Source organism: Helianthus annuus, chromosome 17, assembly GCF_002127325.2.
Source record: "Helianthus annuus cultivar XRQ/B chromosome 17, HanXRQr2.0-SUNRISE, whole genome shotgun sequence".
In the NCBI taxonomy this organism is placed as follows: Eukaryota; Viridiplantae; Streptophyta; class Magnoliopsida; order Asterales; family Asteraceae; genus Helianthus; species Helianthus annuus.
Window position 1 is genome coordinate 180,166,582 of NC_035449.2, and position 67,963 is coordinate 180,234,544.

At 35.9% G+C, this 67,963-nt stretch overlaps 2 protein-coding genes and 1 long non-coding RNA gene across 3 annotated transcripts; 1 reads left to right on the forward strand and 2 right to left on the reverse strand.

Moving 5' to 3' along the window:
- Nucleotides 1–13,378: 13,378 nt before the first annotated feature.
- On the forward strand, nt 13,379–23,672 carry LOC110925300 (golgin subfamily A member 6-like protein 6). Its single transcript, XM_035986372.1, has 3 exons — nt 13,379–13,891; nt 13,952–14,435; nt 23,455–23,672. Exons 1-3 carry the CDS (start codon nt 13,379–13,381, stop codon nt 23,670–23,672), a joined length of 1,215 nt encoding a protein of 404 aa, XP_035842265.1.
- Nucleotides 23,673–26,020: 2,348 nt separating this feature from the next.
- Nucleotides 26,021–35,110, reverse strand: LOC110926147 (kirola). Its single transcript, XM_022169903.2, has 2 exons — nt 34,869–35,110; nt 26,021–26,477 (listed from the first exon to the last, which is right to left on the reverse strand). Exons 1-2 carry the CDS (start codon nt 35,053–35,055, stop codon nt 26,206–26,208), a joined length of 459 nt encoding a protein of 152 aa, XP_022025595.2. The 5' UTR covers nt 35,056–35,110; the 3' UTR covers nt 26,021–26,205.
- LOC110926155 lies at nt 31,043–33,218 on the reverse strand. Its single transcript, XR_002585015.2, has 4 exons — nt 32,833–33,218; nt 32,511–32,594; nt 32,305–32,420; nt 31,043–31,881 (listed from the first exon to the last, which is right to left on the reverse strand). It is a non-coding gene; the product is annotated as an uncharacterized LOC110926155 (long non-coding RNA).
- Nucleotides 35,111–67,963: the final 32,853 nt, after the last annotated feature.

A 67,963-nucleotide genomic window follows, 5' to 3' on the forward strand; every position in this document is an offset into this window, starting at 1 on the left:
TGAAAACAAAGATTGACACTTATAGAACGGAAGTTATTGATAATCAAACCTTGATTCGGAGCATTAATCTGAACATCGATCGGAATAGAACAGAGTAGAGGGAGAGAGAAAGTGGGAAGCCCTAAATCAGTAAATGAGGGAGGATATAAATAGAAGAGGGCAGTGGTACTTTTGGGCGGGAAAAGGGCAAAAACGATGCCCTCATCTACTGACATGTGGCCCAAATAACTTTCATTTATTATATATTATAGATTTCATGTATTTATACATCAATTTCATGTATTTCTAAGTAAAAAATTTAGGCTAAGTTTGGTATTAATCGAACCATATCGAAAACTTTCAATCTAACCAAATAAACCAAACCGATCAACCAAAACCTATTAATTAATTAAATAGATTAACTGATGACTTCAGTTTTGTTTTTGGTTAAAGCTAATAACCGAACTGAACTAAACCGTGCACACCCCTAGTTCATGATGTTAAGATTTAGACAAAATTGTTTTATATATAATTAACATATATTTATTAAATAAATACAAAATAATATATTCTAGTTGTCTATATATGATATGAAGGAGATCAAAAACATATATTTTTTAAATACATACAAAAACATATATGATTGCTTCTTGAAAGTCCATGTTATTTAACAAAGTTAAATGGGCCAACACCTTAAATGGACTACCATATGCCGGCACCAGCCCATTCAAGTTATCATCTTTAAAAAATACAACTCTCTCCCTCACTATCATATGGAACAACGTTAACGACGACTGAACATTACCAAAACGGCGATGAGGACGATGACTATTTTGGAGTAGACACGCTCTGTTTTATGTTTTTATGTTTTAAAATGTATTGGAATTTTTTTTCCTGCATTTTGCAAAAAATAAAATAAAATAAATAATGAATAGAAAATATAGTTTTTTTATAAACAAGTTTGAAACGCCCCGAGGGGGTCACATATGTTAGATTTACTTATTGTCAAATAGTTTCTAAACCGTAAAACTAGGGGTCCCAACTTCGAGTATCGATATCATATTCATCTTAATTTAGATGTGGTTTGTTTCGTTGTAAAACCCTTACGAACAATCCTGCAAAATAGTACTTACTTAGATTAACTGAGGTATGATACAAATATATTTGTCTAAAGTTTGAGAAAATTACATATTACACTTAGTAAAAATATTCTCATTTTCACCTATTTTTCTAGCATTTGTTTATTGTAATGTAAAATGTAAACATATTTAATCATGGGTTTATACCAATTTACATATTTAATGTGGTTATATAATCATGGGTTCAAATTCTGGTCGACGGAATTGTTCAGATTCCGTTGACGACAAACGCACATCATGTTGAACAAGTAGATGAGCAATCTAATACATCGTTTGGTAGTCAATGGAGGAATTGTGATGGCAATGAGATGGTTTACGGCAGTGGATCTTGGCAAGAAGATTATAGGGTTTTGTCATCTGAAGATGAAGTTCTTGAAATCCTGGTTGAAGAAAATGTGGATCATAGAATATTTGGACAATCATCTTTATTGGGCTCATGCCCGAACTTATCACAAAATTCTTTCACTTCAAAACATCAAACCCTTGTGTCATCACAGGCCCACACACAAATTATTTAGCCCAATTATAGTCAAGATTTTTCTCATTTTGGGCTTACGCAGTCTTATCCAACATTTGTGATAAGGTTGATTCTTGGATACCCGACTCTGGTGCCACTGCGCATATGACTGCTGATTCTTCTATTGTCTTTGACGCTGCTCCCACACCGGCTCTGAGCCAGTCATTGTAGACAATGGTATGGCCCTTACTATTTCTCACATTGGCCATGCCTTACTTTATTTATCTGATCATATTCTTACTCTTAGACATGTTCTCGTGGTTCTTGGCTTAGCCAAGAACCTTCTATCGATTACAAATTTAGTGTTTGATCGTCCTATAGGTGACGTTTTCTCTCATCTTGGTATGTCTATTTAGACTCTTGATAGATAGCTTCTCCACCACAAACGTGGTAGTCCGCATCAGCTATATTTACTTACTACTTTCATTTCTATTTCTCATGAGACTTGGCATTACCGGTTGGGTCATCCGTCTAATGATGTTTTGTCTAGATGTTCGTTTTTACACCTGACAAACAAAATCCAACTCACACATTGTACTGCTGTAGTGTTTCAAAATCGATTAGATTGCCTTTTATATATGTTGTATCCCATTCTATGTTACCTTTACATATTATACATTGTGACATTTGGGGTGCCTCGCCAGTTATGTTGTAACAACCTGTGTTTTGAAGTCAAAGGGAGAAAAGATTGCTAAATGCGACCTGTCACTCCTTGCTTAATTATTGATTGTACTCTTTGACTTGTTAATCGATTTCTTTAATTTGTGTACTTTAGTTGTATTATGTGGAGTAAATGCAATAATCGCAGTTTAATCGCTAATCTATTCAACGCTAATCGCATCGCAACTTGAATCGCATGTTCTGGATATTGTTTTACGTGTGTGTGCTATCTATGTGTTACTTGTGCATGTTTATTATATGTTAGTGGTGATTAATAAAAAACGCAATCGCAACTCTATCGCAACGCAATCTCATCGCGAACTGGGAACGCAAGTTTATTTATATTATTGTATGTTAGTTATCTTATTTGTGTAACTATTATTTAAAATCTATTGCATCACTTAATTGGCACTCGCTAAACGCATCGCAAAGCTTACCGCACGAAACGAAACATCGAAACCAACTCAATCGAACCATCCGATCGGATGGCCATCCGATCGGAAGGCCCTCCGATCCGTCACACTAGCATCGCCTTTCTTCCCCAGCAAGCTTTTGGCCTATTTTTCTCGATTCCTCAGGATTCTTGTAAGTTTCCAACTCAAATCTTGTACTCCTATCATCTACACACACTTTCACATCATTTTCACCATCAAATCTTAACTTTTCACCATGAAATCGGCTGATTTGGGTTGTTATAGGATGATGTCATCATGGGTTCTCATGAACTTCGAAGTGTGACTTCATTCCACCAAGAACAACTCAGATGTAAGAGATTTCAACATGTTTAAACGCTGATTTCGTCATAAACTAAACATTTTCCAACTGAATTCTACTTTTCTTCAAAGTTCGTAACTTTCTACTCAAAACCGATAGAATCAGAGCTCATTCAGGCCTTCCACTCATTCTCTAGTGAAGTGTCGGTCCGAGAACTGATTCCTATCGACGAGATAACCGACTTAGCGGGTTGAACATGAACAACCGTCAAGAACAGTTAGCTGATCGGATGGGGTGATTCCCATCCGATCGGATGACTTGGACTTGGTGGAGTTTCCGTTGTTTAACACGTTGTCATACCGTCTTGGTCAAACCGCATGTTGGTGCATCTAGTGTCTGTTAACTACGTCTTAATCGAGTCTTATGTCTAGATAGGATAGATTAGGGTTTAGAATTGAAAAAGTGGTTTTTAGTGTTAGTTCCGCTTGAAATGATATATTTCATTTCAAGCGAAATTAGCTAGGTAAGATATTCCGCTTGAACCGTCACTAGTGATTCCGCTTGAATCCACCTGGAGTGAAATCAGAGGTTCCGCTTGAACCTATTTCAAGCGGAATCAACCTGTCTATATATATGTGTGTGTGGTGTTCATTTGGAGCGGAATCTGGTGAGTATATTTTAGCCGAGGTGCTGTCCGTGTGTCATTTGACTGTATAAAAGCTCAGGATTAATCAGTAAAGTAAAGAATTGAAAGGAAACAAGCTGTTTGACGTTGTTTACATTGATTCTGCCTTTGTAAATGATGATGAACTACTCAACTTGACTGTTTAACGTCACGTAAAAGTCATATTTCGATTGAATTCTCCTCTTTATTATCTATAGCAAATTCTTTTTTTCTATAAGTAAAATTCAAAGAAAATGCCATTACTAATATTGTTAAAACTTTCTTTTTACCATCTGAAAATACTACGAAACTGATATCTTAAGAGTTAAAATGTTTTTAACGTATTTTTAGATGTTCCTTTAGGTAAAAAAAAAATCATATTTGAAATCAAATATTTTTACTTTTTTAATTGTGAAAAATCGTTATTAGAAAATTTACAGACACTATCAATACAGTATTAATCAATAAAATAAGATAAAATCTAGATTATCTTTATAGGTGATCTTCAAGTGGATCGAAGACTATTAGACTTGATTTTTTTAGTTATCTTAAATAGAGAGTGGTTAACTGTTTAAGAAGGTAATGAATATTTTATATACATGTGGATAATATTTAACATTTTAGCATAAAAAGAGAGAAAACAAGTTTTATAACAATTCATTATATATATATATATATTATATATGTGGAGAGTTCAAATGAGAAAAATTTTTTTGTAAAAAGAAAAAAGAAGAAGTTTCAACCAATAAGAATGCTTCATTTTAGTTCATTTAATATTTATATTTAATTTTAATATAAGGGTATATTGGTAAACTTACTAAATCATTAATGTGTATTCTTCCTATTTAATATCTAGTTAAATTAAATTTGTAACTCCTTTTCAAAATATATACTTTTTTCAAATTAAAAAAACAACTTAATTTAAAGTGTAGAATAAATTACTAGTTGTGTAGGATAAATCACGAGTTGTGTAGGATATACTTCGAGGTGTGTAGTATAAATTTCGACTGTGTAGGATAAAATTCTATAATGTGTAGGGTATATATATAAAAATTTTGATATGTGTAGGTTTTGTTGATTATATGTAGGATAATTAATAATTAGTTGACTAATTAATTAAAGAGAGAAAAATTAATGATATGAGTTATAAATGAAATAGCATTTTACTAATATGCTCTTTTCTTCTTTTTCTTCTCACATTAAATTTCTTCTCAAATGAACCTTCCCCTATTATATATATATTGTTAACGTGGAATGATGAATAGTAACTTTATTTTTACAATAATATATAGTTTTTTATTATTCTACTATTTAATATACTAGGTTACAACCCCGTGTATTACATGGGTTGAATAAATGCAATTTTATATACCAAATAATAAAAAAAAATATATTTAAAACATATAAGTAGTATATAGTGAGGAAACTTTGTGTTAGCTTGTGTATTGTATGAGTTTAGACTAAATGTAGAATGAGTTCCAATCAACAGAATTTCTACATTCAGTTTGTACAATTGATAACCTTTAAAATGTAATTTTGAGTCTTTTTAAAAGAATTTAAAGAGATCAAAGTGTATCATGAAGGTAAGTAGAGAGGGGGTATATACCTGTGGAGAGTATAAGATGGATAAGGTGAAGTGGGGTTTAAGGGGAACAAAGAAGACTACACACAAAATTGTCCTAAAGTAACCAACTTGGGTAGCTCAGTTGGCCACCGACACCCACCTCTTCCCAGAGCTACCGGGTTCGAGTCTTGGGAGTGACATATGTCGCCCAGGGTAAGAACTTGGCATGAGGAAGTCACCGCGGAGCTAGCTTGGTCGGGTAACGGCTCCCGGAGTGAGAGCACTCCGACGGTTGGGAGGACCGTGCACGACCCCCCAAAATTGTCCTAAAGCAAAGGAAACCCATGTTTCTTTCATGTGAGGATTGTCCCCCTACCACTCCATGTGCCCATTTAACCAATTAAACTCAACCTTCCCTACTTGTTTCTATGTATTTATCTACTAAGATTGGGACCCAATTTACCCTTGTCCCCTTTTCAAAATTTGAGACTTTTTTCACATCCTCAAAAGTTGTAACTTTATGCAACCACTTTCCAGCCACTTCATCAAACTACACATGCATGTTGATATATCTATTCACAGTAATGGCATGTTTTCTAATTAATGTTTAACGCATTTATTTGAATTTTTCATTTTTTGGTATTTTCATCTTTACCTTTATATTATGTTTTAATTTAATTTGATAGACATGTGTATCATTTTTTTCATCTGTTTATATATGCATAAAGCATATGCAAACATATGTTTATTCGATTAAATCTTTTTAAGAAATTGAAACATACCAAGGTTTAATTTATAAAGATAAAATATGTTTTAATTTGTTAAAAAAATTATGTGGATTTTACTAGTGTCGCGAAACTTCAAATATGATTGTAAGTTGCGACTGTTTAGAGTAAAAGAAGAAAGAACGGAGAGAAAGATGACTTATGCTGATATCTTAGTTTGGAGTAAAGTTTTTGTTTTATGTGAATAAGTTTGTTATTTTAAACAAATGTTTATGCCAAGAAAACAAGTAAGGTTAAAACTTAAAAGTGTTGTTTCACATTGATAGAATTATAAATGTCAAAATGATTAAATAAATTGAATCCTTTATGTATAAAAAACAACTAAAACATTAAAATAACTTAATTAATGTGCACTATATATATTTTTCAATATAAATTGTAATTTTAAATTTATTAATACACCGTAACATATACCTTTGGGGTATATATTATACAAGCATTAATAAATATCATATGTTATTGTCTTTGTATTTAATTGCTCAATTATTTATAAAATCTAAGTTTTGGATTATTTATTTTTGATATTATGTTGCCACTTGGTGATGCATGTGTTGGCATTCGTTAGTTTTCTCCCCAAGATGCTAACAATGTCAATATGATTATAGGCATTTATCCTCAAAATGTTTTATAATTTAGGTATATAATGATAATGATAATAATGATAATAATAATAATAATAATAATAATAATAATAATAATAATAATAATAATAATAATAATAATAATAATCCAAGCATGAGCAGTAGTGTTTTTTTTGGATGTTAAACATAAGAAAACAAATATATAATTTTTAGGGGGCAAACACACACATTCTTTGAAATTTAGTAACATTGTCCATTTTGTGAGACTCGAATCCGTATCACATGGATAGAGGTAAAACTGGTGCCACTAGGCCAAGATGCAAAGGTCAAAAATAGGGATGAGCTTGGTACCGTCCGGTACCAAACCGGTACCAAAAATCCCCAGAAATGGGTACCGGTACCGAATATACCTGGTTCGGTACCGGTATTTGAGGGTAAAAACCGGTACCGAACCTGATTTGCTCATCCCTAGTCAAAAATTCCAATTATAATTAGTAACTTTTCATAATTGGACCCTGGTCAAATTAAGAACCTACTATATAACCGGTCTGATTGAGGCTATTTGAAGCATCTCCAATTTGAACCGACATATAGTGGTCGGTCTAGTTGAGCCAACGAAAGGATATGATGTTTAGTGTTTAGATATGATTTCATATTTTCTTTGTGTTATACTTCATATTTGTTAGCAATGTAAATCCACATCAAAAGATAAATGTATTCATATTTTGTTTTAAATTATATAATATATGATGATAGACTAATTTATAAAACTACTAGGTTAGAATCCCGTGTATTACACGGGTTGAATAAATGTAATTTTATATACTAAATTAAAACAATTATTCTTTAAAAATCTCGTTTATTACACGGGTTGAACAAATGTAATTTTATATATTAAATAATAAAAAATTATACCTCTAAGAACCTCATATATTGTACTGAATAAATGTAATTTTATATACCAAATAATAAAAACACGTGTATTGTACGGGTTGAATAAATCTAATTATATATACTAAATAATAAAAAAAGTTATATTTTTAAAAACACTATGTATTACACGGGTTAAATAAATGTAATTTTGTAACCTTGTATATTACACGGGTTGGATAAATGTAATTTTATAAACTAAATAATAATAAAAAAATTATATCTTTATAAACCCCGTGTATTATACGGGTTGAATAAATCTAATTATATATACTAAATCATCATCATCATACTCAGTAAATCCCACCAATAGCAAAGCTAAGGTAGGGTCTGAGGAGAGTAAGATGTAGAGACTGCTTTCAGTAAGACCCCCCGACTCGATAGTAGTTTTGCATCAAGCTTTGGACATAAGGCACATATCACTCAGCAATCGGGACAAAGACCGATTAGTGCATGTTCCCTTTTGTCTTTCTGCTATCAACGCCACCACATGATGATGATGCATGATTAACCGTCCGCCGCTTTTAACGTTATTTTCACAAATTTAGTGAAAAACGTTAAAATTAGTGCAATTTCACTTTTTCCCTCCGAGCGTCCACACATATATACATTATTAAAAGTTAGATTAGATTATATATGAATTTAAGTGTATAACAAAAAGTCTTTATGAATTTCACGTAGAATTAATTGGAATCCTTTATTAAAAGTAGGTAAGATTATATATGGGCTTATACGTGTGGGTAATTGTGATTATTGAATGGTTGAATTTTGAGGGTTTTGAAATGTGAATTTGATTATGATAGATTATATTTTAGTTTTAAAACTTCTAGAATGATTGAATCAAATAAAAGGATTATGGTTTCCTAGAAACGTAAATTGCTGGTATTTTCAAAAAGAAAGGTCTTGGATTTAATCAACCGAAAAATTATAAAAATGAAAAAGTTTATAAACCAAAAACTGTGTTTGTTTCAGGAAAAACGACAGAAGCTGAAAAGGAGCAAGTGTTCAGAAAGCAGACAAACAAAGAATTCCTTGCAAAGAAGCAAGAGGACATGAAGAAAAGCGTTGCTCAGAAGAAGACAGAGACGAGAACCTGTTTTCAATGTAAAACAGTCGGTCATATTGCCAGGAATTGTCCAAAGACAATACAGACAAAACAGGGAGTCTCTGGTAAACTAAAAGAAAAAGTTGTTGAGAAAACTGAACTTTTAACTTGAAAATTTACAGGCTTTGAAAATTCAATTTTTGAGGTTGGTGAATGTTCAAAGAATGTGGTGAAAAGAAAAGAAAATCTGAAAAACCAAAAATGGATGGTTAAGGGTTCAGGAAACAGTTCTGTTGATGAATCTGATTCCACAAAATCAGAGGAGCCACGTGTTGAAGAAAAAGTTGAGAAATCAGTTCCGACGGTGGATGATGTGAATTTTCCACCTCTGCGGGCTGAAAATTTTAAGAAGAAAGTTGGGAAAGTTGAAATTTCAAATCAATTTTATTCTGAAAAGAATAAGTTTGATGTTGAAAAGGCTTTCAACGGAAATGTGAAACACATTTTTGGAAAAATGGTCAATGGTAAGGCCAAAGGAGTGAAAGAATTCTATGCTTCCAAAATGAATGTTCACAAGTCTGTTGAAAGTAATGGTGAAGAAGATGTTGTTACACCCAAGGAAGGTCAGGCTTGGGTGGATATATTTTTCAAAGAATAAAAACCTGACTTGCCGGAGCTCCCAAGTTGTTAATCGTGGAGCATGAATCGGCATCATTCTTAAAAATGTTTTTGAAAAATTTAAAATTGAGAAGTGTGAATTGCCGAAACTCCCAGGATGGTAAGTGTGGAGTAGGAATTGACATCTTGAGAATTCAATTAACAGGAGGTAACTGGTTGAAAAGTAGGTTTACAAGTGTTTGATTTTTGATCTTACGAGTGGTTATTCAAGGTCATTAAGTTGAACTTGGTTTAACTATCATTATAAAATGATTGGTAAACAATGTGATGATTTGATCCCCATTTACTACAAGTGGTAAAATCAACAAAACTTATTTTCCGGAAAAACCATTTTGATTAAAACAAACTTAAGTGTTTTGAAATCATAATGGGAAAATAGTTTGTTGTAAGGGGGAGTTCTGATTGTGTATGCCAAGAGGATGGAGAATTGAGGCGATTCGATATCAGTTGTCATGTTTCTTGTACAGTTTGTTTTAAATTTTCTTTAAATGTGTTTGAATTTTAGGGGGAGTAAAAAATTTCAGAAAATCCAAAAACATTAGAAAATTTGAAAAAGCCAAAAACATGATAAAATGAAAAATGAGTTTTTGTTGCATAAAAGAGGAAATGACAGTACATCAGTGGACTATCACAACACGCTAAAGAAATGAAAAGTCAAAAACTTAATAAACAATCTCACTGCGGATGTGCCAGTAGGTTTAGGTTTTTGCACATTTAGTAGATTGTGACGAGATAAAAACTTAAATTTCAAACTTGCTTATCTCGTGGGGAACATTTCTTGGATATATGGGTAACCCCCGAAATCTTGTTTGAAAGGTCCCTCTTTCTGAAATACTAGGTCTTTATACTCAGTGATATCTGGGGTATTATTCAGGGACTTCTGCTGAATGGAAATTCTGACCTAGTCCCCGTATAATACTTTCTGCAAATGCTTGAAACATAGCACAGCCCTCAGCAAAAATGATGAAACAATAAAAATGATAATCATTGATGTTGTAAAAAAGATCCTCTAAAGGGGACACACCTAAAGTCGAGCCGTCATCTCTCTACTGAACGGAAGTTCTGACCTGAGCTCTCACGGTTTCGCATCTAACCCCTTTACAGATATCATCTGTGGTATACTCACCTGTAAGACTGAATATTGGGATCTGGATACGGGAGTATATTCAAGTAATGGGACACGCGAATAAGTTTAAGTTCTTAAGACACTAACATCATATCTCGAAACAGTTGAAATTTGTGTGAAAATTTAAGTGGATCAGAATACTGACAATCTAGGTGAATTGTTTAGAACTTAAAATGAAATCAAGCTTAACGGTGTTAGTGATTTGTCTCAAAAACTGATATGATCCTCTTGCACAAATTCACAAAAATATTGGCTGTAAATATTTCTTTACTGCACTTATATTCGTTAAAGAATCCAAAAAGATTTTAGTGTGTTTTAGCATAAACTTTTGAAAAATTCAAAAAGATTTTCGACAACTGATATTGAAAAGGTGATTTTCAAAATCCCAAGTGTTAAACATGAAGAACAGGTTTGGATAAAAAGTGTGTGAAAATGATTGTATTTTACAAGTGATTTTCAAAGAATAAATCATTTTGAATGTTTCTTGCAAATGGTTTCTAAATTTTAAATCCTTAAACTTTGAAGAAACTTATGTGTTTGGTAGAGTCTGTGCAGGAAATGAAAAGTTCCGATACCTGAAGATGATGATTTCCAGACTGCGATCCCAGCATATTGAGAGGGGGAGTCTGAAGACATCGAAAGGGAGTGTAAAAATGTAGTAAGTCAGAACGAGATTCTGAAGATAAAAGAAAGAAGATAGAGATTGAGTAAGGATGCTTACAATGAAGAATACTTCGAAGAGAAGCCCAAAGACTGATAAAGACTGAAGGTTTGACAACCGAAGACTCGACACTGAAGACTCCATCAACATCCGAGGGGAAGTTTGTTGGTGCATCCGTCTGTCGACTTCGTCTTGTATCGAGTCTTGAATAGATTTAGAAAGAATAGGGCTCGGAATCCAAGAAAATGGTATTGTAAGTGTTTCCGCTTGAAATGACATCTAGTCATTTCAAGCGAAATCTCATTCATTCAGATTCCACTCGAACTTACAAGTCTGATTTCACTTGAATGTATAAAGTTCTGATTCCGCTTGAAACGTGTTCAAGCGGAATATGGTCGCCTATATATAGGTGTAGTTGGAGCGAAATCACATAGGGAAGTTGTTCCGGTTTGCAACAAAGTGCTGCCGAAGTGTCGTCATCCTGTAAAACAGCTTTATATCAATAAACTCGACAATTTAAAGTGAATACGGCTGAAATAACACTAGTACATTAGTTTCCGCCTCGTGTATTGGTGAATTACTCTTCTGATCGACTCGTTCGGGTCTAAAAAGGTTTCAATATTGCCATGTCGCTTGAAATTACATATCCTGCTTGAAATTGCTGGTATTTCGCTTGAAATTACATATCCCCCTTGAAAAAGTCATATTTCGCTTGAAAGATATCATCTGATTCCGCTTGAATCAGATCTCGCTTGAAACTGTTGTTCGGATTCCGCGTGAGCTGAGATTCCGCTTGAAATTCCAAGCGAAATAAGAGATATCGCTTGAATTGCTATTCCGCTTGAATAGTATTTAGCTTGAAAAGCTGATTCCGCTTGAGTTGGCTGTTTTTCAAAATTTTGAAAATTTTCTAAGTATTTGTTGATTGTTTCAAGTATTGAAAATGGATGATCTGTTCATGAATCCATTTTGTGATGTGTTTGCTTATACCAGTGGTCCGGGAGACGGCACAACGAACAACACGAATGAAACTACACCAACCCCTAATACGAAGAAGATTCTTTCTGATGCAATGAGCGTGGAAAGTGCTTATGGTACATACAACAAGCCTCCTAAACTGTTGGCGATCGAAGATTATAATCGGTGGGCTACGAGATTTGAGGAGTGGCTTAAAGCATTCGCATTTCCAAGCTGGAAAAGTTTAAAGAATGGTTATACTTCAGGAGAACGTGTTGGTGAAAGTTTGACAGATACTGATGATGTTGAAAGATATGTTGCTGAACAAAAATGTATAGCGTTGATTCATCAGTCAGTCAGAGATGATATAATTTCATTGATCGAGTATGCAAATTCGAAAGATCTTTGGGAAAAACTGAGAGTTAAGTGTGTAGGCAGTGCTGAGATAATGAAAAACAAAAAGAAATTGTTGCGTAAAGAGTTTGATTTATTTGGTTGTATGAAAAATAAATCTGTTTGTAAAATGATCGAGAGATTTGGGCACTTAAAGATGGAGCTGGCTAGGCATGGAATCACTTATACTCAGGAGGAGTTGGTGGACAAATTGTTTGATTCGTCGCCGAATGATCAAGATTGGCAATACTTTGCCTTAATGTTGAAGAACACCATCAAGCCGCCAGAAGTGTTGACTGTGGATTTGCTGATCGAAAGACTAGAAAGCCACGAGTTGGAGATCAAGAAATCTAAAGTCAACAATTCAGCTTATCAGCAGAATGTGGATCTGTACTACAGAGTAAATCTATCAAAGACTGGGTCTCCAAGAACAACATTTTCTGCAAAAAGTTCAAATACTGTGAATCATGAAACAACTCATAGTGGTTTCCACAGTGGATCTTCTTCAACACCTTCAAGCCAATCTGCATCAAAGAACTTATTTCAATGCAACATCGCTGTAGATTTGAAGAATGGTCAAAATTTCAGCGAAGAATCTGCAAAGCAGTAGATGGTTTTCTTAGCATCTGTGCTTGAATCGTATGAGAGTCTTGTGGCAGGAAAGATAGGCAACACCAACCTAACAAAGGAAGACTACGATCAAATAGATCCTGAGGAGATGGAATTGATCAACATAAGGTGGTGTATGGCCAGTGCAGTTCGAAGGGCACAACGTTTCATGGAGATTACAGGAAGAAAGTCTATTAGTGGACCTTCTACCAAGTTAGGATTTGACAAATCAAAAGTGACCTGTTTCAAGTGTAAACAGAAAGGTCATTTTAAAAGAGAGTGCCGAAATGCTTATGCTGATGATTCTGAAAATCCGTTCAGAGAAGATTACTACAAGAAGGAAATTTATCATCAGAACAAGGCTGAACCCCCCAGGATGAAGCAGATTGAAGACAAAGAAAAATCCAGATCTCTTGCCGTCATTCATGACGATGAAGGTTTTGACTGGAGTGAGCTGTTACCTGAGGAAGACGCAGTAGGTTATGCGTTTGTTGCAAAAGAAGAAGTCAAACCGTTCAGAGACACCAGAACAGAAGCAGATAAAGCAAATGATAGACGACAGAGAGCTGAATGGAAAATGATGAGACTTTCTCGTGTACACACTGGAGCAAAAAGAGCAAAAAGATGGAATGCAGATAGAGAATGTTACCTTGATCCTGAAGGAAACATTGCTATTGATCCAAAGACTCTTAGTCTTGAAGCTATGACGGCGGAATTTGCTGAACTTGAAGAGTCTCAACAGAGAAAATGGTGGGGAGGTGGTGAAGAGAAAGAGAAAGAGAAAGAGAAAGAAAAAGAGCAGGAGCAAAAGCTAAAGAAGATAGATGAAGGGATCATTGATACTTCACTGGAGTTGAACGCTGAAAACTTTGGAAAGATGGCTGACAAGGTGCTGGCTGCTAAAGCACTTGAGGTAGACTCTAAGTCTGTATCTGAGTCTAAAAGCCAGGTCAGTTCAAATGCGTCATCAAGTGAGACAGGTAAAAAGGTCAAAGGTGACAGTGACTGCAAACATTGCATGAAAAACTGCAAAGTTTGTAGTACACAAGATTACCTCAAAGATACGAAGGTGAATGATCTGATAAAAAGAGTCAGAAAGGTTGAAGATCAGATTCTTGATCGTGACAAAATGCTCAAATTTTCAAATGATCAAGTTAAAAAGTTGACTGAGAAAATTGACAATGATAAAATTGAAGTAGAAAGAATTAGGAAGGAAAATGAGAAACTAATTCATGAAACTCATCAACTCTCAGAAAATTTTAACAAGCTAAAACAAACAATTCAAGATTCTGATGAACGAAACGGTAAAACAAGAAAAGAAAATGAGCATTCAACTGTGATTCTTAGACACATAGAAGAACAAATCAACAAGCAATTGGATGAGATTGCTAAGTTGAAGCTTCAATTTGAAGAAGCTAAGATTGAAAATGAGCGTATCAATATGAAATTAACCAGTTACAACTCCGCAAGCTTTGTTTTGCAACACATTGTTCCCAAACCTATCGGGAAAAACAAAGCAGGCGAAGATGTATTCTCTGATGGAACAGGGGTGGGGTATCATCAAGTTCCACCACCAGATTTGAACAATTATTCAAAGAAAAAATCAGGCTTGATTAATGATGATGATGAAAATGAGGTGAAACTTCCAGACACAATTGATGTCACGTTCACTCCATCTTCCGATGAAGATAGTGTCCAAACTGATGTTGTGAAAAGTGTTGTTGAGAATGTTCTAAAATCTGAAAGTGACACTACTGAGGAAGATGAATGTTTCTTGGACAAGTACATTCCGAAACAAAAGTCCAAGAACAACTTATATGAAGGACCAAATCTTGTCATATACAAGACGTTGGGTTCGGATAAGTTGTTTTCGGATTCTGAATTTCCACTTGAGAATGTAAACGTTGCTAAATTGACAAATGTGTTCAAATTGATTGAAGTTGATCTGCAGAAGTGAACAGTTTAAATCAAACAAAAAGACAAATGAATTTTGAAAAAGATAAAGCTTACTACAAGAAGCCAGTTGTTCCACCACGGTTTTATAACAACAATCGAAACAAATGGCCGGGTGGTTATCATGGTGGTAAGTCTTATCAGAAAAGGAATGTTCAAAACAGAAGGTTTGTTGAGAAGAAAGTGTTTATGAATAGTTCGAGTTCACTTTCTGATGAAGAATCTAAAATCTTTTCGAAACAAACAAAGAGTTCTTTGAGAAGAAGGCCTCACAGCCTCAGTCCGAAGGCACAATTCGAGCAGTTGACACTCGAACATGCTTCAAATGCAATTAAGTTGGACATATTGCACGAAAGTGTACCAACTTGAAGCCTAAGACTGAAGTTGTGAAGATTCAGAAAAAGAAAGTTGATGGGAAAGGAAAAGCTCCATTGGTTGTTGAGAAAAAGGTTTTGAAAAAATGAAAACATCAAAGTCAAAATTGAACCTGCTAAAAATGTGGTAACTAAAAACGATAAGTTTTACAAGCGGGTTGCATCAGCTCAACAAACATGGAAGCCGAAAGTTGTTGAAAAGAAGGAATCAAGTGTTCCAAAACCAAAGGTTTCTGAGACTGAAAACCAATCATCTTCTACCACACCGGTAAAGGTGAATGTTCCTTTGGATTATTATGTGAAACTTGAGAAAGAAATGCAGAAATCTGAGAAAAATGTTCAAAAGAAAGACCAACCATCTGGTCAACCACAAAAAGATGAGTTTTTCTTATATAAAAAGGTTGAGGTTGGGTCTGAAGAAAGCTTAAAAATAAATGATAAAAATTTTCCGCCACTTTACACTACAAAATCTCACATCAAAGTTGAGTTACCTGAGCCAAAACAGGCGTGGGTAGCTTCCAAATCTAACTAAAGTGTTTGTGGTTTGTGCAGGAGCTTCCAAGATCCGTTTCAAGATGGATTATGGATAGTGGAGCTTCTCGGCACATGATGGGGAAGACAGCGTTGCTGTACGACGTGAGAAATTTCAATGGAGGTTATGTGGGTTTCGCAGGAAATCAAGGTGGTAGGATTATTGGTGAAGGAACGTTATCCAATGGGATTGTGATGTTTGAAAGAGTTAACTACATTGCAGAGCTGGAGAATAATCTGCTGAGTATCTCGTAGATTTGTGACAGGATGTATGCCACTCACTTCACTGACAAAGAATGTTTGATCTTGAAGCCAGGATTTGTTATCCTTGAGGAATGGATTATCATGAGGGCACCAAGAGTCAATGATCTGTATGTGTTGGACATGAGCGTAGCTACTACAACCACGGGTCAGGCTCATTGTTTTGTGTCCAGAGCAATGGAGAAAGAATCGAGATTGTGGCACCGGAAAATGGGTCACATTCACCTATGAAAAATGAATCACCTGGTGCACAATGATTTAGTTTTGGGTGTTCATGTGAAAGGTTTTCATCTGGAAGGGGAGTGCATTAGCTGCATCAAAGGCAAGCAGAAGAAAAAGTCACACCCTAAAAAGCAAGGCAATTCAGTATCAAGACCCCTGGAAAGACTTCACATGGATTTGTTTGGTCCTGTGAATGTCAAAAGTATTACAGGAGATTACTATTGTCTTGTGGTTACTGATGATTATTCCAGATTTTCGTGGGTATCATTCTTGAAGTCGAAAGATGAAACATATGACAGTTTGATGGCGTTGTTCAAGAAAATTGAAAATCTGTACCAACGGCGTATAAGAAGAATTAGAAGTGATAATGGTACTGAATTCAAGAACAGCAAGATGGAAGAATTTTGTGATGATAGAGGTATATTGCATGAGTTTAGTGCTCCGTACACTCTGCAGCAGAATGGAGTTGCAGAACGCAAAAACAGGACGCTAATCGAAACGGCTAGAATAATGCTTGCGGATTCAAAGCTACCGATAAATTTTTGGGCAGAAGCTGTTTCCGCCGCATGCTATACGCTCAACAGAGTTCTCACTGTCAAGAAGTTCAACAAAACCTATTTTGAGTTAATCAATAACCGCAAACCTAATCTGAAATATCTTGAACCGTTCAGGTCACCCTGTACTGTTCTAGAGCCTTTTGGAAAGTTTGGTCCGAAGAGTGTTGAGGGAATATTCATTGGTTATGCAAGTCCTCTACGACGTGTCTTCGTTCCAAGTGAGAAGCGGATTATTGAAGCTCCAAATGTTGAATGTCAAGGTAATACAATGCCGCCGCAGAATCCTGGAGATTCATGGCGTTATCATTACGACACTTTGTGGGATTCATTTGACGTGATGGAAGAAACAGAAGAAGAAGATTTCTTTGACGAGTTGGATATTTTGAGAGAGTATGAGTCTTCGCAGGAAATGTTTCTAGCCGAGTATTCAAAGCGACCACGACAAACTCCAAATGACGATGAAGCAGGTCCAAGCAATGCTGGTGAACATGATGATGTCCAACAAAATGAAGTTTCTCATGAAAATCAGACGGAACAGAATGATAATCAAGAATCTGAGAATATGCCGATATTTGATCATGGTGATTCAGATTCTGAGGGGGAGCAAATTCAGAGTTCAAGTCAAACAGATCCTATCAGTGAACAAGGTGCAAATCAGAATGTTACTAATCTGGAAGGCGATGTAGATGTTCCGAGAGAAGTGATGCCAATAACTCTTTCATACCATCCAGAGGAGCTGATCATTGGAGAATTACAATCAGGCGTTCGCACTAGACGTCAAATTGACCAAGGGCTTACTTGTTTTTATTCTACAGTAGCACCTTTACAAACTGAATTTTCATTGAGTTGTTTTATTTCGCAGATCGAACTGCGAACTTACAAAGAGGCGCTAACTGAAGATTCTTGGGTCAATGCGATGAAGAAGAGTTGAGTCAGTTTGAAAAGTTGGGAGTGTGGAAGTTAGTAGATTTTCCGGATGGTCACAGGAAGATTAACACGAAATGGGTATTTAAGTGTAACAGAGATGATTGAGGAGTTGTTGTACGTAACAAAGCTCGACTCGTTGTCCAGGGCTTTAGTCAACAGGAGGGGATAGATTTCACTGAAGTGTATGCTCCTGTGGCTCGACTAGAAGCGATCAGAATCTTTCTGGCATTTGCATCATGGAAAAACTTCAAAGTATATCAGCTAGATGTGAAATCGGCGTTTCTCTATGGGAAGGTTAAAGAGGAGGTATATGTCGGACAGCCACCGGGCTTTACCGATCCAATCCACAAAAACAAGGTTTATTTGCTGGACAAAGCGCTGTATGGTTTACACCAGGCCCCGAGAGCTTGGTACGAGACTTTGTCTCAACACCTACTAGCCAACAGCTTTATTCGTGGAAAAGTGGATGCCACTCTCTTCACCAAAGAGGTCGACGGACATCTTCTGATAGTTCAGATATACATGGACGACATCATATTTGGGTCAACAAATGAGAATTTGTGCAAAGATTTTGAACAAGTGATGAAGCAAAAATTCGAAATGTCATCAATGGGGGAGATGAGATTCTTTTTGGGTCTACAAGTTAATCAACTACCTGAGGGAATTTTCATTCACCAGACGAAGTACGTTCATGATATTCTAGAGAAATTTGGGATGCCAGGTTCTACTCCAGCGTCAACACCATTAGCAACAAATCATGGGATACACCCAAATCTCACCGGAGACAGGGCAGATGAGATGTTTTATCATTCCATGATCGGTTCATTGATGTACTTAACTGCTTCAAGACCCGATATCATGTACCCAACGTGCCTCGCAGCAAGATATCAATCTAACCCGAGAGCTTCGCATATGGTTATTGTGAAGAGGATATTACGCTACCTGAAAGGAACTCCATCATTGGGGTTGTGGTATCCTAGAAAAGGCGACTTTACGCTCGAAGGGTATTCCGACTCAGATTTCAGATGCTGCAAAGTCAACGCAAAATCAACAACAGCAAGATGCCAGTTCTTTGGACCTCGTCTGGTCACCTGGTAGTGTAAGAAGCAAACTTCTGTGGCGCTATCCACATGTGAAGAGGAGTATGTGTCTGCTAGCAGTTGCTGCTCTTAGATCTTGTGGATCCAGCAACAGATGCGCGACTACGGTTTGCAGTTTCTTAACACACCTCTCTTTGTTGATAATGAGGCCGCTATTAATATAACAAAAAATCCAGTACATCACGCTAAAACTAAACACATAGAAATTCGACATCACTTCATCCGAGATTGCTTCGAGAAGAAGTTGATACGAATTGAAAAATCCACACTGACGAACAGAAAGCTGATTTATATACCAAAGCTTTTGATAAAACTCGGTTTAAATATCTTTTAAAACTGAACGTTATGATGCTTTTCTCGGTGTTGGATGGTATTATTGGCGTTGACGAGGGTACTGTTGTAGAGGAAGATGAGAAACAATCTGCAATGGTTTGTCGATTTTTTACTTGTTTTGGTATTTAGGGGGAATAGATATATTTTCAGAAAGTACAAAAACAGTAAAAAATTCAAAAATACAAAAACATGATAAAATTTCAAAATCCAAAAACAATAGAAAACTGAAAAAAAGCTTGTGAAAAGGGAAAATGATAGTACATCAGCTTGACAGTTACGGTACGCTAAAAATTTGAAAAGATTTAAAGAGTTAAACAGTCTCGCTGATGATGTGTCGATAGGTTTTTACACATTTAGTATATTTGTTCGGGATATAAACATAAAATTCAAATTGGCTTATTTTGTGGGGAACACTACTTGGATATATAGGTAACCCCTGAAATCTTGTTTGAAAGGTCCCTCTTTCTGAAATACTAGGTCTTTATACTCAGTGATATCTGGGGTATTATTCCGGGACTTCTGCTGAATGGAAGTTCTGACCTAGTCCCCGAATAATACTTTCCGCATTGCTTGAAACATAGCACCATCCTCAGCATAAAAAACGATGAAACATTGCAAAATGATAATCGTGTGCTGTTGAAACAAAAGATCCTCTAAAGGGACACACCTAAAGTCGAACCGTCATCTCTCTGCTGAACGGAAGTTCTGACCTGAGCTCTCACGGTTTTGCATCTAACCCCTTACAGATATCATCTGTGGTATACTCACCTGTAAGACTGAATATTGGGATTCTGGATACGGGAGTATATTCAAGAGGTGGGACACATAAATGAGTTTAAGTTCTTAAAACATCTAATTCGTATCCTGAATAGTTTGAAAATTGTGTGAGAATTTAAAGTGGATCAGCATATCGACAATCTATGTGAATTGTTTAATTCTGAGTATGTAATTAAAGCTTAACGGTGCTAGTGACTTGTCTGATAGCTGATATGATTCCCTAACACGCTCATAAAAAATATGTTTGTAAATATTTTACTTTCATTACATTTTGCATTTAAGTTTCTGTATTTCATTTCTAGTTTAGAAACATTTATTGAAAATCCAAAAAGATTTTATTTCTGCTTTATTTTCCGACAAACCAAAGTGGAGAGTTGATCGTTAGATTCTCAAAGTTGAAGCAGATGCAGGAAGGTTTCTGGACTGGATGATGAGGAGAGCTTAATCTTGATAAAATTAGATTGTTGAAAAAGTCAAAAGCAAGTTCATTAACTTGATACTTGTTATTTACAGAAAATGTTTGAAAAATCTTAAACCAAAAATCAGTTTGTTTTGTCACAAATCAACCAAGGTCATTAAATTGGACTTGGTAGATTAATTGAGTAATCAGGGTCATTAACTTGGACCTGAATACTTAAGTGGATTTCTAGAACTGATGAATAGTTGAAAAATTTTTAAGTTTGTATAGATTGTAATGATTTATGTTTGAGAAACAGGTTACAACATCCCATGGCAACAAAATATCGAAGTTTGAGCCAGATTATTACCTTTGATCACAGCTTATCGAGAGGGGGAGTCTGTGAAAGGGGGAGTCTAGATTCTGGATCAACACACAGAGGGGAGATTGAAGATTAAAGATTGGAGATTGAAGATAGAAGATTGAAGAGAGCTTTTACAATGAGAAGACAATTTGGAAAAAGACAAAGACTAAAGACTCGACGCCGAAGACTTCGTCAACATCCAAGGGGGAGTCTGTTGGTGCATCTAGTGTCTGTTAACTACGTCTTAATCGAGTCTTATGTCTAGATAGGATAGATTAGGGTTTAGAATTGAAAAAGTGGTTTTTAGTGTTAATTCCGCTTGAAATGACATAGTTCATTTCAAGCGAAATCAGCTAGGTAAGATATTCCGCTTGAACCGTCACTAGTGATTCCGCTTGAATCCACTTGGAGCGAAATCAGAGGTTCCGCTTGAACCTATTTCAAACGGAATCAGCCAGTCTATATATGTGTGTGTGGTGTTCATTTGGAGCGGAATCTGGTGAGTGTTTTTGAGCCGAGGTGTTGTCCGTGTGTCATTTGACTGTATAAAAGCTCAGGATTAATCAGTAAAGTAAAGAATTGAAAGGAAACAAGCTGTTTGACGTTGTTTACATTGATTCCGCCTTTGTAAATGATGATGAACTACTCAACTTGACTGTTTAGGGTCACGTAACCGGTCCAACACCGCAACCTTTTCAGAGTTAACAAAATTTTACAAATTTCAAACGATCAAGTCGCTAAACGGATTGCCGTCCGATCGGATTGCCATCCGATCGAACGACGATCCGATCGGATGACTTGTGGTCTCCAACACTTAAACATTTTTTTTGCTAAACCTCAAAGAATTATCAGTTTCCAACGAATACTCATCCGATCGGATGATCATCCGATAGAATGACTATTCTATTAGGGGACTTGGATCTTTGAAATGTCTCGCTTAAACGGATTGCCATCCGAACGAACGGCCATCCGATCGGACGACCGTTCGACCGGACGACCTGAAAGGTAGAGATACTTCTCTTTTATTAAAATGCTACAACGAAAACTTCAAAGTCATCATACACAAACGCATCCCTCCCAACGAATGACCATCCGACCGAATGATCATACGACCGGATGACCATCCGTCCGAATGGTCATCCAACCGAATCGTTGTACGCCACTTGCTTCACCGACACACTGTTTCATGCACTGTTCATCGCTGATGCTATCGTTCTGTAATAAGGATAACTTTCTAGCGCTCCCTTCAATCCAATCCAAGACTGTGTTATTCATTTAACACGATCCGTGAGTATACTCGAACCCTTTTTTGCTTTACGCACTTTTGGGTGTTACATACGTTATCTATTTCAAATCACAACCAACACACAACGCAAACACTTTTATACGCTGACCGTTATCGCATGTTATACGTGTTACTCGATGAATGCTTGTATGTTATGTTTACACAGTGATTGTTGCCTGACACCTTTGCAACGATAGTACTATAGTTTGGACTCAACACCTGTCGTGGATAGGGGTTGTTAAGGGCTTTACTTCACGTGTAACAATGGTGATATGTGTTGCGCATTCTACAACTCGCAGTCATGTCTATGCATATTTCATTGTCGATAACCTGCTAGCTTCACTTTTCCACATGTTACATGCTGGTTATGCGTAAACCGATTTCGCTATCTACTATACTATTAAACTTGTATGCTCACCTTTACACTATGTGTATTGACCTCTATTTTAACGTATGTGACAGGTGTTTAGGATGCTGTGCTTCGCTAGCTTTTGTGGAATCAAGTTATGAAGAGTCTAGAAACAAAACAATTAATATTTTGAGTTGTCGGAACTATGATTTGTCTTTGAGATAACTATGTCTGTAATAACTGCTTTATTTGATAAGTTATAGTATGGGACATAATGTTAATTAGCTGGTAATTTAGTTGTTATGGATTTCACCTGGACAATCAGTTTCGCTCAGTGCCTCACCGCGATGTTTCTGCCATCGGTTGGGGTGTGACATATGTCTAGAGATGGGTACTGATATTTCATTACGTTCATTGATGATTTTAGTTGATTTACATGGATTATATCATTTGACTTGTCGTTCTTAAGCGGTTGATTGCTTTCGGCATTTCAAACCGCTAGTTGAGAACATCTTCTCCTATACCATCAAATATCTTTAGTGCGATGGTGCTCCTGAGCTCATTCATAGTTCTATGGCTCGTTTTCTTTCAGATTCTAGCATTTCTTATCGCATTTCATGTCCCTTTACTCCTCAACAGAATGGGGTTGCTGAGTTGAAAATTGCCATCTTTCTGAGGTAGCTCGAGCTTTATTATTTCATGTTCGGTTACCCAAGAAATTCTGGTATGATGCATATACCACTGCTGCCTTCTTTATTAACCGGTTACCATCACCGGTTCTTCATCACTCATCTCCCTATGAGATTCTATTTGGATCTCATCCCAATTACTCTCTTCTTCACACTTTTGGGTGTGTGTGTTATCCTTTCTTGGTGATACTCGTGAGGATAAACTCTCTCCCAAATCTACTCCATGTATCTTTGTTGGCTATGCTCCTGATCATCTTAGCTATTTTTGTTATGATCCTCATACTTCTCGTACTTATACATCTTGACGTGTTCGTTTTCATGAGATGATTTTAGATATTCCCGCTTCTACCACTTCTATTTCTTCTTCCTCTATTTCTACTTCATCATTCTCTATTCCTTTTCTTCCTTTGTTTGTTCCTCTTTCTCCTCCTACTTCTATTCCTCTTGCTTCCTCTTCTTCTACTTCTATGTTTTCTCATCCTTCTTTGTCTCCTCCTCCTCCACCACCCCCATCCTGTTCCAACTCACCCGATGGTTACTCGTTCTCGTGATCACACACGATAGCCTTGTCGGTTTCCTGATCATGTTCTCTTTCATGCTTCCACTGCTCCCACCACCGAGCCTTCTACATTTAGACATGCTCAACAGTGGTCTGTTTGGTAGGATGCGATGCATTATGAGATTAGTGCTTTACATGGCAACCAGAATTGGCGTCTGGTTTCGGCTCCCACTGATGCCCACATTGTTAGCTGTAAGTGGGTTTACAGGATTAAGCCTAATCCTGATGGTTCTGTGAGTCGATACAAAGCCCAACTTGTTGCCAAGGGCTTTCATCAGACTAAGGGTGTTGATTACATCGAGACATTTAGCCCGGTGGTTAAACCCACTACTATTTATCTTGTTCTCTCTGTTGCTTTTTCTCGTGGTTGGGGTCATCAAACAGGTTGATGTCAACAATGCCTTTCTTCATGGTGATTTATGTGAGACTGTCTATATGTCACAGTCTCCAGGCTTTGTTGATTCTTCCCGACCTCATCATGTTTGTTTACTGTAGAAGGCTCTTTATGGCCTGAAATAGACACCTAGAGTTTGGTTTTCCAAGCTTTCATCAGCTTTTTTTTCTGGTAGATTCTCATAGTGTCTTTCTGGCACCTCCCTATCTGTTTACAGTCGAGATTCGATCATGTGTTATATCTTGTTTTATGTTCATGACATCATTATCCTTGGGAGCTCTTCTGATTTTGTTACTGGATTAATTGAGCGCTTACACTCCTAGTCTGCGCTCAAAGATTTGGGACAGTTGTCATATTTTCTGGGTATTCAGGCTACATTCTTAGAGGATGTCTTACACTTATCTCAGTAGCGCTACTTACTTGATTTGTTACAGCGTACTGGTCTTGCTGCTTGTCGTCCGCTATCTACTCATGTACCTTCTAGAAGACAACTTTCTCGGTACACTGGTGATCCTTTGTCTGATCCTACTATGTATCGGAGCACTGTTGGTACATTACAGTATCTTCTGTTGACATGACCAGAAATTGCTTATGCGGTCAGTAAGGTGTCACAGTTTCTTCAGACACCTACTGATCAACATCGGGTCGCTGTCAAGCGGATTTTTGCGGTATCTTAAGGTACCATTTCTCATGGGTTATGTATACATCGGTCTACTTGTGTTGATTTACATGCTTATAGTGATGCCTTTGGCCTGGGTGTTCCGATGATCGACGTTCCACCACTGGTTATTGTGTTTTTTTGGGCCTAACTTCATCAGTTGGAGTTCCAAGAAACAACATACGGTACCGAGGCTGAGTACCGTGCTCTTACTCATACAGTTGCTGAGTTACGATGGATTACATCTATATTGCATGAGTTACATATTACGATGACTTGTCCACCATATCTTTGGTGAGACAATATTGGAGCTACATATCTTTGAGTTAACCCAGTGTTTCATCAGCGCACTAAACACTTGGAGGTTGATCTGCATTTCATTCGTGACATTGTTTTGATGGGTATTTTACATGTTTGGTATGTTTCCACCACACTTCGGATTGCAGATCTCTTGACCGAAGGATTGTCTGGTGTTCGTTTTGATAGTCTGCGGTCCAAGCTTCACTTGGATGCTCCCTGTTCAGCTTGAGGGGGCATGTTAGAGTGTATTTGTTACATATATAGTTAGTTTGTTATGCTAGCTGGCATGTGTAGTTGTTTGTTAGTTGTTAAGTTGTTTAGATATAGAGATATATGTTGTATGATTCAAAATACACAAACATAATGAAATCTTTGATTACCTGTACAAGCATAAGTCTGATTTCCTTTGGTTAGTGACTGCAATTGCGATTGAACCCGCGACATTACCTATTTACAACCTGTTTTGCGATGGAAATCGTTAGCGACTGATTTTTGAAACCAATATAGCAACAAAGTTCCATTTCAAACTTGCGACTGGCGTTTTGGTCACCAAAAATATATAGAATTAGTTTTTCCCCGGTTTTCCACTAAATATAAATTTCATTACCATAATCAAATAACTCTCTAAATTCACAAAATTATACCGATTCATAAAAACATCCAAACACTCTATTGAATACCATGGATCATTGAAATCAATTATACAAGCAAGAACACAAAGAAAAATGATTAGAAACTTTTTATTAGGGGTGTTAACCCTTCTGGGTTTACATCTATACATATATAAGCATGGATGAAACGACGTGATCTATTTTAATCTACGATTATACAATTTGATGGTTTACACCCTTGACTCTCCTGCTAAACAAAATAACATAAGACGCTAAAATATACTTTGACCTATGTACATAAACGACCCTAAACTTGTATCAAACAATATTTCCAACACATTCAAATTAGAAATTACCAAACTATATAAAGATAGGTATGACAAGAAAATCCGCACATAGTATATAAAGATAGGTATGAAAAGAGAATCCATACATAATATATAAAGATAGGTATGGCAAGACATTCCAAACATAGGTAGTTTCTAACATATATCTGACTAAACGTCACATGCACATAATTGTGCTGTATTGTTCTTGCTTATGTTTGAGGAAACTTGCAGATCTATTTGCTACTGTTGTAGTCATCAACACCCTTGAAAACATCGTATAGATAATCCATGAAAGCAGTTGGATATGGAATCCTTGGATTCACCTTCTCAAACTCAAAGGTCACAGCAGCCAACTTTCCATCACCTTTTGGTTCAACATGAAATATGATCTTGAAGGACTTGTATATGTTTTCCACAAGTCTTGCTTCAAGTACCTTGAACACTATCTTGTGGTTTTCCTCATTAACTTCTTCAATTTCCTGCTTTATAATTTCCTTTTTTCCATCTTTCAATTTCCATGCAAAATCAACATATAAATTATTGTTAAAAAAACATTTTTTTAATCAAATTTAAGATAGCACTCATAGCAGTTGTAAAATGCTCAACTTCATCAAGTACTTTGTACTCTTAGGATATCTTTGGTATGAGGTAATGGAATAGACGGTAGAATAGCAATAACTAATGAACGTTGTCTGACTTCTAATCCACTCGATCACTCCATTTCTCTTATTTCGTTTTATAACAATAACACTTCTAAACCAACTGGGGTAGCCCAGTTGGCCAGCCTCACCCGCCCTCAGCCCTAACCCTGAGGTCCCGGGTTCGAATCTTGGATCAGCTGTAAATCGCCCCCAAGGTTCGGCTCGGGTGAGTATTAACCTCCAGGCAGCTATGGGGCTAAGGTAGCTTGTGGAGTGGGATCACTCCAGCGGCCGGGAGGTTCATGTCCAATATTAACAGTGTTACATTTGTTTTGTTTCATCCAGATGGATGGGAAAACCGGTGGGTTAAATCTGACCAAAAGGAAGGAAATAACGTGACTGGAGAATGGAACTTACACTGCTGGTAAATAGAATGGAGATGCCAATGAGAACGGTAACGCTTTTACCCATCTATTTTGAAGAGTGTTCGTGTAAATTTATAAATTTTTCTTTTCCTTAAACAATAGGTAGTTAAGACCACATGTTTTATGCAATATCTTCTGAGTATCCTGAATTCAGCAACAATAGGTATACATGTTCCCCTCTCGCGAATTCCCGTTCCTAACACACCCATACACCACTGTCTCCGGCAATATGTTGTCGCATCACAACAGCCAGTGGCGGATCTAGAAAATCCATGCAGGGGTAACGTTTCAATAAAAAAATGGGTAACGAAATTGGAAAAACGTCAATTTTTTTTCAAAATTTACACTACCGTCGGAGCGTCAAGGGTAGGGCCGGCCCTGGGGGGCGGGGAGGACCACCGGCCAGGGCCCGATATTTCGGAGGGCACACTATTTTTAGAAAAAACCTGATATGTATACATAAAAATGGGGAATTGGCCTGTAATAAACCCACCTAGACTTTATTGGCCATTAATAATCACACCTCAGAATATTTCCGCCCACCAGTCCCACCTTTCACCTATTTTTCCTACAATGGTCCCCCGTTTCCGTTAAGTTTTTTTCCAAATTACAAACATTTTTTTTGGGCTTTTGATGAGAACGACAATACGAGTCCATTGATGTAAAACTTGCCTCGAAACGGTGCTCCAAACGATGAAAACGATGCTTCAATTCGGGTGTTTAAATTTCCAGTTAACAAAAATCAGGTCACTTGGAGCACCGTTTCGAGTCAAGTTTTACATCAATGGACTCGTATCGTCGTTTTCATCAAAAGCCCTAAAAAATCTGTTTGTAATTTGGAAAAAAGCTTAACTCCGTTAAGTTTTTTTAACGGGGGACCATTGTAGAAAAAATATGTGAAAGGTGGGACTGGTGAGGGATATTCTGAGGTGGGATTATTAATGGCCAATAAAGTCTAAGTGAGATTATTACAAGCCAATTGCCCGTAAAAATTTCTTTTTTAATATGGTATACCTATACAAACACCAACATAGGCCCACTTACAAAACTATTTTATGCTTTAGATTAGTTATTAGCACATTGGCATTAGGTTCAAACCTTTATTGAGCTCAATACCGAATTTCGTTAACGCCTAAAGGCACGTTTTTTTGGAGCTCGAACAGGGTACACGAATTCTTAGGGCCGGCTCTGGTCAAGGGGCAACGGAGGTTACCCCTTCTATCACTCTAGGTCCGCCACTGACAACAGCCCCAGTTTCACTACAAGTAACTTAGACCGATCAAGTTGCAGAAACCACCATCATATCAATATCATCGTTGATGTTTTTGTTCTCGCCTATTCGAAAGCCTTCATATCCGGCCGGTAGTTTTATTGCTGTAGTCCGAAACCTTTGTTTCCATCTCGGTTCTAAGGTAAGAAATTCGACTTTTTATTCGATTGTTAGAAACAATACTCGACGTATGTTTATCGAACTGTGTTTTTTTCTTTTTTTTTATCTTTCTTTGGTTATTAACAAACGTATACAACTGGGGACAGTCTAGATCATAGGAATACAATAAAAAGTTTACTTACTTTGTTTCGTTAAAGTTAGAGGCTTGGGAACAATAAATATTATAGACCATGTATTGCTTAATACACCCTAGGGTTTTAAGATCTTAATGAAATCATTACTAATTACTCTGAATTATTGTATTATGTGATATGTCAGCCTTAATTGAGGTCGGGGTGTTACTCTATTATTTCAGATACGACTATATAAAACATTTGAGAAGTACAACAATGTAATTTCTCTAATTTTTAAGGCTTCTAAGACAAATTTTTCTATGCATGATACAACTTACCAATGGATAAAATATGTATCTTTCTCATTTAACCCATCAATTTCTCTTTCACTCACTTAAAGAAAACATTAAAATGTAATTCACTAATTAAAGAAAGTATTAAAGAAACATTAGCTTTTCTAAAATGTTATAAAATTATTAAAATTTTTAGTAAAAAAAGTGTTACATTTGTTGTTTGATATACCAAAATATTTTCAAAATCATAGTGTATTTTAAATATAAATAGAAGTTATCTAATATTGTTACCCGATATCTTGTATCAATTTCGGACATAGCATAACTAACCTAACATGAAACCCCTAATTCTTGTAAGTGATCCATATACCAACATAAAACTAACAGAACTTGTCAACTCCGTTGCGACGTGCGGGTTTCCAAATATTTAAATAACCAGATGGGTAAAAATGAGACGCAAAAATGTAACTACTCCTTAAATAGCCAAAAGTTATGTAGATGATGGTGCAAAGACAAATTTTCCCATAACTGACTAACTAACTAACTAACTAACTAACTAACTAACTAACTAACTAACTAACTAATAGAAACGAGTGTCACACTGTAAATTGTCGTTCTTGCACCAAAGCACGAGTTCCCCACTAGTATATGTATATTAAAAATAATATTTTGTTTTTATGTATATGTCATATGTGTAACAATATAAAATAAATTTCAAAATGAACTGGCTCGAGCTCAACATTTCAGCTCGTTAATAAAAAACGCATTAAGCCTAAGTTGACTTGGGTAGGCTGCTTACACATCCGACTTTCTAAGTTATACTTAAATGTAATGTAATATTCAGATAGAAAAATACAAACTCAACATGTAAATATATAGAAGAAGCTAGACAAGCTTAAATTAATCACTAGTGGGAAACCCGCGCGTTGCTGCGGAGTCGATAATACAGGACGAGAATATAATTCAAACATTAAAACAATAAAAAATTATAATATATTAGGTGTGGTTCTCATTATCCGCCTACGCAAACAATCAAAATAAACAAAAGGAATTAAAGTAAACCTATTATATTGCAGCTAGTACATGTTATTGGTGTGTGGTTCTCAGTATCAACTAAACCTGTTATTGGTTTTATCATTTATATTGCAGCCAGTACATGGCCATTCGGATGTTATGTTTTGTTGGAATCCAGTAACGATTTGTTTCTTCTTCTGAAACTTAAAAGGATGTTAGCTTAGACTGGAAGGTATGGGGGCCGACTTAGGCCCGACGTGGTCCGGCGCCGCATCCCCACACCGCCCCCTGTGGTCCATCCCGTCGTCTCCGTCCTCCACAAGCCGGGTTCGACGTGCCTCTCTCCCACACAAACACCTATACATACATACATACATATATATAAAGGGGTTCATCCCCCACCCCCTAGGTCCATCCTCTTTAGGCCGCGCTTACGTGGCGGTGACATGGCGGCCCATCCCCTTAGGGATGAGGCTCTTCTTACCGTCCAGTCTTAAAATGGGTATCAAACCAAAAGGATTTAGCTTAAAGATGAACAGGTCAAATGGGCCAAACTGACTGAATAATTATGTTGAAATTTTAGTGCACACAGCCGCTTAATTTTTATTATTAATTTAAATATTTAAGTTATTATTTTAATTAAATTCAATTTTTGTTATCATACCTAAAGTACACTATTTGTTAACATAAAATTGCAATAACGGGGAAAAAATGTTCACAAGTCAACAAAACCAAGCCTGGCCCGATTTGCAGGGGCGGCCCTGAGGGTGGGCGGGGAGAACCACCGGTCAGGGCCTGATATTTTGAAGGGCACGTTATTTTTAAAAAAAAACCTATATGTATATGTAAAAAAATTGAATAGGTATACTCATACAAACATCAACATAGGCCCACTTACAAAACTATTCTTATGGTTTAAATTAATTATTAGCCCATGGGCATTTGGTTTAGACCTTTAGTGAGTCCAATACCCGATTTTGTTAAGGCTTAAGGGCATGTTTTTCCGATCTCGAACAGGGTACACAAATTCATAGGGTCGTCCCCTGCCGATTTGATCCATACTGAATAATGATTCGTTTCAACCTTAACCTGTATTAATTCGTTACTCAACCCATCCAATCTGCCTATTTGTCCACCTCTAGTTCTTATAGAAATGTAAAGTTTTGACTTTTTAAGTCAAAGTTATAACTTCTATGATCTACACTTGATATGAATTTGTCACAAGGTTGACATAATGTTTTCTGTAAAAACTGATTTGGATCGGGTTGGGAACACGCATCGTATGCATATTATTAGATGTTTAATAAAACTATCAGTTGGCTCAGATTGTATTCGGTTTTGGACAAAATCACTCCAACATGTTTGGTTGTATTATATCACAAAATTTATTAATGTTGGTATGGAAAAACTTAAAATTTAGTTTCAAGAAATCAACATGACAGAATGAATATTTGTATAAAAAAAGATAGAAAATAAAAAAGAGGGAGTTCATTAGCAGGAAACCATAGTCCAGCCCACTTTAAAGCCCTCACTCGAGTCACAGGCTCATGTTACCAAGCCCGGCGATTGTCAAACACTACTTGCTGCTTATAACAAAGGCAAAAGTTTCTCATTCTTCGGACACGGGATATAAACACAGGCTTCTTGTGCTTTATCTTATTCATCTTGTCAAATACTTGACAGTTTTGCAAGTGAGATTAACAAATATTACCGTGAAAACGACTTTGTTACAATCAAATTTCGCTTTTAGTACGGTCTTTGTAACAATATGTACAACTTCTATGGCACAAAATACATGTCATTTAGTCTACATCCTTGTTCAACTAATATAGTTACAGTGTATTTATTTTAAACAGTTATGCAAAGCAGTGGCCATGGTGAAATGTAAATGAAAGAGAGAGATATTTTTCTACCTTTTGTGTAGCTAACGCCATTACGCCTCTCGCCATTCCCCATGTCCTGTGTCCGATTTCAGTGGTTTTTGCGGTAACAACATTGACCGTTTCATTGACGTTGTAATCCCCATCTCTCACCTGTTTATGAGTAGATATCAATGGTCTACCACTTTTTTTTCAAAAAAATATGTAAGGGCAGGGATGTAAAAAAACCCTTTGTTGTTAGTTCCTTTGTGCCGGTTTGAACCACGTTTGCAGCCGACTGCGGATTCGCAATCTAACTCGACATTCATTAAACAGTCATATATAAAACCGTATTACATTTGGGCTATTGTTTTTTATTAGTTTTCTAGCTATAGAAGGCCATGTGAATGATTTGCAATGGGATGAAACGTGAACCATATAGCATATAACAAAGCCCCAACACTGTAGTAAGAAACTTATATTTTAGTATATAACAATATTATTTGATAGCATGTGCAGCCAATATAACACTTACATATAGAGCAAGATGTAGGGGATGCATGATAAATAATAAATAAAACAGAAATTGTGGCTTACATCCTAACTTCTCCTCTACTTCAGTATGTATTAGAAGATCTCTTGTTTCTAGCCAAAGCATAAAAGCAAACAGAGAGACCACTGGTTGTGCCTCAGTCTTCCTGTCACCATGATACCTATCAGTAAACAGAGTAAATATTCTTGAAAAAAAGCAAATACCAATACAAACTAATAAGTGAAATACATCTTGAAACTGTTTCAGTTACCTCCTGTAGGCTGTAATATTCTCCGAGTTAATTGAAAAAGCTCCTTCAGTACATCAATCTACGTCTTCGCCTTCTCTAGAACCTCTAATTGCAACAAAAAATAAGAATAAGACTTAACATATTTCAAAACTCAGATCTCAATAACAAATTTCTTACATATCACCAATGTTCTTAATAACAAATTTCTTACATATCAGAAGACATCAACAAATTACTTCCATTTAAGCACATATTCAAAAACCCTAAGCCACAATTTAGCATAACTGGGGCTCAAATTGAAAAACATTGAATAGAAAACAACACAATATGAATAAAAGCTCACCAGAGATTCTGTTGAAAAACCGTAAAAACTGTGCGAATGTGGATATTTGGTCATGGCGTATCAGTTTGTTTGTTCTCAACTCCGGTTATATTTCAACCTCGAAGAAAACAATTGAAGAATAATCAAGGTTTCCTCTGCATAAATACGCAAGCCAATTGATGAGGGCGGTGAGGGGATATGAATGGACTCTTCTTAAATTTTGATTGATCAATTGAGAGTGGACGGTTTTGAGAATGCAAAGTGAATATCCTAATTTCAATTCAGGGATGGGGGACCGGAAAGGAAGGGGCTGATTTAATTCTCAGTTTCTATAGTATATAGATTCACATTCACATTAATTTTTGTTTTCTAAAAGGGTAGAAAAGGAAGAAAAGTGTGAAAATATAGGAATTTGTTTTGGCTTTTGGTATGCCATCTTAAAAAATAGGATGAAAATTACCTTTATGTACATGAGAGATGCTTTTATATAGTATATAGATATATAGATATATAGATATAGGAATGGGATCAAATACAAACACTTAAGTTTGTAAGAACCATAAGAACCAATACATAATTGACAAGTGTCCATCAATAAAAAATTAGTTTAGGGGTAATTTAGACTTTTTGACCATATTTATTTATAACTAATTAAAAATAATTACAAAAAATATAATCAGCACAACACTATATAATTAGCACAACATCATTAATCGTTCTTCATTATCAGCACATCGTCCTCGAATCGTTCTCCATTATCAACATAAACGACATTAGCACAACATCTTCAATCGTTCTCCATTATCAGCACACCAGATGTGCTGATTATATCTACTTTTGGTGTTTGTTTGTATTATTTTGTAATTAACACATAATCAGCACCTTATTAGCACAAATATAAAACACCTTTTGTTAACTTTTTTTAAAAAACACTTTTATAAATACAAAAAGGTATAGCAATATGGTACTCATATTAAAGATAAAAAATACTTGATTTTATGGTATATATTTTTAAAAAAAATAATGAAGTATATAAAAGTTATTTTAGTTTAAAAAACCTTGGTGGAATTTGTATTTAATAAAAAATGGTCAAATGACTAGCAATTTTACAAAATTACCCCTAATTTGTTAGTAGTAATTTTTAATTATAAGAGTTTTATTTATAATCAATATCAACCCTTGATTTAAATTAACAATGGTTCAGATCTGTTATTACGGTTCTTATAATTAGCACTGTTTGTACAGGATCTCAACCCTATAGATATATAGATATAGATAAGATGAAAGAAAAAGCTCACATTAATTAATAGGGTTATTCTAAATACATATAGAAGAAGCTAGACAAGCAAAATATGTTTTATAATTTTATTGTTAAAAAATAATCTTCAATTTCTATTTTTGCGTTCAGATCGGTCTTTTTCTTAAAATTTTCTAATAGTTGTTAAAATTTTCTTAATATTTATTGTTTAAATACAATAATATTTAATTACTTTTTCAGTTTGGATTGAAAAAACATTTTGCTTCTGAGAATGAACTTTAGAAAAGAAAAATTTACTCTATTCTAAACTTTTTAATTAATTTCATCTTTTCATTTTTTATATTTTATTAAACTAGTCTTCTAATGATGATACTTTATATATTATCTTTTTGGTTTATAGGTACTAAAAAACGTTTATGGAATATTATGTATATAAACTGTAAACAAATAGAAAAACCATAATTTTCGTAAATTTAAACAAAAATGTAAAAATTTGAACTTACATTCACTAGAAAAAAGAAGAAATTATAAAAACTGATGATTAATAAATGATTAGAAGGTTAATAATTAATGATGAGTAAAGTGTGGTAGGATAAAGTGCTTTTTTTTTAACGGCCAACATAATCAATTTCGAGTACATTCGGGATACCCACTGGACCAAACGGAGTACTCCGAGAGTAACCCGAGTTCACCACCAATTCCGGGGAAAACCCGATAACTCACCCGTCCGTAGATACGACGGTGAAATTACCGGTAAAACCCTAATTTATAATAATAATAATTAACTACACGTATATACCATAGGTGAAGTTCCAGCAAATGACTGATCCAACGGCTCCCCATTGGCCTTCAACCAGATCACAACTATGAACCTTATCAGGCAACATCGATGCGATGTCGTTTGGTCTGTTCCGAACAATATCATGCAACACCTCTCCAGGGGAATTGATCTCTAGGTACATCATCATCTTTCCGGCAAGAGCCATCTTTTGATCGGACGATGGACTACAAAATGGCTTCGTTGAATGAGAGATAGAGGTAGCTAATTCGAGTGTGCAAACATATGGCATATGCTAGCCTTTATATAGAATATAGTTTGGTTACTTACTTGCAACATTATGTTTGACATCAAGTGTTAACTTCTTTTCTTTTATAAACTAGAATTGCGTCCCGCCGCAATGCGGCGGGGATTCTTTAGTTATAACTAAGTCGATCTAGGATCTGCACATTATGTTAAACCTATCAAACAGGAAAAAATAGACGATGTAAAAACGTTCACCCACACACGCATGTTGCGTCGTGTTAACTCGCAAAATTTAGAACGAAACGTAAAAACGTTAAATCAAAGACGCACGTTGCGATGTGTTTAGTCACAAAATTTAGAACCAAGCATAAAGCGAAAAATTTGCGGAAAATGAAAACTATTAAGGGCCAAAGTTGAAAGTAAAAAAAGTTGTGAGGATAGATTGTAAAAGATAAAAAGTTTGGGGTTAAAAGTAAAAACAAATTGTTTTGGGTTAAAAGTAATTTATGAAATACTTTTGGTTGAAAAATAATAAAAAAATCTATTTTTTTGGAAAACCTCCAAAGCCAAGGTTACAACAACCATATGCATAACCATTTTTTCTTTGAAAACCCTCAAAGCACACCCCGTGGGGCGTAAAATGGTGTCAAATAATACTAATGCCACACAACCGTCATCGACCACTAACACTGACTCGACCTAGGATCTGAGTGTTGCGACGAACCTGTCAAACATGAAAAAATAGTGGTAAAAACGTTGAACCATACATGCACGTTGCGCCATGTTAACTTGCAAAATTTGAAACAAAACATAAAAAGGTTGAACCAGTCGTACGTTACGTTGTATTAACTCGAAAAATTTAGAACTATACGTAAAACGAAAATTTGTGAAAGATGAAAAGTATAAGTGACAAAAGTTGTAAAGTTAAATTGCAAATAATGAAAAGTTTTGGGTTAAAGTTAAAAAACAAATTATGTAGGGTTAAAATTGTAAAAGGTAAAAACCTTTGGGTTAAAAGTAAAAAATCAAGTTTTTTTTTTGAAAAAATCCCAAAGCATAATGTACAACTTGAATTGCACATTTTTGTTGCTAATTTATAATATATAATATATAGTAGCTTTCAAACCCATGTATTAGGGCTATATATTGAAAAAAATGTAAATGATAAATTTGTATATTCTTATCAGTGAAATGACTTAGTACATAGTAAAATAAAAAATTACATTTTCAGCTATCAAAATATAATTTTCTAAGTTTTTACCTCTTAATTAAGTCATTAAAATCCATCTTATTATTTACGGCTGTAAAACAATAACATAAAAATAATTATGATAAGACTATAACTGATTTTAAAAATAAACTATGTTTAAAGAAGTTCGCTGCAATGTGGCGAATTTCTTTTGTTATTTTGTCTATGTTTACATGTGTTTTGAAATTACTACGAGCGCGTTGCGAACTGAACCGAGGACAAGAATAAAAAGAAAATGTAGAAAAAAAAACACTAAAAGATAACCGAAAGAAAATCAACCAAAAAAGTTGTATGGTAACGATGTTGTTCGTATGAAACCCATGGTCAGAGATGAGCAAATAATTCTGGGTACCGGTACCAAATTTGCCGAAACAAAAGATCTTAAGTACCAATTCGGTACCGACTTTTGGCGTTCCTAGTACGATGCAAGTTGGTTTTAATTAGTTGTGTGAAGGTGTGGGAGTCAATTGTTGGTGACCTTTGTTGCATTTTGTAGTTATATGAAAAGGCATGTGTATGTCATGACACCCTAAGTTACTAATTGTTATATACATAATTTATAAACTTCTTAGCTACAGTGATCTTTATCCTTTTATTATTTTTGTCTTTTGTGAATGTTTTTTCATCTTTCCTTTTTCTTTTCTAAATTTTTGTTTTTCATTTTCTTTTTTATTTAGTTTCAATCGAACCTAGTGTTATAAATATAACAAAACGAACGGTCTAATACTGATCGAACAACGTCAATACGGAAATTGATATTCGTTTTTATTATTTCGATTGATGTAAACACATCTCGGTATTTTTTTGGTCGCATCATGACTTTTTTTTGTTTCTCTTTCGTTAAGTGTCGGCATCTTAGTGAACCGAACCAATACCAAACGAATTCCTGCCATTAACGTTATTTTTACTATTGTGTCTACGTTTCCGTTAAAAATTAGGCCGCCCCGCCGCAGAGCACGGGTATTACCCACTAGTTGTATAAGAGTATAATAAATAGCGTGTATATATTTTAGTAATAAATTAAATAAATGAAATTATTTCTTATAGATGTATAATTTGATTTTTAAATATTAAAAAATAATTAATAAATCAACAAAAATAATCCGTTGTGCAAAATATTGAAATTCAATAAGCAATAAATGAAATTAATAGACTAATAATTTGGCCATTCGTTAAAAAATAAGTCAACTACATATATTAAATGCATTTATGGGTTTAGACTCTGACACTAAAATTAGGCTTTTATTAATGTGGGGAGTGGTGGCGTTGGTTGAGGTGGGGGAAGCTAGCCAATGCTGGCTAGCCCACTCCGTGGCAGCGTTGGCTTGGCGTTACCTGGCCAGCGTCGCTATGAAGTCCGGCGTGGGATGAGGTGGGAAGATGACTTGGCTGGCTACCATTGGCTGTGACATACGACCATTGGGCTAGCCGTTTGGCATAGCCGTTGGGCAACGACTATTTAAAAAAAATCTTTATTTTATTATCTATATATGAAACAATACTTACAATTTTTACAATCAAAAAATTTAAAAACCACTACCAACCTCCAATGGATTCTTCAAGTTCAAGCGATTCGTATGAAATATTTCTTTTGTCATCCTCATCCGACTACGGAGCAAAAATTGATTATCAACAGTGGCGGCGATCGTGAAAGCTATTGTTGAAAATTCAGATGAAGGGACTTCCCAACCCGAACCAAAATGGAGGAAGTACAAAGAGAGGGAACACAAAACCGCAAACAATTTGCTGGTAAGAGATTATTTCTCACCCGAACTAATGTATGATGAAAACAACTTTAGGCGTCGTTTTCGTATGAATAGAAATTTATTTTTAAGATTATCAAAGGATTTAGAGAATAATTATCCTTATTTCCAACAAAAAAACTTGATGTGCGTGGTAAGATCGGATTTACCATGTGGCAAAAGGTCACGGCCGCCCTAAGACAATTGGCTTACGGCAATAGTTCCGACTAATCGACGACTATTTAAAAATGTCGGCACGAGTGGCTAGGGAAAGTCTTCACAATTTTTGTGCGTATATCATGGAACTATATATGAAAAGATATTTGAGAAAACCGACGTTTAGTGATATGAAACAACTTTTGGAACATCACGCGGAATATCATGGTCTCCCCGGGATGTTAGGTAGTTTAGATTGTATGAAATGGGAGTGGGAACTTTGTCCGACTACACGGCAAGGCTCTCACACAAGCGGATATCATGGAATACCGGCTATGATGCTTGAAGCTGTTGCATCACAAGATCTTTGGATTTGGCATCCATTCTTTGGTATGCCAGGTTCACATAATGATATAAATATTATACATCACTCGCCCCTTTTCAATGATCTAATAAATGGTTTTGGACCAAAAGGAACATTTATTGTAAATGACGTTGAATGCAAGTATGGGTACTATCTTGTTGATAGAATTCACCATGAGTGGGCTGTTTTTGTGAAATCATTTTCAAGAAAGGGAACCTAGATCGTAAAAGAATAAAGTTTAACAAAGTTCAAATGGCGGCTCGCAAAGACATCGAGCCAGCATTTTGTGTTTTGCAAAAAAGGTGGCGCATTTTGAGCATGCCTTGTAGATTGTAAGAAAAAGATCAAATAAGAAACGTGATGTACGCGTGCATCATTCTACACAACATGATTTTAGAGGATGAAGAGCGCGCAATAGTTGAATATTATGGCAAGGAGACCGCAACAAATAACGCAGACATTAGTAATGAAAAGAGAACGTAAAACCAAAATCTAATCGAGTTAAGACAAATTAGTTCAAACCTTCGAGCTGATTTGGTACAACATGTTTCGTCACTTCCTAGATTTGACTCAATGGAAGATGAAGATGAAGATGATTGATTGATTTTTTTTCTTGTAATGTATTATTTTATTGTTGTTTTTTTTATTTTATTTGCAGTTTTAAAAAAAATTATATTTAGTTAATAGAAATTTTAAATAATTTTACTTTAATATATATATATATATATATATATATATATATATATATATATAGGGGAAGATTCAAATGAAAACCACTTTTTATTGTGAAAACTCGAAAACTAATTAAAAAAAGCCAAAAAAACATACAAATTTTTTTTTTTTTTTTTTTTTTTTGCAAACCCAAATTCGCAGGTTTTTTTATATAAAAAAATTTCAAAAAAAAACAAATTTTTTTTTGTGTAGTGCACATGTGTAATACTACCCATGTACTACACATGTACTACACATGTGTAGTATTACACATGTGTACTACACAAAATTTTTTTTTTTTTTAAAAGTTTTTTTTTATATATAAAAACCAGCGATTTTTATAAAAAAATTGAAAAAAAAATTTGTGTGTTTTTTAGGCTTTTTTTAATTAGTTTTCGAGTTTTCACAATAAAAGTGGTTTTCATTTGAACCGTCCCCTATATATATATATATATATATATATATATATGTATATATATATATATATATATATATATATATATATATATATATATAGGGGACCGCTAAAATGAGAACCACCTCGAGTTGTAAGAACCGTGAGAACTACACCGTACGGGGCGAGGTGGACCAATTTTTTTTTTCATAAACGTAGATGCGTGTATTATAAACACATTTGTAAAAGAAATTCAAAAAGAAAAAATGTCGTGTGTGTAGTTTTGAGCACCACAAGTTTGTGTTTACGGGTACCGTAAATCTTACCGAAAAATTTACGGTACCCGTAAACACAAACTTGTGGTGCTCAAAACTACACACACGGCATTTTTTTTTTTTTTGAATTTTTTTTTACAAATGTGTTTATAATACACGTATCTACGTTTATGAAAAAAATTTTTGATCCAACTCGCCCCGGATCAAGTAGTTCTCACGGTTCTTACAACTGGAGGTGGTTCTTATTTTAGCGCAATTATATATATATATATATATATATATATATATAGATATATATATATATATAGGATAGGAGTTGGCCAGAAAGTCCAAATTTCCTAAAAAGTGTAAAAAGTCATAAAACACCATAATGTCAACCATAAAACACACCAAAAACCCACAAATAATATGATGAAGATTACTAAAACATCATGTATGTGGGTTTTGTGTTGTGTTTTAGATGTTAAGGCTCTGATTGTGGAATGACAAATATTATTGTGTTTTATGTTGTTTAGCATTGTGTGTTTTATATTCATAGTTCTACGATGGTGTGTTTGAAGTTTTTATGGACTATTAGAGTTTGAATATGGTGTTTTAGTAATATTCATTCTATTATTTGTGAGTTTTAGGTGTGTTTTATGCCTGAAACTATTGTGTTTTATTACTTTTTACACTTTTTAGGAAAAACACACTTTCCGTAGGATCCCCACTATATATATATATATATATATATATATATATATATATATATATATATATATATATATATATATATATAGAGAGAGAGAGAGAGGAAGTGTAGGATACAAATCCCCTAATCCTATATTACGTACGTGATTCCCACAGCCATACACGTGTCCCTGATTCATTTTATTAGATAAGGGTATATCAGACATTCTGTTCAATAATCCGAGGGCTAATTAGGAAATTCCATCAACAATGAAGCAGATTACGAGTTCGTTACAAAACCATCTATCTAATTATGGTTCGTATCAATTCGATTTGTAGGTTTTTGATTAATTCGTATATCGAACACATATTGGCGATACCGAAAATGCTAAATTCATCATTTAGGATGGTTTTTTTTTGGGTTTTCATCAGAGGGTTACGGTTGAGGTATGGGTTTTATTTGATTTGAAGGTGTTTTCATGTTATTAGATTGTAACGAGATTGAAGATAAGATGTTTCAGGTTTTATTTGGTGATTTTAACATATCGCATGTGTTGCTTTTAACATATCGCAGGTATTAAAGATTGGATCATAAGAATAATTTTGCATGTTTAAGTTGGACATTTCGCACACAATAAAGTCTTAATATGTAATTTCGCATGTTTGAGTTGGACATTTCACACACTATAAAGTATTTAACATGTTTGAGCTCAATATTTCGCACGCTTTAAAAGTAATTATATGTAATTTCGCACAGTGTGTTTTATAATTCAGTTCAGTAATTCAAATCAAATAATTCAGTTCAATAATTGATATCAATAATTCATATCAATAATTTTACAGTACTTTTTCTTTTATTATAAAGTTTATCTTTTTATCACAATTTCAAACCACTTATATCTTATCTTATAAAAAATGGCAAACCTCCCAACATCCTCTTCTGAATCAAGTATCAAACATTCATTGAGAAAAAGGATTCATGAACAAATTCAAGAGGATCGATCATGTCCAGAGATGCTGGAAACCAACATTTCTCGTGTAACAGAAAACATGAAGAGAAGACAAGAATTGTGAACTTGCTATCTCAGATGCAATTGAGGAGTTTTCAAGAAATTGTTGTTATGTTCATGGTTGATCTGGGTGAGAGGGATGAGAAGCAGTTGAAAGAGTTGGCTGATGCAATAACTATCTTAAGATGCTCGATGGAAATGAAAATGAAGTTTCTTTCATCTTTTGAATGAACTTGTTTATTTTGTATCTTTGTAGTTTTCTGTTTTAGTGCTTTATTTAATAAAACATGCAAGTTTTATATGTTCCATATAATTCGCATGTTGTGTTATGGCATGGGATTTAATTTCACATGTTTATTTACCATATTTTGCATATTGTAAGCAATTCAATGACAAATATGCGATTTTATACATAAAACATGCGATTTTAAAAACATTAATGTAAACTAACAAGTCTAACTATGCAACAGAAATTCAACATCAAACAAGTCTATTCGTCCTTTCCAAGAAATGCTTTCAACCTCTCTAGGATTTTTTTGTCCAAATCTTTGATATACCTTTCTTTGTCCAGTCTTTTATCGAAAGCATTTGTCTCTTTAATTATTCGTTGACGCTCCAGATTGTATTCGGATAGAATGATCTTACTTATATATCTATGTCTCAGGAGATGAAGTAGTGAATTCTGTCTATTGTTTACTTCATCTTCTTTCACAAACCCAGTCAACCATGGTGTTTCCCCCCATTGTACATATGACTCATCGTAAACACTCCACAGTCTATACCGTTAGTAAGCGTCCTCCATTCCATCTCTTTTCTTTCTATCACCGATGTTTCAAGTGCTTTTATAGCTTGTGTTAGTTTTAAGGCCTTTTGTAGGTATAAAACCAGTACCCTTCTCTGTAAATATAGCAACATTTCTGTCAGTAGCTTTACATAAATATAACATGTATATGAAGAAGTTTTTGTATTACCAGTGTGTCTGGAAGCCCCTTGTATCTTTCCTCAAAATCTTGTTTAGATGCTGAATTGTCAATCAGCTCCATTTTGTCAGTTTTCAAGTGGAAGCACAAGACATAGAAGTGGTCACCTTGAAGTATCGGAATAAACACGAAGTCAACCGACTCAAGTTTTTTTACCTCATATTTCAGTGATATGTCTTCAAAATTTGAGGTAAATACGTTTAGACATTGGTTGTCTGTGTAAGTCTCCTTGTACATGATATCCGGCGGTATGTTATGTAATTAAAATCAATGTTAAGTAATGTATTACAAGGTATTTATACATGCGAAATTGGTACATGTAAAATAATGTGTGAAAAATTTTCACATGCGAATTGTGTATATGCTGTATGCGAAATGTTGTTTTTTGTTCACAGGAAATGTCTCTACTGTTCTACATGCGATTTGCCTATACTTAGTATACGAAATCATTGAATATACAGTTTCTGTTTTGATGTCAAATGCCAAAATGTTTAGACAAACGTACCATCATTGTGCTAAACAAGAAGAGTCTGTATGGTGATGATTTTTCTATCCCTCTTCTTCTCTTCAAGGTTGAGAACATCCACAAATGCATCGATTCCGTTTGATGCTAGGTACTGACCTCTGAAGAAGCTTTCGAATATACTTTGAATGTGCAAACCCCAGTTTTTGATCGGTAAAATACAGCCCTACCAGGCCAAAATTAAACAATTAAATATTTTGAGTGTATATATATATATAGATGTTTTTTAGTTGATATAATTGTTTTACTTACTCTATATTTGCAAATGTAGCAAATGTGTATCGGATCACAATCAACTCTTGATTTAAGAGTGCTTCGTGCATGTTTACCACTCTGTTGCAGAAAGGGGAACAAAATGCTTCTCCAAGGTCTGCACATCTTTTCTGATTTCGAATCTTGGCGGCTTCTATTGTCTTATAAAGGAGTTCAGTTAACCCCTTTGGTACAACTTTTGTACTGGCGTTTTGTTTTGCAGCTTGAGTTGGTTTTGAGTTTTTTCTCCCCCTACCTGGGTTCTTTCCCTTATTTACTACCAGGCTGGGTGCCAGGCTAAAAAACGACTCAACCGATTGCAATTCCTCAGCCGTCACCTGAGGGCATACCACTTCAGGTTCCTTCTCAACTTCGATACCTGAATCGGTTTGTTGTGGGTCCTTCTGTGTAGTTTCTCCTAAAGAAACTGCTTCCACTTCTTTTTCCTTTTCTTGAACTTTTTTTGGAATTTTATGTGTAGATTCGGCTAAGTTCACTGTTCCTTCCATCCCAGTTTCGGTTTCACCACTTTCTTCAGGCCAGATTAAGTTAAAAAATATAATATTTTGTTCTTTTATATTTTTCTAATATAAAGTGTTTTTTTACCTTGGACAGGTGGTTTGTAAGCGTATACACCCGTTTCCGCAGTTTGAATGTTTGCAATAAGGGTGTCTGTTACTCCTCCATCATCTGTATTTGTCAATCCTTCATCATCTGGTTGTAGTACCCCAATAGACTTAAATTATTGAATTTTAATACCTCATAATCAAAATCGCATGCTATACATGACATGGCATGCGAAATCAAATATCAATTGTATGCATGAAATCGCATGCTTATTTTAGAAATCGCATGTGTATAGGAAATACAATGTTTATATAAATTCGCACGTGTTAATTTGAAACAGCATGCTTACCTTCTGATTCCATTTGTCTGACACTGTCCAAAACATTGGATATTACTTGTTAAGCTTCTTCATTCTGTCGACATTCTTCGTTTATTTTATCTTTTTGATGAACATCAGAAGGTGTAGTTCCAGGCTGTTGATCAACATCAGACGGTGCAGTTCCAGACTTTTTAACCGAGTCAGGCGGCACACAAATGTGATTATTCCGAAGTGTCTCATCCCACTGCTTACAGGCCTCCATAATCTCCGGATCCCAAAAACACTTGGTTTTTGCATCAGATACTAAGTTGTTCATCCCTTGAACAATTTGAACCATTTCAATGTATTTTTTGACATTGGTCCTCATTTTTTTCAACATGTTCTGTAATATTTTTTAAGTTAAAATACTATCAATCTAGATGTTAAAATAAATGGATTAAGTGAAATTAATATTTGTTGGGCTTACCTTTTTGTTGATGTTCGAAGCCTCTCGATTTCGTTGATGGGCTGAATCGTAGACTACCGTTGGTGAAAGTGGAACAGGAGTGTTGCAATAGTTCATCATTTTCCGTGTCTGTGTCCCAACTCCCATCACAAGGTTCAACTGAGACATTTCCTGGAGGTCAAAACTGAAATCCATCATATCATCAATGTTCTCGTTAAGGTCTTCCTCGGTTTCTACGTTTTCTACTACACGTGCAGTCCTTCTTCTGTAGCTTTTTGTGGTGTCAACGGGTCGTATTGTATACTCCTCCGTTGAACGACCCTGTTCATTTTCATTTCACTCTCATTTGTCCACAGAGGTCCTTTATCCGAAATATGCTCCTCGACTTTATCAATCTCCGTAGATGTGATATAACGAATAACCGGTATCTCCACGACTTTCTCGAACAGTTGAAGCCTCTTGTTGTACTCATGCGTGTATAGAAGCTATATAAATATAAAAAGGAGTTGATTTTTACTTAAAATTTGTATTTATTTTATCTTCAAAGTCATCATCAGACTCTATTTTCTACAAAATCGCATGCTATCAGACAAAAACCTTATAAAATCGCATGTATTCTTTAACCATTTACCAAAACTCACTAATGTGATAAAATCGCATGAATGAATTATGAATTCGCATGTATCAGTTAACAATTACCAAAACTACCTAATCTTATAAATCGCATGCTTCAGACAAAAAATATTTATAAAATCTCATGTTTCATTTAATCATATAACAAAACTAACTAATCTTGTAAATATGTTATCAAATGTAGTAAAGCATACCATAAGAAAGGCAACAAGTTCCACGAACTGTATTTTTGTGTTCTTCCAGCCCGCTCTAGTACGACGCAAAGTGCCTAGTAGATATGAGCGCCAATCTAGATGCGGTATATCCTCAACAGCCTCTACACCAAGCAAACATCTATTATTTGCAGTTGTGGCCTTTGTAATCTCCGTAAAAAATGTCATCCAGTACACCAAGAAATTTATTCTAAACAGGCTCCCCCCATCTCTTTGATTATCTATTGCATTTGCAATTAAGCCATGGGTAATTCTTGCGTTTTCCCCCCATTGACTGATGAATGTATCCATAACAATATTTCCAATTTTGTGTTCTTTACTCTTTTCAATCTTCTCAACCTTTGTAACTTTTTTTTATCGACTATTATTTCAACTGGCTTGTCCCTTTGGTATTCCAAATACATCATAAACTGTGTCCGATGTAATTTTCATTTGGTGTTTACCTACGTTTAGCGTATCGAACATCTCGTATATGGTTGATATTCATATCTAGAATAACCCCAAAGCCCATATTCTTCACCTCATCACCCTGTTCTTTTGAAAAAATTTTCACAGTGTCCATATATGATGTAGGTTGACATCTCAACAGTATTGCTTCGTTGCTGTATTCAAAGAAAGTACTAGGTTCTGTTCTAGGTGGTTCCGGCTGGCTTCGTTTTTTTCCCTGTTCCACTTTTTTTGAAGGTTTTTTTTGGTTTGTATTTTAGATCTCTTGTCATCTTTCTTCTTTTTTGGCAGTGACTCAACAAAATCATCATCCTCAGAACTTTCTTCCACAACCCTTCTTTTTCTGTTTTTGTTCACGTTTTTCAATGTTGATATGGGCTTTTTAAAGTCATCACCAGACTCTATTTCTACAAAATCGCATACTATCAGACAAAAACCTTATAAAATCGCATGTATTCTTTAACCATTTACCAAAACTTACTAATCTGATAAAATCGCATGAATGAGTTATGAATTCGCATGTATCAGTTAACCATTACCAAACCACCTAATCTTATAAATTGCTTGCTTCAGACAAAAAACATTTATAAAATCGCATGTATCATTTAATCATATAACAAAACTAACTAATCTTACAAAATCGCATGAATGATTTATAAATTCCCATGTACCAGCTAACCATATAAAATCGCATGCCTTAGACAATAAAAAACTTATAAACTCGCATGCCTTAAACAAAAAAATCTTAACAAACAACGCTAATCATATAAAATCGCATATGTCATACAAAACCCTCTATAATATCGCACATGTATCAGCTAACCACTGCCAAAACTACCTAATCATATAAAACCTTATAAAAAACCATATCAGACAAAAACCCTAACAAAATCGCAGTTAACAACAATACCTAATTTTTATAAAATCGGATGTTTTAGACAAAAGCCTTACTAAACAAAGCTAACTATACAAAATCGCATACGTCATTCAAAACCACTTAAACCCCATTATAAAATCACATATGTCATTCAATACCTGGATTCATCTTCTTTGACTGTGGTCTATCGTTGTTGGCCTTGCTCCTTTTCTCAAAACTCATCAATCCTCGTTGATTCGCACCGGTAAGTAGAACGGAACTTGGTGGAAGAAGGATGCAATATTTTGAATTTTTGGGTTTACGGTATGATTATGAGTTTTCTTTGCTGATTATCAGGGTTTGTGATTGCGCAATGGACGATTTTAACCTTGGCGGTTTCATATATATATATATATATATATATATATATATATATATATATATATATATATATTAATTTGATTAATTTAATGACGTAAATTAGTTAAGCACGGGGTTTACATGAGATGATTTGACGGTTGTGGTTATAGCGTACATAATGTACGATTAGGCCTATTGTACAATAACCGGCCTCTATATATATAAGAAATGCCACATGGCTGGCCACGCCATGCCACACCCAGCCAGCAGCCCCGCGACGCCACACCATCCTTGTGGCCCCACCAGCTGCCACTTATCGCTTAAAGCTCCAACCTAAGCCCCCTTCCTCGCAGTCTTAGATAATGTTTATATATATATATATATATCATCAACATGCATCTTCATTTCAATGGTTCAGAGATAAAAACAGGCGTTCACGTTGTTTCCATGCTCGCTTGCTAGCTTATATGGAAATCGAGGAATGAAGCAGTCTTTCACTCCAAATCGATCATTGAAAACATCTTGGATGATCTGCGGTCGACTGGGTTTCTTTGAATTAAAAATCGGTCAAAGAAGATGGTTTTGGAATGCGACAAGTGGCTAGATTTTAGTTTATGTGCATAATGTAGTTTTGTTTGCTGTCTTTTGGTTGTTTGGCTTAGGCAAGTTTTTTGGTTTGTGAATAAAAGTTGCCTTTCAAAAAAAAAAAAAATATCAGCAACAAAAAATGCCGCATACCAACATTTACATGAGGCGTAAAAAAATATTTATCTTCATAAAAAATTTACACCAGTGCGTAAAAAAATCTTGCATTAGTCAAAACTACCGAACTGACAATTTTTTTACAGATGTGTTTAGAATATTTTCATCTACGTTTGTGCAAAAAAAATTTGGCCCAACTCGCGCGGGATCAAAAAGTTCTCATGGTTCTCACAACTCGTGGTGGTTTTCATTTGAACCGATAATATATATATATATATATATATATATATATATATATATGTGTGTGTGTGTATGCAGGATTAGGATCAAGTGTGAACAACTTTTTGAGAGTGAACTGAGTGAACTAATCTTGGCCCTTGATTATTTTTTAAATTAAAAGGGTAAGATTGACAATACCCAAGTATGTTTAATTAAAATCTCTTAATTTTCTGATCTCTTAACTCTCTTTCTCTCTCTCTCTCTCTCTCTCATTTTTAATTATTTCTCCATTATTTCTTTATCCATAGATTTTTTTTCTAATTTTAACTTTAACTTGAATATTGTTTTTCTTTTATTATCCGTATATATACATATTATAGTACATTGTTTTTAACTTTTTATAATTTTCAATAAACATTAAAAAATTTCTCTGAGGTTGAAATTGTAATTATTTTTGGGCATTAATTTTTTTTTTAAATATGTGATGAAGTTATTTATTTTTGCACAAATGTGATATGTTTCATTTTCATTAATTTCATAATTTTTTATATAAATCTACTCGTGTGCATGCCTAATATACTATATGTTGTTAATATACACATATGTTGTCACAGCCCTCGACCCCACCCTGGGAGCGGGAGACGCGAGCCATTCAGATGGTATCGGTGTTTATTAATTTGGCAGCGGAAAGTTTAATCAGGACCGGAGTTAGGAAATATTGTGATCAGAGTTAAACACCAAAATGTTTAAAATAGATAAATGGGATAGAACCCCAGTTTTGCTGATAATACATTTATAATAAACAAGTGGGACAAAACCCGATTTTCATTTGTCATATATTTATAGGGATAAGCCCTAATTATTGAAAATATGATCTCCTTTCTATTTAGGTACTTTTATAGCCACTTTTCTAAGCCGTCAGTGTTCTCCAGCTGGCTTTTGTTGGCTTCACACTAAGTTATCTGAAACGCGTTTTAAAAAGTTTTATCAGCAAGAAATACTGATGAGTGAATTCCAGTTTAATCAAAACAAGTTTTATCATTTTACAGCATTGAGGGCAACCCGCAAATATATTTGTTTACATCTACTTTAATTACCACCCACGGTACTGTCAATCCTGACTTGTGGTCATGCTACTACTCACAGTATAGTAACAAGTTATGTATACAAAACCCCAACATACCGACGATAATTGTAGAATTACAAATACTCAATCACTGTTAATTATAATGTAAATAATTGAGGTTTTGTAAAAACAGTTTACAAAAAGAAGGATTACTCACTTTTGTAGGCTTAGGTACTTCTACAGGCTTCATGGTAATATTATAGCTTCCTATTGTTTTTCCTGGTTATTATTTATTAAAATTAAACATTGCACATGTGTTAGTAAAATAACCCAATTTACATTAGCTATATCCCCGAGACAAAACTCCAACGACTGAGTTAGGCAGAGCCTTGACATGCGTTACGGAGCTCTAGATCAATCGGGCAGAGTAACTAATAAGTAACCGGGGGTTATAATACTTACAACGAGGCAGAGCTTCACTTATTAGGGGGTATTTGGGTATAGCTTTGGCTTATAGAAATTCAGAGAGAAGAAAGAAAATTGAACGAGAACAAATGGCCACTGAACGTCCAATTTATAGGCTGATCGTAGGCGGGTCGCCCCCCGCGACGCACATCAGCTTCTCCTTCGCGGGCCGCGAGGGAGTCTTAGTCAGCGTGAAGGTTGCTGAGTCATCGGGTGATCTCAACACGTGTCCTGACATGTGGCGTAAGGGGTGTCCGCCAAGTAATATAGGGTCGTGCCCCGCGACGCCAACAGACTTAGCCTGTCGCGGCCAACGAGCGGCCCTAATATTTGTTTTTATTTGTTTTTCATAAACATAAGTGTTATTCGGGTCCGTTTCTCACACATGGGATGTATTTGGGAGTGTTGAGGGTTGTTTTCGAGAGTTGTTATAGGGTGACAGCTTAGAACTTCGTTAATTGTTAAAAGTATCCACTCCGTTAAAGTGTCTCTATATAGTTACTATCACACTTTTCTAACTTTCTATTTCCGTATCCCTCAAACAAATAATTCTTACCCTTATATGTTGCTCTTATTCTTGGTGGGCAAGCAAGCTAATATGAGGTGGTAACTAAAGGAAGTACGTGGCACTATAATGTTAGATTTGTTGTCAACTCTATTTACCTACCTATGTTTAGCTATTTTAGGTGTACACTTTCAATTATTTTATTTTCTTTTTAATCTAGCCATGCATTGAGGTTGTATATTTTTATGATTATAACTCATTTTATTTTTCCTAATTATTTTATATAATACATACGTAGGAGTAACATTATTATTATTATTATTATTATTATTATTATTATTATTATTATTATTATTTCAAATCTTAGTTTATAACCTTTTTAAAGTATAGCGTCTTATTATACTATAAGTATGTAATTGAACCCTGCTTATTTTTCTCTACAGGTCAACATAAGTTTTAATAAAAATGGAGCATAGCCAAATATAATATATTTTACTATTATTATTAAATGATTCATATAAAAGTATATGCTCGTCTAGCTACTCCTATTTCTAATGGTTATCCTATTTGTTACATATTCGTTTAATAATATAAGTTTCAGATATTTATTTTTAGTGTGTAAAACGGAAAGGTTACATCCTTCCCACTTTCTTTTAAATCTCGTCCTCGAGATTTGGGCTTCGATATCTCTTTGGAGTTATGTCAAGTCTTTTAGTTAGTAAAAATAGTGTTTGAACCAGAATCAAGACATAATGATAACAATTATACATATATTATACATATATTAAAAAACAAAGCCAATGAATAGTAACTATCAACAATAACTACTCCATTACATCATTGTATATATACAGTTTTATTTCATCATTTAATACATTTGGGCATTTGGTAAAGTGGTTGGTATAACCTTTTATAACACGAAAAAACGCCGGTTCGATCCATCTCTTTCATCTTCCCTTTTTTTGGAGGCCACGATGATCTCATAACACCAAAACACAGCTCTCCACCCCTACACTTTCAGAATCCAGATTCCAGAGGAGAGAAAGAAGTTGAGGAAAGGGAGGGTCTGCTAGAGAGAGACAGATATGGGAAAGAGAGACGGAGTAGGCTTCTGGCAGGCCTCCGGCGGCAGCAACGGTGGTTAAACGGTCCAAATGATGGTGGATTCAATTGACATTAGGGTTCAGGTGTTTAGCAACGGCGATGATGGTGGATCTAGATATCGAACACGGTGACGTTTGTTAGGGTTCCGCCGTACACGGCGGAGGAGATGGTGGGTCACCGGCGCCATCATGGGGATCCGCTGATGAACCAGGAACCCGAACTCCGGTGGACGCAATGAACAATACAGAACAGTATATGAGGGCAATAAAAAGGTCTCCACCAGCACACCCCTGTTTATCTTCTTCATTTGGCAAAAGAGAAAGACAGGAAAGCCGATCAAATCCACCGCCCTGCCGCCGTCTGTGTCCTGTCGTTAAAAGGTTTCAGAGGACAACGGAATGCCAATGAACACAGATCCGCCGCCCGCCGCCGCCTTTGTCCTGACGTTCCGGCCGTTGGTCAGTGATGAAGGTCTCTGGTTCAGACGACGATGAATGGTGGCGATGGTGGCCGATCGTGTATCGTTGTCACGTTTAACAGCGAATGGAGTGTCGCTGACCACCCACCTTAGACCAGCTTTGGTCGACTTGGTTCAGACTTTCTTCTCTTTTCTCTGGTACAAGTGATTTAAGTACCAACAGAGGTATGTTCCTTGCCTCCTCCAAACTCTTCACGCCAGTTTTTTTTTGCCAATTTAGGGTCTGGTGCCAATGATTAAATTAAGAATTGAGGTATGTTTGGTGGAGGTGGGGTTTATTTGTTTTTTTGGGTGTTGATTATTTAAACAATGATTTAGGGTTTTTCTTGGTTGTTTCATAATTACAGAGATTGAGATTGCCTGATCATGGGTTTTTCCGATTGGCTGTGATGAGTTCAAATTCTTTTTTCAAAAATTGTTGAGGATGGCGTGGCAAGGATGATGGATGGTGAGTTTTGACCTGCAACCCGTCTTGCAGCCCTGATTTTTGAAAGCTCTAAGCCACAGAAAACTCGATTTTTGCTTGGGTGTGTATTTTTGCTTTGTTTTGCTGTTATTTTTTTAAGATGTGTCTATGCACCCCAACAGACGGTTTTGATTTCCTTGATTTGTATGCATTAGTCTAATTGTCACTGGCTATGATATAAAATCCGAGCCACCAAAAAAAAACTTTTGATGTCAAAAGAAAGGAGTATAAATATAAAACACTTAAGAGCCTAAAGTAGGGTAAACAATGGTCATGAAGCAACTGTGTGCATTCACCAGTTCAGGAAAGTTCTGGGAACAATAGTGTCACCGATAATGAAAAAAAGAGCCACTTTACACTTTGAATTCTTGGTTAAATCTGTGCCACAGTTTAGTTTGAGTCACAATTAAACCAGATTTGCTCGCGCAACGCGCGTGGGGGGAATAACCCTAGGACATTTCAGGTATTTAACACAAGACACGTGGGGTCCCCTCAGCCTCCACCGCTTACCATGCCACCATATCTCCTGGGTCAACTGTTGAGTCAGACATCGGTAGGGTCCTGCAACACGCTTAATGTTATAGAGGATCAACCAGCATTCTAGCCATTGTGCATTCAATCTGATATATTAGTTTTTGGTTCGTTGTTGTTAAACATGTCTTTTTTTAAGTATTTAATCAACCATCTTGACAGGTTGAAGATGAATGTGATGGATTCGATTGCTCCTCACTTAAAGCTACTCTTTAAGGAATTGATTATTATGGTTATAACGGCAAATGCAATGGTGTGGATGGGTGTTGGGTAGTCATGGCTACTGTTTGATCAAGAGGCAAGTTTATACTTTTGTGCTAGATTAGTTTATATTAGTTGATGATGGTAAATTGGGAATTTTAGGGTGTGCATGGGTCGTTTATTTATTTTTTTTTGGCTCAGGTCGAAGTAAAAGCGATATTTGGTTTTTTGATTTTTTCGGTTTTACGTATAGGTTTGGTTCGGTAATGAGTTAGTCTTAGGAATTTTTTTGGTCGGAAGAAAGCTTGTCGGATATAGAAAACAATAAAATCTGGGAATAACACTTTTTTCCCAAAAATATTGAATTTCAATAACAAACATCAATCTAATGGATGACGTTGGTGAATTGGGTTGTTTTGTGTAGGTGAAGGTAGAGACGAGAGTTGATATCGATGTTCCGAGGGATGTGATCTGCAATGTGGCGGAGAAGCTGGGTGTTGATACGGTGGTGTTGGGTAGTCATGGCTACGCCTACGATTTGATGAAGGTGGAGACGTGTACATACATGGGTTCGAAACCAAATATGTTCACGGTCATGCATATCTCAAGCATGAAGATGAGATTAATTTTCTCTTTTCCTTACGTTATCTGTTTCCCCCTTTTTTTACATTTTTCACATTGGGGTTTCCCAGTTGTTTTTTTTATAGTTGTTTAGCTTAGATTAATTAGGGCATGGAAAAATCAACTATAGTCTTTGTACACCGACTGTTGCTTTGTACCCACTGTTACACCAGTTCAAAGATCTCAACACATTTTTTGTCTGATCGTATGACACAACTGTTTCTATGTTTTACCTCATTTCTAGCATATCATTAACATGAACAACTCTTATAATTTCTTTTTAACTACTAACAACATAAGGTTAATTATGTTTCATCCCAAGTTAACAATTTTGGATGATACATCAGTTTAATAAAGAAACTTAAGCAACAATGTGAATTATGATGCAACCCATATTCAACAGTTCTCACACAGGCGTCGCAACGCGTGCAGCGATTCGGTTTAGCACGCCCCAATGCGTGCAGCGATTCGGTTTAATGCGCCGCAACGCGCGCGTGCTTTAAACCTAGTTGGGATTGAATTATCCAAATTAGTTTCAAGAATCAATTGAACTTAGAGGAAATGATACAATTATCGAGGTGACTGAGTCTCACAAATCAATCAAGACATAAGAATCAAATATAATTGATTTTGTTTTTGAAATAATAGGACTCAATGCCAGTAGAGGACTTACTTTGATCGTCAATTGAGGAAGACTCAGAATCAATGATTCCAGACGAAAATAGAAGTATGAAAAATGATTTGTCAACTAACAAACCAGAAATCAGTGACATTTATTTGAATGGCAGGGATACACCAAAAATACAATAGAATTTAGTGTATCATTGTCCTGATACATAATTGCATCCAGACTACTTGAATTATGAGTTAAACGAAAGATGTATGGATTGATAGGGATTATGATTAGCTCAGACTACTAATTTATACAAAATCGCAAAGAATTTAATAATTACGGTGACCGAACGAATTCACCGTTCTCGAAGTTAACTGAATGTTTCAATGAAGTGAATTTGAATATTTGAAAAGATAAGATGTTCTAATGGTGTAATGAATGAATACCGTGGAATTGATCAAGGATGAAAGAAATGTTGGAGGTACATTGGAATAAGAATTTAGGTACCTTTATCTTAACACATAATTGTATTAAGACTGGTTTAGAATAATGAATCAAAAAAATAGATAAATCCGTACCTCAGGTGTGAAAATGAAATGAGTTCAAATTTCAAAGAAATGCCACCGCAAACAAATGATTTATTGGAGTTGAAGACTTTAAATAAGTCTACTATGATTTAAACAAATGGAAGGTTTAGTTGAGATTACCTTGAATATGATGATCTCAACTCATCATATGGGATCTTGAATTAAATGTATATTGTGAACAAGTTCAAACAATTGAGCTTGGTATATATGTATTTGACCAGAAATGGTTACGATGGAAATCTGGTAAGAATCCTTGAAAAGAAAAGGAGTTTTCCAAGAAATCGCAATCTGTTGACTTGATATCAAAAGTTAACATTTTTGCAATCATAGGGATTTGTCAAAAATGAGTATAACAAAATAAGGTCCGAACTCGTGAATAAAAGATCTTTTTGAAATGAATTCACATGCATGACGAGTAATGCACGTGCAACATATGAATTTGTCAAGAGATGAGACAAATGAGTGTTGGCTTTATGAAAGAAAATAAAGACCTTTTATTATAAACTTTGATTGGAGTCAAACGTCAGCTAATACTTTAGTACAGACTAAACGTAAGGTGTCACACCCCGACCACGTAAAACAACAAATCATGGCGGAAACGTCAGGGAGTGTCGTAACAGAATCATTGTTTCACAACCATGGATTAAATAATTTTGTGTTATTACATTATTGAACTCATTGTTTTATCACAAATCAAATAAATACAAATATAGTCTTTCAAGTTTTAAAGTCACCAAGGCACGAGTCCATCCTGTGTATAACATGTATCAACAATCATCACATAGCAGCACCTGAAACATGTGTAAAAATAGGTACGTCAGCATAAAAATGACTGTGAGATACATAGATTTTATTAATGCATGATTCATGAACTGTAAGTTTAAAAGAATGTTTAACAAAAAGTAGTCATGAACTTAAAAAAAAATGTTTTCTTTATAAATCATGCAAAAATGTATAAGAAATTTGATGATATAAAAGAAGAATGCATAGATAATTAAATAACCAAGTAAGACTAGTTTGTATAAAATATGTTGTTTGTAAAACAGTATTTTGATAAAAAGGTTTGTAGTATATATAAAAATATACCTTGGATTTAAGAAAGTCGAATAAGTAATATACTAAAAGATATATTTTAGTTCCAAAATAGTTTAACAGATAGTATATTAAATATATTTAGTCGTCAAAATAATAGTTTTCAGTAGTATATTATAAGTACACTTTGGTTTTATAAATAACATATTAAACTATGTTTTAGTAATTAACAAAATATGTATTGGTTTTGTACAATATCACACATGAGAGCATATCAAACTATACTTTTGGGAGTATAACAAAATATACAACAAAAATGTGATTTAGAATTCATTCAAACCTTAGTGTATCAAAATACACATTTAGAGACTATAGAGATACCACAAAGGCAATCTCTATTTGGACAAAAATCGGTTTCTGACATTCCATACAACAGGAATGGGGTGTCTAATCCTATAGCGCTATATCATACTACCAATCGGTCTGGTGAATTATAAAATAAGCACAATCCAACAATTAATTTTATAATCTTTGAAAAATTAGTGTTTAAACCATAAATAATCATTCAGTTTGTCAAAAGATAAGTACTAACATGTATAATCAATTTACACTTTAAAATCATGAACATAACAAATAGGTACACATGTTTCACCCCAAAACATTGAAAACAGTAAAAGAGGGGACTATGTACTCACTTGAGGATGCTTAGAAGTCTTGAATAAAAACCAAGCAAAGCTAGAGGGATCACGGAATCAAACGACACCTAATATAGGTAACTAAGTAAATAAACTGGACCTAAATCGGAAGATCGGATAGAATGAGGTCTCGTAAACCAAATTAGTGTGGGAACTCATATGATATGGTTTAACAAAGCCTACATACTTAAACGAAACCTAACCTAAGTGCTTACGACCCATTACGACCCGTTTAGGTAGCTTACGTTACTTTAACGCGTCATTTGCATAAAACGCGTTCAGAATGCCTAACTAGTCCTATGACAAGTATTATATGCCTAAACATGTTTAATTATGTTGCATAATCAGTTAAGTGACAAAACTTTGGGTTACATATGCTTAAATACAAAAGACTAATTGTTCACTACTACATCGTCGTCCGCGTTCGCCTCATTTATGATAAACACTCCTCCACGCGCTGGATTTGCATTAACAAGTCTTGGGCAATTGTTTCTGTAGTGAGTAAGGTGACCACAGTTATAACACGACCCAGGTGGGAACCATGCTTGAACATCAGCAGGATTTGCAGCAGCTTGGTTTGCATAGCGGCAGGTATTGACCAAATGTCCCAATCACCCACAGTGGGTACATTTGTGACACTGAACTTGCTCCAGATGATGACGGTTGTTTTTGTTGCACAAAGGTGCGGTACCAAAAGAATTTTTCCTTTTACAAGGTTGTGCTGGCTGGTTTGGTGCAACCTGATTGTTCTGAGCAGTTATAGCACAGTTTTGAGAAGCCTTGCGCTTCTTCTTCTTGGGTGTCTCGGCCTGTTTTTCCTTTGGTTCATCTTGTGCAGTCTTGTCAGATGGTCTCGGGTCGCCCTTTCGAAAAAGCTTACCCTTCCTAATCTGGGATTCAGTCAGGGTGGCAGACAATTCAATGGCCTGTCTGACGGTAGTAGGGTTGCTGCCAGTAACGATATCCTGAACTAAGTCAGGAAGACCATCAATGTACTTTTCAACCGCCTTCACTACAGGCGTAACCATGGCAGGACATAACAGGCTCAGTTCCTCATAACGGTCAGTGTAAGCTCGATGTTCACCACTGTCTTGCTTTAAATCGTCGAATTCCCTTTCCAGTGCTCTAAGCTCATGACGAGGACAGAACTCCTTCATCATTTGAGCTCGAAGCTCTTCCCAAGTTTGAGCTACTGCCACATCAGCACCCCTATCACGCATCACACCGTCCCACCAGGTAAGAGCACGCATCTCAAACACACTGGATGCAAATTCAACCTTACGCTCATTTGGACATTGCACATGCCTGAATGTGCTCTCCAAACTTTCGAACCATTGCAGGAGCGCGGTTGCTCCTTGAGACCCAGAAAACTTCAAAGGTTTAGTAGAGTTGAAGGTCTTGAAATTACACTGGGTGTTGTTGTTGTTATTGTTGTTATATAACTGATGGATCTGGGCTACTACGCCCGAGAGCACTGCAGCCATTTGCTGAGCGACAAGGACTGCAACTTCTTCATTAGTTACGGGTTGTGCATCTCGTCAAAGAGGCATTGTCTAAAAAGGGCAAGGAAACATGAGAAATGATTGAGGTTGACAATGGGAAAAAAACAAATGGGTATTGAAAGCATCGACAAAACACAAGGAAGGCAATTATTCATTCATTACCTTGAACAAACGAATGACACACAATGACTAATCAAAGTAAATGGGTCAATATAATGTATCACGAAGACCTGCTTTAGCCTATAAGTGGACACTCATCCCAAGAATTCCCAGGTAAGAGTGACTGGTCTGATTATGTGGATTTGTAAGAACACTCTAGCCTTAGACAGAAAACTCAGGATACAGGCATCCACCCTTCCAGATTGCACGTGTTCACACTATAAGACCCAAACTTTGACAAGATTTTGAAAACTTAGAGGGTTCAAAACCTAGTAATCAATCATCCTACAACAGATGACTGGTTTCCAAAGCGGATTCGATATTTGTGTTCTTGTTGTGGTTGTCACCTAAAGATAGGCGACGGTATTGTTTTAAAACTAAACACAAGATAACTTGTGTTAGGGTCCTAAGAAGGTTATAGTCTAGGTCAAGGCATTACTAATAACCTAATTCACTATAACCATTGGCTCTGATACCAACTTTTCTGCCACACCCCGACCACGTAAAACAACAAATCAAGGCGGAAACGTCAGGGAGTGTCGTAAAAGAATCATTGTTTCACAACCATGGATTAAATAGTTTTGTGTTATTGCATTATTGAACTCATTGTTTTATCACAAATCAAATAAATACAAATATTGTCTTTCAAGTTTTAAAGTCGCTAAGGCACGAGTCCATCCTATGTATAGCATGTATCAACAATCATCACATAGCAGCACCTGAAACATGTGTAAAAATAGGTACGTCAGCATAAAAATTCCTGTGAGATACATAGGTTTTATTAATGCATGATTCATGACCTGTAAGTTTAAAAGAATGTTTAACAAAAAGTAGTCATGAACTTAAAAAAAACGTTTTCTTTATAAATCATGCAAAAATTTATAAGAAATTTGATGATATAAAAGAATAATGCATAGATAATTAAATAACCAAGTAAGACGAGTTTGTATAAAATATGTTGTTTGTAAAACAATATTTTGATAAAAAGGTTTGTGTCACACCCCGGCCACGTATAACATGCAACCGCGACGGAAACGCCGGGGAGTGTTGGGACAGAATTAATTGTTTCATAACCACGGAAATTAAAGGTACATTTTATTTATCAACCATGAGTGTTACATTGTTTCAAAACAGAAAATAAAGTGTTTATAACATATTCAAACTAAGTCTATCTTCGTTTTATGTCTCTAAGGCACAGGTCCGCCCTAGTATCACATTCATCATCCTAAGCAACAGCTCCTGAAAACACATGTGAAAGTAGGTACATCAGCATAAAAATGCCTGTGAGATACATAGGTTTTGTGAAAATGGGATTCAGGACTTGAGTTTAAAGAAACGTTTAATAACAGTCAGTCATGAACCTTGTAATTTGTTTTGTTTTGTAAATCGTATGAAAAATGATAAGTTCAGATGATACGTATAAATAAAGTGTAAGGTTAAATGAATAACCTAGTAAAATGAGTTTGTATAAGATAAGTTGTTTGTAAAAATAATGTCTTGTGAAGAATATGTTATTTGTGTAAAACGTAATATGTCTAAACTGAAATGATTTAGATAACGCTACGATATGTAATATTATACAAGCATTTATATATAGGAAGTACCAGCGGCGTATCCACCATGTTTGTATCATATTACATACGCCACGTTACTCAAACCATGTACCCAAACCAACCATCATGTAAATTGTTCATGTATAATTCAATTGTAAAGTATTATTGTATAACCCATATCGAAATGTCTATGTTTAATGTAAACCATCAAATGTGTAAATCAATGTCAAAATGTTTATGTTTAATGTTGATCATGTAATGTGTACCCAAAATATATCATGTATGGTAAGTGAAATATATCAACTAAACCATATGTAAAATGCACAAAAACAAGGTATTGAAGTAAAACATAGTTTAAATCAAAGTTACGTTTTGTGGAACAAATGCATGCTATACTGATACAAACATTTATGCGGTATTGTGAAAATGCATACATCCAAGCCTTGAGACTGTGGCGATAAACCCTTAAACAAATTAAAGGTTTATCTAAGTTATGTATATCGAATTCGGTCATTTCTTTCATCCAAACCAAACTAGGATGTCCGGAACGGGAGTTGTCAATTCCTATGGTACCACTACCTACTAACGAATGGCGTAGCTAATGTTAATGAATGTATTGTTCCATGTTAAACAACCCAAATGCCATACCGAAATTTAGGCATGTAATGAATAATTGCACTAAGTACGCACACAATGGGCATACATAGCATAAAATGTAGTGTAAAATGATGTACTAAGTACGCACACAATGGGCATACCTAGCATAAAAGTCATGTAAATCAATGTACTAGCATACTCAGTCAACATACATAGCAGAAATGTAATGTAAAACAATGTACTAAGTACGCACACAATGGGCATACATAGCATGAAATGTAATGAAATCATGTACTATAATGTACTAACGAACATAGCAGGTATATGATGTGAAAACATGGAAAGCATGAAAGTAACAAGTAGGCACATGTATTTCACCCCAAAACAGTTTGGAAAACAGTAAAAGAGGGGTTCAATGTACTCACCTGAGATTGCTTTGAAGTTCTTGTGTAATAATCACACAATGCTAGTGATCACGGAATATCAAACGGCACCTAATAGGTAGCTATGTTAATATACCGGACCAAATTTATTTAGAGGAAACTCGTGAAAATGTTACAGTCTCCCCTACTTGTGGAAATTTCGTCCCGAAATTTATTTAGAGGAAACTCGTGGAAAAAGATGCGGATATTTTGCCTTCATTTGATCTTCGCGTTCCCAAGTAAACTCGGGTCCACGCTTAGATTCCCAGCGAACCTTGACCAAAGGAATGTGCTTGCGTTTAAGCCACTTGACTTCACGTTCCATGATTTCCACCGGTTTCTCAATAAATTTCAGTGTTTTATCAACACGAATTTCGTCAAGCGGTATGTGGAGGTTCTCATCAGCTAAACACCTCTTGAGATTGGACACGTGAAAGGTTTGATGAACATTTCCAAGTTCAGGAGGTAACTCAAGTCTGTAGGCTACCTTACCGATTCTTTCGACGATCTTGAATGGTCCAACGTATCTAGGTGCAAGTTTTCCTTTCTTTCCAAATCTGATCACCCCTTTCCAAGGTGAGACCTTCAGCAATACACGATCACCGATTTGAAAATCCAAGGGCTTGCGTTTTAGGTCCGCGTAACTCTTTTGACGGCTTCTAGCTGTCTGAAGGTTATCACGAACTTTCTTAACCTTATCTGTTGTCTCTAAAATGAGGGGAGGTCCAGTAAGCTGAGCCTCGCCGATCTTATTCCAGCAGACTGGTGAACGACATTTTCGACCATAGAGAGCCTCGAAAGGAGCCATGTTGATGCTGGAGTGATAACTGTTGTTGTACGAGAACTCAATCAACGGAAGATGTGAATCCCAACTACCACCAAAATCGATCACACAAGCTCTAAGCATATCCTCCAGTGTCTGGATTGTTCTTTCAGATTGGTCATCCGTTTGTGGATGATAAGCTGTGCTCAGATTAAGTTGGGACCCCATAGCAGATTGCATGGTTCTCCAAAAATGAGAAGTGAAACGAGCATCTCTGTCAGAAATGATGTTCAAAGGAACACCATGTCGAGCTACAATTTCATCCACGTAGATTTGAGCAAGTTTGTCAGCCGAAAAATCCTCACGGATTGGCAAGAAATGCGCTGATTTAGTAAGACGATCAACAACTACCCAGATGGCATCGTGACCTTTCTTTGTGCGTGGGAGTTTAGTAATGAGATCCATAGTAATGTTTTCCCATTTCCAAACTGGGATCTCTGGTTGCTCCAATAAACCAGAAGGACGCTGATGTTCAGCCTTAACCTTAAGACAAGTAAGGCATTTTGATATGTATAAGGCAATGTCTTTCTTCATACCAGGCCACCAATACTGAATACGAAGATCCTTATACATCTTATCTGAGCCAGGATGAATAGAATAATGAGACTTATGGGCTTCATCCATAAGCAAGGTACGAAGATTATCTTGGCTTGGGACCCACAAATGGTCCATGAAGTAATACGATCCATTGTCCTTCAGTTCAAGAGCAGGTGTGATGTGATAGGGAAATTCCTTATCCATCAAACCTTGTGAAACACAAGATTGTTGTGCCTGAGAAATACGTGCTTGGATATCAGATTGAGCTTGGATAATAGATTGGACACGAACATAATGAAGCTTAGTACGTTCCTTGCGACTCAAAGCATCGGCTATGACATTCGCCTTACCAGGATGGTAGCGAATTTCGCAGTCATAGTCGTTTAGAAGCTCCACCCAACGTCGTTGTCTTATGTTGAGTTCCTTCTGATTAAAGATATGTTGAAGACTTTTGTGGTCTGTGAAAACCACACATTTTGTACCGTACAAATAGTGGCTCCAAATCTTAAGAGCGAAGACAACTGCACCCAACTCAAGATCATGAGTGGTGTAGTTCTTCTCATGTATCTTCAACTGCCTCGATGCGTATGCTATGACTTTGTTTCTTTGCATCAGGACGCAGCCAAGACCTAATTTAGATGCGTCGCAATAAACGACGAAATCATCATTGCCCTCGGGCAAAGTTAGAACAGGCGCGTCGCAAAGTTTTTGTTTTAAAGTCAGAAACGCTTCCTCTTGCTTGAATCCCCAATCAAATGGCTTGTTCTTTTGAGTTAGAGCAGTTAGAGGAACTGCAATCTTCGAGAAATTTTCAATGAAGCGGCGATAATAACCCGCTAGACCAAGAAAAGAACGAACTTCAGTAGGAGTAGTAGGTGTATCCCAGTCTTTTATCGCACTGATCTTAGAGGGATCTACATGAATACCTTGTTCGTTGACAATATGTCCTAAGAATTGAACCTCTTTAAGCCAGAATTCACACTTGGAGAATTTGGCGAAAAGTTGCTCTTTCTTTAGGAGTTCCAATGTAAGACGAAGATGCTGCTCGTGATCAGCTCGCGTCTTAGAATAAATCAAGATGTCATCAATGAAAACGATGATGAACTTATCCAAATAAGGCTTGCAGACCCTATTCATTAAGTCCATGAAAACAGCAGGAGCATTAGTCAAACCGAATGGCATGACTGTGAACTCATAATGCCCATAACGAGTACAGAACGCTGTCTTGGGAATATCTTCTTCATGCACACGGAGTTGATGATATCCAGATCGCAGATCAATCTTTGAAAAATAAGAAGTGCCTTGCAATTGATCAAAGAGATCATCAATGCGAGGTAGTGGATATCGATTCTTGATGGTAAGCTTGTTAAGCTCACGATAATCGATACACATCCTAAAAGATCCATCCTTCTTCTTGACAAAAAGAACGGGAGCACCCCAAGGTGAAAAGCTAGGACGGATAAAACCTTTGTCAGAGAGTTCCTGAAGCTGCTTAGACAATTCTTGCATCTCAGACGGAGCAAGACGATATGGAGCTCTGGCAATGGGATTTGCACCACGTACGAGATCAATACGGAACTCGACTTGGCGTGCTGGAGGTAGACCAGGTAAATCTTCAGGGAATACTTCAGAGTAATCCCGAACAACAGGAATATCTTGAATAGATTTACCTTTGCCCTTATCTGCTACCACATGTGCCAAAAAGGCCACATAGTTCTTCCGTAGATACTTCCGAGCTTTAAAACAAGACATGAGTTTGAGACCACCAGCAGGTTTCTCACCACGAACCTGTAGGATCTCACCTGACGAAAGCGGCATGCGAATGATCTTCTCAAAACAAACTATCTCTGCGTGATGCTTGGCTAACCAATCCATACCCACAATAACGTCGAAGCTTCCAATTTGCATAGGCGTGAGGTCAATGGGGGAAAAGATGGTTGTTAAGGTTCAACTGGCAGTTGCGGAGAACAGAATCAAGAACAACGGGTTCACCGCTCGCCACTTCTACTGTCAATGGTTTACCTAGTTTCGTTCTAGACACTCGAAGCAATGGTTCAAAAGATAACGACACAAAACTCTTATCGGCACCCGAATAAAAAAGAACAGATGCTGGCTGATTATTAATAAAGAACGTACCGTTCACCACATTATCATCAGCTTGTGCCTCTTGTGCGTTCATGTTGAAGACTCGACCTCGAGCCTGGGCCTGATTCTGATTGGCATTCTGATTCTGGTTGGCTAGCCTTGGGCACCGATTTCTGTAGTGGGTCAGATCCCCACAGTTATAACAAGCACCTGGTAGGTAGTTTGGTCGTGCAGCTTGACCCTGTTGCTGAGCAGGAGGCTGAGCAACTTGTTGAGCCGGGTTCTGAACTGCGTGATTTTCAACAAACCGACAAACATCGGCAAGATGACCTGACTTCCCACAGTTAGTACAGAAACGGCACTGATGTTGCGGCTGATGGTGACTGTTGCATCTATTGCACAAAGGTGCACTTCCTGAATAGGGCTTCTTTGCTGGAGGCTGTGCGGGTTGGTTGGAAGCTGCCGGGTTAGCTTGGGCAGTGACAGCATAGTTTTGGGAAGCCTTACGCTTCTTTGCCCTTTTCGATGAACCAGAATCCTTTCCATTTTTGTTTTGACCTTTCTTGCTATCTTCCTTGTCAGACGACTGTTTCTTGCCCTTGTCACCCTTCCTGTGTAATTTATTCTTCCGAATCTGCGACTCATTTAGTGTCGCTGATAACTCGATTGCCTGACGGAGTGTGGTAGGGTTGCTACCAGTAATAATGTCTTGTACCGAGTCAGGCAGGCCGTCGATGTACCTTTCGATAGCCTTGTCGAGTGGGGCGACCATAGTCGGGCAAAGCAGACTCAACTCCTCAAACCTATCAGTATATGCCCTGTGCTCGCCACTATCTTGTTTCAAATCATCAAACTCCTTCTCCAACGCTCGTTGTTCATGACGAGGACAAAACTCCCTCATCATAAGAGCTCTCAGTTTAGCCCATGTCTGTGCTAGAGCAACATCTGCACCACGGTCTCTCATTACCCCATTCCACCATGTAAGAGCCCTCTTCTGAAACACGCTCGAAGAAAACTCGACCTTGCGATTATCCGGACACTGTACGTGTCGAAAAGTATTCTCAATGCTCTCGAACCATTGAAGAAGCCCAGTTGCTCCCTCAGAACCACTAAACTTGAGTTGTTTAGCCGAGTTAAAATTCTTGAAATTGAATGGAGCATTGTTGTTGTTGTTGGCTTGATTCCATTGAGCAAAGAGATTTGGGAATTGAGCAGCCATTTGTTGTGCAATTATTTCTGCCAGCTCGGCAGTAGCTATCTGGTTCTCGCGTCGAGGAGGCATTCTAGAAGAGGAAAAACATGAAAGGAAATGAGTGAGATGATTGGATGAAGAGAACAATATGAAACAAAATCAACAAAACGCAAAGATGGTGGTTATGCATCGCTAAGCAAACAAGCGACACATAATGTCTAATCAAAGTAAATGGGTTGATAATAATGCATTGCGAAGACATGCTCGCCTATAAGTGAACACTCACCCCAAGAGTTCCCAGGTAAGAGTGACTAGTCCGATTATGTGGATTTGTACGAACACTCTAGCCTTAGACAGAAAACCCAGGGTACAGGCATTCACTCTTCCAGTTCGCACGTGTTCACACTATTAAAACCCGAAAACCTTGACGAGATTTTTGAAAATTCAAAGGGGTTCAAAACCTTATAACAGAGGGTTCAAAACCTAGTAATCAATCATCCTAGAACAGATGATTAATTTTCAAAGCGGATTCGGAATCGAAGTTCCCGTTGTGGTTATCACCTAAGGATAGGTGAAGTGTATGTTTTAAAATCTAAACACAAGATAACTTGTGTTAGGGTCCTAGAAAGTTATAGTCTAGGTCAAAGCATTACTAATAACCTAATTTCCTATAACCATTGGCTCTGATACCAACTCTTCTGTCACACCCTGGCCGCGTATAACATGCAACCGCGGCGGAAACGCCAGGGAGTGTTGGGACAGAATTAATTGTTTTACAACCATGGAAATTAAAGGTACATTTTATTTATCAACCATGAGTGTTACATTGTTTCAAAACAGGAAATAAAGTGTTTATACCATATTCAAACTAAGTCTATCTTCGTTTTATGTCTCTAAGGTACAGGTCCGCCCTAGTATCACATTTATCATCCTAGGCAACAGCTCCTGAAAACACATGTGAAAGTAGGTACGTCAGCATAAAAATGCCTGTGAGATACATAGGTTTTGTGAAAATGGGATTCATGACTTGAGTTTAAAGAAACGTTTAATAACAGTCAGTCATGAACCTTGTAATTTGTTTTGTTTTGTAAATCGTATGAAAAACGATAAGTTCAGATGATACGTATAAATAAAGTGTAAGGTTAAATGAATAACCTAGTAAAATGAGTTTGTATAAGATAAGTTGTTTGTAAAAATAATGTCTTGTGAAGAATATGTTATTTGTGTAAAACGTAATATGTCTAAACTGAAATGATTTAGATAACGCTACGATATGTAATATTATACAAGCATTTATATATAGGAAGTACCAGCGGCGTATCCACTATGTTTGTATCATATTACATACGCCACGTTACTCAAACCATGTACCCAAACCAACCATCATGTAAATTGTTCATGTATAATTCAATTGTAAAGTATTATTGTATAACCCATATCGAAATGTCTATGTTTAATGTAAACCATCAAATGTGTATATCAATGTTAAAATGTTTATGTTTAATGTTGATCACGTAATGTGTACCCAAAATATATCATGTATGGTAAGTGAAATATATCAACTAAACCATATGTAAAGTGCACAAAAACAAGGTATTGAAGTAAAACATGGTTTAAATCAAAGTTACGTTTTGTGGAACAAATGCATGCTATACTGATACAAACATTTATGCGGTATTGTGAAAATGCATACATCCAAGCCTTGAGACTGTGGCGATAAACCCTTAAACAAATTAAAGGTTTATCTAAGTTATGTATATCGAATTCGGTCATTCCTTTCATCCAAACCAAACTAGGATGTCCGGAACGGGAGTTGTCAATTCCTATGGTACCACTACCTACTAACGAATGGCGTAGCTAATGTTAATGAATGTATTGTTCCATGTTAAACAACCCAAATGTCATACCGAAATGTAGGCATGTAATGAATAATTGCACTAAGTACACACACAATGGGCGTACATAGCATAAAATGTAGTGTAAAATGATGTACTAAGTACGCACACAATGGGCATACCTAGCATAAAAGTCATGTAAATCAATGTACTAGCATGCTCAGTCAACATACATAGCAGAAATGTAATGTAAAACAATGTACTAAGTACGCACACAATGGGCATACATAGCATGAAATGTAATGAAATCATGTACTATAATGTACTAACGAACATAGCAGGTATATGATGTGAAAACATGGAAAGCATGAAAGTAACAAGTAGGCACATGTGTTTCACCCCAAAACAGTTTGGAAAACAGTAAAAGAGGGGTTCAATGTACTCACCTGAGATTGCTTTGAAGTTCTTGTGTAATAATCACACAATGCTAGTGATCACAGAATATCAAACGGCACCTAATAGGTGTCTATGTTAATATACCGGACCAAAATCGGAAGGATCGGATAGTATGCGGGTTCGTAAACCAAACGAGTATGGAGACTCATGAAATATGGTTTAACAAAGCCTACATACTAAAATGAAACCTAACCTAAGTGCTTGTGACCCATTACGACCCGTTTAGGTAGCTTATGCTACCTTAACGCGTCGTTCGCGTA

What these genes read in the sequence shown, in the direction of transcription:
- LOC110925300 (XM_035986372.1), top strand. Translation starts at nt 13,379, where the DNA reads ATGAAGCAGATTGAAGACAAAGAAAAATCCAGATCTCTTGCCGTCATT. An exon ending in TTGGAAAGATGGCTGACAAG is followed by an intron (nt 13,892 to 13,951) that starts GTGCTGGCTGCT and finishes TCTAAAAGCCAG; the next exon opens with GTCAGTTCAAATGCGTCATC. An exon ending in AGCTAAGATTGAAAATGAGC is followed by an intron (nt 14,436 to 23,454) that starts GTATCAATATGA and finishes AGATGATTTTAG; the next exon opens with ATATTCCCGCTTCTACCACT.
- LOC110926147 (XM_022169903.2), bottom strand. Translation starts at nt 35,055, where the DNA reads ATGGCTCTTGCCGGAAAGATGATGATGTACCTAGAGATCAATTCCCCT. An exon ending in TTGCTGGAACTTCACCTATG is followed by an intron (nt 26,478 to 34,868) that starts GTATATACGTGT and finishes GGAAATTGAAAG; the next exon opens with ATGGAAAAAAGGAAATTATA.